This window comes from Nothoprocta perdicaria, unplaced genomic scaffold (assembly GCF_003342845.1).
Source record: "Nothoprocta perdicaria isolate Ctin4 unplaced genomic scaffold, notPer1 scaffold_138, whole genome shotgun sequence".
NCBI lineage: Eukaryota > Metazoa > Chordata > Aves > Tinamiformes > Tinamidae > Nothoprocta > Nothoprocta perdicaria.
The window spans coordinates 1,307,545-1,362,661 of NW_020454516.1; the positions used below are offsets into that span (position 1 = coordinate 1,307,545).

The 55,117-nt window shown below is 44.2% G+C and overlaps 2 protein-coding genes across 2 annotated transcripts; one reads left to right on the forward strand and one right to left on the reverse strand.

Annotated features, from left to right (window-relative positions):
• The first annotated feature begins 349 nt into the window (after positions 1-349).
• VPS54 (VPS54, GARP complex subunit) lies at positions 350-33,007 on the forward strand. Its single transcript, XM_026034005.1, has 23 exons — positions 350-421; positions 5,753-5,914; positions 6,496-6,737; positions 8,194-8,272; positions 9,546-9,580; positions 10,713-10,844; positions 13,467-13,852; positions 16,829-16,955; positions 17,331-17,438; positions 18,115-18,170; positions 19,176-19,272; positions 19,746-20,083; positions 21,504-21,633; positions 22,372-22,553; positions 23,281-23,393; positions 24,639-24,702; positions 25,464-25,569; positions 29,240-29,327; positions 29,816-29,937; positions 30,049-30,129; positions 31,448-31,555; positions 32,245-32,339; positions 32,893-33,007. Exons 2-23 carry the CDS (start codon positions 5,779-5,781, stop codon positions 32,996-32,998), a joined length of 2,931 nt encoding a protein of 976 aa, XP_025889790.1. The 5' UTR covers positions 350-421; positions 5,753-5,778; the 3' UTR covers positions 32,999-33,007.
• Positions 33,008-34,870: 1,863 nt separating this feature from the next.
• On the reverse strand, positions 34,871-54,865 carry UGP2 (UDP-glucose pyrophosphorylase 2). The gene is made up of 10 exons (XM_026033978.1): positions 54,765-54,865; positions 50,092-50,219; positions 49,440-49,547; positions 38,696-38,881; positions 37,674-37,807; positions 36,908-37,205; positions 36,237-36,434; positions 35,833-36,075; positions 35,343-35,447; positions 34,871-35,023 (listed from the first exon to the last, which is right to left on the reverse strand). The coding sequence occupies exons 1-10, from the start codon at positions 54,781-54,783 to the stop codon at positions 34,916-34,918; spliced, it is 1,527 nt and encodes a 508-aa protein (XP_025889763.1). The 5' UTR covers positions 54,784-54,865; the 3' UTR covers positions 34,871-34,915.
• Positions 54,866-55,117: the final 252 nt, after the last annotated feature.

The following is a 55,117-nucleotide window of genomic DNA, read 5'->3' on the forward strand; positions in this document are numbered from 1 at the left end:
CCGGCGAGGCGCCGCGCTTCCCCGCGGCCTCGGGCCCGCGCGTGGCCGCGCATCGGCCGCCCCGGCCCKCCGTGGGTCCCCTCGCGTGAGCAGAGCCCGCCGCGGGGTGCTGCCCAGCTCTTCCCACGTCCGCGTACACATATATCAAATACTCTACTTATATAAGCATATATATATATCTATATCTCATTCCCATGGTAACAGCCGGCTGGGGAGCGGGCGGCTCCGCAGCCGCCCTGCGACGCGGAGACRTCGCCGTTGGCCGCGTTGCGGGGCGCTTGGCGCGCGCCCCGCTGCCCCTTGACGCGAGTCTCTCCCCGCAGGTGAGCGGAGGCCGTCGAAGCGGGCCGCTCYCCCGCACCATGCCACTGGAAGAGATATGAGTGCCTGCGCGGGACGCCCGTGGAGTGCTGTCGCTCAGGTACTGCGGGCTGCTGCGTGGCGCCCGGCTCGCCTGCGTGGTTGGGGCTTGCACGGGCAGTTTGGATCTGTCGGGATTCTCGCTGCTTCTGGCAGGGGCCTCCAGGCCGCTGTGGGGACACCATGGGGTCCATTCCTTTCCTCTTTCCCAAGGTACATGAGGAATTGTGGTGGTTCCTCACTCCGCAGGCAGCTGAGGTAGTAGAACTGGGTGCGGAGAAACGGTATTTCTAACCTTTCCTTATTGTAATTAAAAATCCACTGCATCCTCTTGAGAAAAACATTGTTTGTCAAATACKGGCCTCCTGAGCTCTCAGCAAAAAAGTACCATTCTGTCTCTTTGACTACCCAATTTTTGCTTTATTATGTATTGATTCTCCGCCTTTCTCACTTTTTTTTATCTCATTCTGTGAATACTTGTGTTTCCTGTTTCAGAATATCAGTGGTCTCGAACTGGTAAGGTACCAGTTTTCAGTGCAGTGAAATACATGTTTGATTGTAGATGTGCTTTTGAGTTTTAAAATATAGGTGGTGTATCTATTATCTATATGCTGTTTGACTGAGTCCCTCTGGAGCAGGTGTCATCAAGTGCAGCCACGGTCACAGCTACATTGGCCTCTATCCTTGTGCAAAAACAATGTCTCTGGAAACCATGACTGCAGCGTGTTAATTGTTGCAGGGGCTGCAGTAATTACTGTGTTAGCCTGAGACCGTTTCCCAAATAGTGATAGAGACAAAAGTTATAGTTGCCTTGAAATCCTCTGGGAGTCGATAGTGCTCCTTTTAGGCAGGAAAACAGCGCCTAAAATGAGCACAGACAGGAGATCTGTGTCTAGCTAAGGAAAACCCCCCTGCGCAGCATGTAGGTGGGCTTAGCAGTGAGGTCTGGAGGCCTCATGCTGGGAAGAAGCCAGTTTCTCCCATCCCATTTGTAGAAACGGGATCTTTTCTGGGAATCCCTTTGTCCTCAGTCCTGTTTTCCTCTGTAGCAGGAGTCTGGCATGTGCTGAGGAACTTYCCGTCCCTCTGGCACCAAGGACCTCATGGGAGGGGAAGAGGGCACGCGTGCCCAAGGCCAAGCAGAAGGGCTCGAGAAGTGTCGCGAGCTGCTGGAAAGGGCAGGGGAGACGAACMGCAGATTAGACCGGGTTTTGTTTGGGTGGGAAGAAGTCGGGAAATGGAACTGTGTGGGTTTCGTTTCTTTGGTCTTTGTTCTGTTTATTCCGGCTCTTGCCTTATCTCTGTAGCATCAAGAGAGAAAGAATGGATTATACACTGGTGTAAGTGCAGTTTTCTGGAGACTCATGCGGTTCAAAGAAATATTTAGCAGTTTTCTTCCCTATATTTATTTAATATATTTTATTTCTCTTAAACCAAGAAAGAATCCCTTGTGTGTTCTACTCATACACAAAAACAGCAGATCCCTTTTCTGACTAGATGTTCCAAAATACTCATCTTTGCATAGACATGAAGTGAGACTGTTTCAGCTAGGAAGCTGAAAACAAGCAAACCCCATAAGTGACATAAAACAGATCGTTTAAGTACTTGTTGCAAAGCACCAGATGTGCTCTAGGGCAGGAAGTTCACATCAGTTTTACACAGTTACTGTAAGCAGCARTGCAAGAACTTGCCTGTATTTTGGGGACTTCTAAATGTAACCTATGCAGACTRTGCTGTGAGAGATTTATTTTCCATTGCTTTCCAAGTGGATACTGCACACTGTAATGCTGATGCCTGTACAGAGGGATTTCCCTCTTGYCTCATATGATAGTGTAAGCAACTAACCATGAGGTCTTTTCTTTTCTGACATGTATTTTTACTGCTCTGTTAATTGTTTCTGRATGCTCCTGGCATTGAAGAACTTGATTCGTGACCTAAATAGCTGTAGGAAAGTCTGTTCCTCCAGCACTGAAATTGCCTTCTAATTTCAAATTAGTTTTTATCATTGGGAAGTAAGGTTTCCAGATGAGAGGAAGGGGGKTTGGGACATCAGTTGTATTGCTGATATTCCATTTAATTGTTTTATTTGCTACCTGCAGAACTGTGAAATGCTCCTTTTAACATAGTTTGTGTATAGGGAAGCAAATCTCTCTAATTTTTACCGTTCTAAGAGATCTGTGCATATGTGCATTCAAATAACTATAGAYTGAATAGCAATGGGGGCTTCTGAGGTTTTACCTCGGAGGATTCTATTTTTTATCAAGAAGTGCTGCTCATCTGAAGCTTGTGTTCCTACTGTTGTGTTAATKCAACGGTTAAGTTGACTTTGGGGAGGAGAAAAGGAACTGGTACCGAATATCATCTTGTGAAAACCAGGTGCTGTTTTTCCCTGACCTTGTAGTCACCCTCAGTGTTTTGCAACAGGGACACAGGTGTCCTGCTCTTCACACCAGATTACTTTCTTCTTGCTCGTTGCCCCATTTGAGGARAGCAATTTAAGCCTGAATTATGAACACCACAGTGTATGGCAGGAATATGGCATTTATTGTATTATTCGAATGCTTATACTCTCCTGCTTTTCCATAATCCCCATGGGTGTTTGGCTGAAAAAGAAGCCCAGTCTGGCCAAACTCAGCATCATCCAAGGAATTATGGAGCATGATGAGTTTTAACAACTCWTGTGACAAGAGCAGGGCTGATGGCAACCTTGGATAATTCCTRTGTGGCTTCCTTGGCCGGCTGCCCRTGTCTGGTTGGTCACCACCAATGCTGAATTTGCCAAGGAGGTGTGGGAATATCGGATTGCTATTCAGAGATTGGTGGAAGGAACAGAAATAAATCGTAGAATCCTGAAGGTAGGAAGGGACTTTAGAGATCAGCTAGTCCAAGTGCCCTGTACAGACAGGGACACCTAGAGCACGTGGCACAGGTTGTGTCCAAGTGGGCTTGGAAGATCTCCAGTTCAGTAACAAAGACTCTTTCTGTCTAAAAAACGGYGAGAATAACTCCCAGATTAGAGCAGTTTCTGAGGACATGCAAAAGTTGGTACTTAAAATAAAAAAACAAACAAGCCGAGCAATTATAAGTGCAGCTATTGCAAGCACAGCTCTGAGCAATACTGCTTGTTGTGCTCTTTAAGTGCTGAATCCTGYCTGTGGAACTTCAGACTCACACCGTAGTCATCACAGAAAGACCTTCTATAAATTGCTGTAATTAAGATATTACTGACTACACAGATCTCACGCCTGGCTGACTAAATGAAAATCTGGGCGTGCAGCTACTACATCTGTCATCACAAATATGTTATTCTGTGCTCTGCGTTGTGTGGGTACGTCATAGAGTTGCCAAGTGTGCTACTGAACAGGGCTTTTTTTTTTTTTTTAAGTAGAGAAAGCTGTAAGACTTTTATAATCTTAAATAGTAATCTTCATGTTTTCAGACTGTAAGGACACTCTTAGATTGCCCAAACTATTTTTGGTGGTAGTGACATGGTTCAATTTTTAAACTTTATTTTTTAATATTCGACCTTAGTAATATTACATTGATAGTGTAATTGAATGCCACTTGATAGGGATTTTTTTTTGCCCTTCCCTAAGGAAATTAATACAGTGTGCATGAAATTAATTTAACATATTGAAGAGGTGTTACAAATACTGACATAATTGTCAGCCTTTCCATCATTACTCTTGTGTCTAAATTCTCTACTTTTTCTTACTATTTTAGWATATGTTGCTAGACAAAAAAATGAATAAATTATGGTTGTTATTGGAGAGAACAGAGCCAGACTAACCCAGTTTCTAATTTTACACCATTTAAATATTGATATCATTAAGTTAGGCAGCTGCATATTCTTACTGCTGTGCATTTGCTCTCCTAAGTAAGGAGCCCAGGGAATTCACCCTTTTCTAATTCATTTTGCAGAGCTTAGGCAGTTAAATGCCAGTGAAATGCTGGYAAATGTAGTTAAAATTGCATGGATTTAAATATTCTGTAGTAGTGATCCCCTCTCTTCTTAATTTACCTTTTTTTTTTTTTGTTCTATGTTAACTTTGAATTTTGTTTTTTTAGCATGTTTAAATCGGCAAATGAGTTGCCCATGTGAAGGGCTTCGGTGCAGGGGAGGATTTTGGCTTTGTGGAGACTTGTCACCTTTTCCAGTGTAATTTGGATTTAATTCAGAGTAATTCTGTCCACTTTTCCTTTTTCTRCCTCTGAGATCTACTTATTTGGTTAATTTAGGGCTGCAGTTTGAGGAGTGTCTGTTTTTTGCAATATAGATAGATTTATTCCTATACAAATAAGGCTGTGCATTGGGGTTAATTTTCCATCAGGCCCTCACTTACGACTACCAGAATAGCTGTCAACTATGAATAATTTAGTACAGCATCATATTGCTTGCAACTTAAGAAGGTCTYTGCCTGTTAATCTTTATATCTTGCTGAAATCCACTCAATAGAGTGAAGGTTACGGCTTACATTGATATTTTTATTGTTCCTTTTCATGCTATTTTAAGATTTTTGTCAGTGTACAAAGGCAGTGCAAATATTTTATGATGATAAACAATAAAAAGAACTGTTTGGTTTTGAAATCAACTGGAAGATTTTGGAGCATTAAACTTGTCTTTAACATTGTGTCCTTTAAATATCTCAAGTGTTGCACTTCCATAATACTTTACTGAGATTTWTGCAGTTTGAGGCAGTTGACATCTTAGAGAATATCTTGAGGATATACTTTCTTATGGGAAAAGGAAAGTGCCTTAACGAAGGATTTCTTTGCAAGAGTAGAGGATTTTAGTGCTTTTCCCAGATTTCCATACATTTTTCTGGTATTTCTGTATTTAGAACTGTCACATTTCGGAAGCCTTTTCAGGAGAAAAGCAGCAAATACAGAAGCTAAAAATGCAGATAAATTTACTGTGTGCCGTTAGGAGACTTGATAATCTTATATTACCAATGGGCATATTCCTTAAATGATGCTAAAATGATCGTATTGCCATAAATAATTTCCACAAAATCACTCCAGGATGTTAGTAAAGATGATAGCTTGGAAATATTGGGGGAAGAACAGAAGAATATGAGCATGTAACAGAACTTGTAGTGAGACAAGTTTCATCTGAGGCTTTTTTGGCAGAGAAGTTTTATATCTTTTGTATATTTATTTTTTAAAGTGTGTGTGTGTRTATATATATATGTATTTTGTATGTATATAAAAATACATATGTACTTATAATGTGAGTGTGTGTATATATATATATTTGTAATGTATGACCAGCTACAATCCCCAAACTGAAAGATAGTGCAGCACTTCATATAGCTGCCAGAGTGGTGGTGTTTTGGTGTGGTCTGTAACCAGAACTTCATTAAAGCCTCACTATTTATTGTTTCTYATTTAGCTTCTGTCAAGTGGTGATTTTATGCAATGGCATCAAGCCACGGTTCTTCCCCAGTGCCTCAGTCAAAAAGTAGTGATGCTTTCTTCAAAAAAGAAATGGACCCGTCGAAGCGCTTTCGACCTGTGCAGTCGCTGCCTGACGTGTGTCCCAAGGAGCCTACAGGTAACGTTGGCTTGCACGAAGGGTGAAAATGCAGTTAAACCTGATGCTTTTTAATTGCTTTTTTAGTTGGTCAGTCGAGTTTTCTTGTGTTCTGGGTGCAATGTGTTAAGGTGTAATCTTATTTCACAGCGCAGTAGGAAGCAAGAGATTAAGACACAAGGATCTGCCACTATCATAAGACTAATTTTTGGCCCCAGGTATAGCTACTGTGGATGCTAAAGTTTAGTGTGTGCAGGGAGAGGTGGGTTGGAGTATTGAGAATTGCAAAATGTAATGCTCTTGAATTCCAGACTCTGAAAAGTGTCTTTATTTTTTCTCTTTAGTGGAAGTTGGTGGCATTCTTATAAAGAAATCTGTAAATAGTGCAGCTTTACCTTTGTGTTCAAAGCCTGTGTTAGTTAATCTGAAAAAAGAGATGCAAAGTCAGGTGCTGCAGAAGGAGAATGTCGTGCATTTTTGTTAGATAATTCGGGTCCATTGCCTAATTGTGAAAACACGGTTTGCTGAAGAACTGCATTTTAGCAAAAACCACGATTTTTAGTTTGTCATCTTAACAAACTGCCTTGTCTTTTGTACTGCAGGCGATCCCAGTAATTTATGCGATAGCCCGTCTCTAGTTGCGGATCAGCATAGATGGACTATATATCATTCCAAAGTCAATCTCCCAGCAGCTCTGAACGATCCTAGGTTAGCAAAAAGGGAATCTGATTTCTTTACAAAAACATGGGGAGTGGACTTTGTGGACACTGAAGTCACGCCTTCATTCTACCTCCCACAGATCACCAAGGAACATTTTGCATCATACCAACAGGAAATCACCCCGGTAAGACCCTCAGACTACATGCACATAGTACCAGGGGCCAGAAAGATGCTTGAGATCCACCTTCTAATTAGAGATTGTCCTTACTAATAGTCTGTTGTACAATTAGCTGGTAATTACTGTGTGCTCCAGCATTCMTTTCTTGCACTAGTCATTTTTTGTTTTATAATATCAGTATTATCAATGCGGAAAATTGCCTAGACAATTTTGTATTTTTTTCCATTTGTCTTTCTGAATACTGTTCTCTGCATCAGGACTTAGAGTTCATGTTCATTTGTTCTGACTATTACTCCTCTTTTTTCCTGTAAGACTTGCTCAGTGGTTGAGATATACAGTGAGATATACAACATTTTAAGTCTTCTAGATTAACTGTAAAACATGAGTATACACTGCCAAGTTTGGAGGGGTTTATTATTACTGTTTTTTTAAGAATCTCTYGTATTTGCAACATGTAAAGATGAAATTGTTAAACAGTAAGCAGGCCTGTTGTTTGATATTTTTTTGTAACAGGAAAGATAAAGCTACATCTAAGGATACCAGGAGCAGTGGGAGATCTCTATAAACTCATAAAATGTTCCTGTGAGTAAGTATGTAGTAACATACCTTTTTCTGTCCAAAGGAATATGCACTAAGTCTCCCACTGTTTTCTGCATCCTTGGTTTGTAACTTTCTTACTCTTCAGCTGTTACAGAATTGACTGCAAGAAATGTTACTGGTGCAAGTCATAGCTGAAATTTGTGAAAGGGAATTGTCTGTAATGCCGTTAAGTTTGCATCCCCAACATTTAAAACAGTTAAGAGCTTGTTCGTTGACATTAGCAATATAACCTAGTGATTTTGAAATGACCTGAGGGTTTGGAAAGAGGGAACTGACCTGTTAGGAAATTTTAATAGAGATCCAGCTGAAACGAGTAGATTTTTGTTGAAATATTGTTCCTGACTGTTAAGGTCTGGGCTGTTGGTTACACCTGTAGATAACATTTAAAGCTCAGCRTGATGAGGGAAGGTACTTGGTTTCACCAAGGTCCTCATTAGGATGTTGTGAAGGTAAATTTGAATTTGATTCAATTKAATTCATCAAGAAAAAAAGCATCAYGTTTTATAGTGATTTCTATATAAGACAGCAAGTAAATGATTGCAATTACATTCAGCATATATTAGCTCATTTTGTGGAGAGGTTATTATGTGTTTTCAGTAACCTCTATGTTCCTTTTTCTCTTGAGATGTAAAGATAATAAAAAAACAACATATCGACCACAAATTTCAAGCTGTGTTACCTTTCACCTGGACAAACATCATCGGAGCTTTTAAGACGAAAAAATATTATTGTGAAATTGTCATAATTATTTGGCATAACGCAGTATGTTTCACTGAAAGTGTTCGAAATGTTCCGATTCAAAGAAAGAAATTTTATTTTTTTCAGTCTGGGAATAATTCTTTAATGTATTTCTCTTTTACAGAGAGAGAAGATTCATGAGAAATGCAAGAATATTTATCCGCCTAAAGATACCTTCGACAGGACTCTGTTATACACGCATGGTACAGTTAGAGTCTTATTTTGCTCCCTAAAAAGTCATTTCCTCCTCTTTGGCACTAAAACACACTGATCGTGTCACTGCCCCAGGGTACTGTTAGYCAAGACGAGCTGAAGAGCTTTTTGGGGTATCTTCGGCTATCAYGGTGCTGCATGCTGTGAATTTATGGAAGTAGCTCAGCTAATGTGAAACTGAACAGAGGAAGGTGAGAAGATGAAATGAAAAATAAAAGGCAGAAGGGGAAAACAGAACCTGTAATGAGCTTATATTTGATTTCTTGATTTCCTTGTAAACATTAACATGAATGAGTCCATTGTCAGATGCCATTTCTTTGGGCTCGTCCGTATCCCAGTTCATTGGTAATGCAGCGAGACGCTCCCACCAGTTTACTCCTTTTGATTGAGTTTTTATTTTGATGGTCTGTCTTCTCCAGCAACCTGCACGTGCCTTTTCTTCAGGCTCTGCTGGGGTACAAGGCTGCACCTCTTCTCCTAGTTCCACTCTTTCCAGCCTGCAACTGTCAGCTCAGCTTAGTGAGGAAGTGGCTGCATCTGTGCTGCTTGTTCAGCATGTTTGAGACTGCCTTGGCAGCCTCGCTCGTTCTGCTGTCAGCCTTTGTGCATCCACCCTCCAAGTGCTGCGCAGAAGCGATAGCGTAGGTGGCTTCACTCTGGAGTGCAAAAATCGAGGAGATGGGAGGGGGCCTTTTCCTGGCCCCAGGCAGCGTCTCCAGAGCACTGAGTAGCGTGAAGTGTTAAATAGACTGTCCCATGTGGTTAATATTTTCATTCGCAAAGCAGCAAGTTACCAATGTTGAATGTCTTGGACTTAAACTACAGTCTAAACTAAGTCTACTGTCTAGACTTAAACTACAAAGGACGGCAGAACAGTTCAGAGAGTCAGAATAATCAGGAGCTTCAGAATGAAAGGGGCTTCAGGAGGACTCTGGTCCAACCTCCTACTCAAAGCAGGTTCAGCTCTGAGGTCAAATGAGGTTGCTTGGGCTCTTAAACAGTTCAGTCTCAAAAACCCCCAGGGATGGAGGTGTACAACCTCTCTGGGCACSCTGCCCCAATGCTTGCAGTCCTAGCAGTGATTTTTTTTTCCCTTTTATCAAGTCAGAATCCCACATGTTTCGATTTTCTCTTGCCTATGCACCACTGTGCAAGCCTGGCACAGTCTTCTTGGTAACCTCCTCCTGGGGTCTGGGAGTATTCAAGGTAACTGGTTTCTGTTGTTTACCCATGAATGACAACTTGTGTTTTGTTTAATTTTAGATAAATCCAGGACAGATCTGGAACAAGTACCTAAGGTATGATTGCTGGGCATGCTAAGCTGTTACAAGGATTTCTCACATATAATTATGTAGTTCTGCGTGTATGAACATACTCTTTTGGATGGGGAAGTTGCTTTCTTGAGAATTGGTTTAAATAATGAACTTGGAAGATAGGTAATGCTCATAGKATTTACAAAGATTAAGAACAATCTAAGTTTTTTTGTTGTTTTTCGTCCTGTGTTCTTGTTTTTCTTTTACATATACATATTTTACATATCTTTTACATATACAAATGCCTGCTCTTTTCATCTTCAATAGCTACAAAGCAAAGGTGCCAAATAAGCCAGGCTCTCCAGATGCAGTGGAGAGAGTCTCATGCAAGTGTTGAATATGGGATGATATACAACTCAGCGTTCGGTTTGCTTCCTTAAGTCCTAAGGCCCTGGTGTAATAAGCCCCTATTGTCAGAGTAGGTAGATTACTTTAAGGTGTGGGATGTGTTGTTTGCAGCTGACTGACAAAAGACACAAAGGTTCCAGTGCAGTTTGATCATCTGTTTAGGCATTTAGGAGCCCAAGTGTTAATATGGGTCAGCATATGTGTGCCAGGCATGAAGGCTTATTTTAATAACTTAATAATAACTTATTTTAATAACTGTAACAATTAAAGTTCAGTAAACAAGAAGCGAGGCTTGCGTGGAAGCTTTTAACGTTGCTCCACTTGGGGGGTGTGTGTGTGTGTGTGTGTGTATAGAGGAAGGGATGGTTTTGTCCACCTGCAAGTTTCAGGCTTGCACTAGTGTTGTCACAAAAATATCATCAGAAAGGAATATTACAGTGATTCAGTGCTGTTAAAGCACATGTGTTCTGGCCATTGAAAGGACCCACCTGCAGGCTAATGCTGCCTGTGTTTTAGTGCTCAGACTCTTTATGACCTAGATTATAGGGAACTCGTGACTTGTACTTTTAGGAAGCTACATCTGTGTCRCATCATATGGACTTTTAATGTATGAAAACAATCAGCTATAAGGCATGCAATGRGTTCATTTTCCTGGGAAATGGGAATTGTAAAAGCCAATGAATAAGTTCCTGGTAGGTTTGAGGCAGGATGTCTTTTGAACTGGGAAAGAAAACAGGAGAGATGCCTTTCTTCTCCTTTGTTGTTTCAGATTTTTATGAAACCAGATTTTGCCTTGGAAGACTCCATAACGTTTAATGCCGTTTTACCATGGTCTCATTTCAATACTGCTGGAGGAAAAGGAAATCGTGATGCAGCTTCCTCCAAGTTACTTCAAGAAAAGGTGTGAATTCAGTGCAACTTGTCGTTATCCTTTTCAGCTGTTACTCAATACAAGGAAACTATTAGACAAGTCAGCTGCTGCTCTTTTCAACCGTTTGTTGAGACATCACTGTCGCAGTCCTGGATACTTCTTGTTTCACATCAGGCTGTGGATTCTTAGTCAATAATGGCAGAAATGTCTTAGCAAAAAAAAGTGTTTTTCTTGGCCGGAAAAGCCTATCTATTTGATCTGGAAAATAAAAATTTGCACATGGCAGAATAGTTGGCTCTCTGCTAACACTCAGTGAAGCAGGTACGTACTGAGAACTGTTAGATTGTGGCCCTGTTAAAAGGGGAAGGCAGGTAGGAAAGCTCAAGACTATGCACTGATTTAAAACCACTCCTTCCTCACAACTCAGGAGAGGCACTGTGCTCTCCGTGCCAAAACAAATAATAGCTTGTAACATTTTATTTGACAGGAGCTTTTTCTTATTTGTTGTTGTCATGCCACCTGCACCAACCTCTTTCTGGAGTGCATGGGAGAACATGAAGGCAGGGTGATTTCATCCCTACTGGAAGCAGAAGTCTCTAAGATAACCTGTTCACTTGGGGCCATTTTCTTGTGTTTTTTTTTAAGAGTTGCACTCAAAGTGGAAAAAAAAACACGCAGCAAATAATTTTAATGACATAAATTTCCAAACACTTTGGAAACTATGATTTTTGTGGTCTGTTTTCCAACTCATTTTCCTTCCCACTGCTAAAGCTTCTAGGGGCTAGTTTAAAAAAGAAGTATGAGCTCTTTGGGAAGGTGTTACAGGAGCTGCAGGAGTTTTGTCTTTCTCGTCTTTCTTCAGACCCGGAGGGAAGAACAGGCTCTATGGAGGGTAGCTTGCCTCTGCATTGTGTTGTCCATGGTCTAAAGATAACTCTGGGAATACCTCGGCCTCTAGTGTTTCTTGTAGTGGTCACTGTTTGAAACCAGTGTCTGAAGCACGCTTSAATTTTGAGAAGACCCAGAGCCCCTCTGATGCAGTGGAATGAAAACAGGACTTTGAAAAGCTTTGAGCTGCCCTTTCTTAGAGAGCTATAGCTGTATAGTATAAAGCAGTTCAGTTGTCTCTAAAACCACGTGTCTCACATCCAAAATACTGCACTGCTTTGTTACTGAAAAGGACCCTTTATTTATTTATTTATTCCTTGCAAAAAGCTTGGAATTGCTCAAGATTCATTCGCACTTCAGGTGAGGTGCAAATAGAAACCCTGCAGCTTTTATTATCCATGGCTCTAGGCAGTATTTCTCATCAGGATTTGGAAAACCCTGCCAAAAGAACATCCTTAGACTAAATAGCGCTTTTGGACTGCTGTTAATCTGAGTGGAACAACTTTCCCCTGATGTTTTTCTTCTTTTTGTCTCTCTCCATTTCTTGCCATACATTGGGACTATAAGCTCTTTTGAGGCAGGTACTGTCATTTTGTTCTGTTTTATCTACAGCACTTAGCACAGTGAAGGGGCCTAGAGCATCTCATTGCTACAATCAAATGTTCGGCATAATTAATAGCAACCCTTTCTCTGATCCTTGTGTCACATCTGTCCTGGTGGGCTTTTCCCATGGGCTAGGTGTGTTACTGGTGGGTGGAGGACATTTTTCATTAAACCTGTTACAGGAAAGATGAGTTTGCTTTTTGCATTGAAACAGTAAATCCCTGAGGTTTGATATATTCAGTGTGAAAATAAGTAAGAAGGGAATATTCTCCAGCTGATTTTGTGTTCCAGAGATCTAAACCAGCTGTAGGTCATTTTTACATGCAGTATCAGGTTTGAGCACTTCTCACGAATTAGAAACCAGGTCATCTGAGTATTAGCATTCAGATGAGCATCCTTATGCCTCACTCCTTTGGCTCTGCTTATTCAGCATAAGGCACAACACAGAGCGCTTGCAACTCAGATAATCAGGTGAGCCCAGCAGGCTGATAACAGTTGAACCCAGGGAGTCTCAAGATCATGTTCAAAAGCTGGACTCTGCCACTGGAAATTCCAAGGGCTGCCCCACATGAACTACACCATGTGGAGACTCCTCTTGGCAAAGAGCAGCAGCAGTCGGGTTAGATGGCCTTTATGAAAAGATGCTACAGTCCTTTAACTCAGCAGGGCCACACCAAAACTAAGCCTTCAGCACAGCTGTGCTGCATCTTCATCATCCTCTGAATGACCTAAAGTAGATGGCATGTTTGTCTGTGTGTGTATACAGGTCTGTCTTGCAAACTAGTTTCYAGAGCTGGGGTAGTGGCTGTGGGGGTGCCAGGATGCAACCTCTGTGATACGAAAACTCAGTAGTTTTGTTTTTAATTACTCACTTTTCTACCTTTATAGTCGTCAAGCTAGAGCACCACTAAGTCAGTCTTCCCAAAGTGGTTTTGAGCCTGCTCAAAAAGAAGTGGACAAAGCACAGTGGGTAGTTATTTGCTTGCCAACATGACAAAGGAATCCTGGTATTTTTAGCTACTAGAAAAATTTTCTCATGATACCCAAAGWCATTTCTGTTATGCCCTCAAAGAGCATTTGTACTGGGGTAAACTTGCCAAGTCCTAACCATGCAGTTATTTTATTTATTTATATTTTTTCCCTCTCCCCTCATCTCTCTAGCTGAGCCATTATCTGGACATTGTGGAAGTTAATATTGCACATCAAATTTCTCTGCGCTCAGAAGCATTTTTCCATGCAATGACCTCTCAGCATGAGTTGCAGGACTACCTCAGGAAAACCTCCCAGGCTGTAAAATTACTTCGAGAGAAGATCTCCAAAATTGATAAAGTGATGTGTGAAGGATCGCTTCGAGTTTTAAGACTAACGCTCACCAGAAATAACTGTATAAAAGCCTACAATAAACTCAAGCTAATGGCTACTGTGCACCAAACACAGCCCACGGTACAGTTGCTGCTCTCCACTTCGGAGTTTGTTGCAGCATTGGACTTGATAGCAACAACACAGGAGGTGCTGCAGCAGGAGCTTCAAGGCATTCACAGTTTTCGGTAGGTGACCATCTGGGCGATGGACAAAATGCAGGTGCTGTTGGGATGTGCCAAGCAGAGCGTCGAGCTGCACCTCCCAGCGTCCATACTCGGATCTCTCTRTTCTGCTGAGCTGCTCTTGTAACATGCCCTTCTAGCTGGCTCACAGAAAGAGTGAGAGCTAATAAACCCCCRGGAGGAAAGTTGCTAGGCTGTCTTTTAGCTCAAATAGTCAACCTTCAGGCAGCAGTTTCCTTCCTCTGCTCTTCCCAGGGTTTGACTAGGGCACGTGGCCCTCAAGTGAGTGCTTATTATTAATGCTTATTATATGTGCTTATATTAATGACGTTAAGGGTATTCTTTAAGCTTGTGGCAGCATCAATCAGCATGAGTTTTAGTTGACAGTTTAATAGCCTAAGACACTTACAGCTACATGAGCAGAGGATGCTGCTATCTTCTCGTGGCCGCATACGTGATGTCCCCCCAACGTTTCTTACTTCGAAGTACACTCATTGTAGAATGTATGTGCGTGTCAGCAGTCAGGTAGAGTGTAAGAAGTGATTTCTAATCTAATAATTTGTTAGCTTGCTAGAGCAAAAAAATAAATAGATGAAAGCCACATGAGTGGGAATTATCCTCTTTTTCTTAGAGTTTAAAGGCTCAGAAAAGTGATTTAAACCTGACGATTGCCATTACCCCAACAGAGATGAAAGGGCAAAAGTGTATCCAAGAAAGCCGGCGTGATCCCTYCCCACGTCCCAGGGAGCTGGGTGCATTGTCTGCCCAGAGAAAACATGTGTGATAGGGCAGTCTTGAAGAAAACTCCTCAGTGGATTTTTTTATATGTTTTTTAAAGTTAAAATTTTACACAAATACTTCTGCTTTTCCTGTATTCAGAGATATTAAAYGGATGTTTTTGTCTTGTTCTCAGCAAGAATGCTGCAGCTGTCAAGTGAGACCTATTTCAAAGAGATTAATTTCTAAATAAAAATCACGTATATACAGCTCTAAAAAATTGCTTTAGCATGCTGCATATTACAGCATGGGAAATATGTTCCTAAGCAGAAATCTTTAGCTTTAAATTGAGGCATTTTGCAGAATCATTTACTGTAAGGCAGTAAGAAAACTACTCAGGTGATCCGTATATTAGAAATATATTCTTCTGTCATGTTATATTCAGGAAAAATGTAACTGGATTTTAGCTACAGCAAAAAAAAGTATATTCCTTAATGGTGCTATTTAATATAGTCTAACATTCTGTGTGGTTATGTGCATCAGTCATAACTTTGTGATTATTGCTTGTTGCTTTTATAGGATGGAGATAAAACCTTATGGCTCGTAAGCTTTGCAAGTTCATCTTTTTAATTAGAAAAAGTACTTAATGCATATTAACCGAATTACCAATCTGTAGTGACAGTTTTGACRTTCTTTTAGTGTTGTTGGGGTGATAAAGATTCAGTAAATTTTTACGCAGGTTTTGTTGGCAAGCCACRGTTTATACAGGCAAAACCCAGAGGTGCCTAGGAAACCAGATGCAGTGTAATTATTTGTAAATAAATATTTTTTACCCTATATTTACAATTTTCCCAGGTAAAATTATAATAGTGAGACATGGAAATGACCTGAAGTGTGTCCAGAGCCTCTTCAAACCCAGGGTGTTCAGCTGGAGGATGAATTAAGCCCTGATTTATTCTGGGATATTTCTGAATTGTGGCTGCTTTGGTGTTAAGGGTAAAATGACTTGAATAAGCAGTGGCCCTGAATGCTAGCAGCTTTTTGGGGGGTGTTTCTGTGTTTCTGGGGGTTTGAGTGAGTAGTTTAGACTGTTCAAGTACAGTTAAGCAAGGCCTATCCAAGTCATTTAGCTTGGTGCCAAGGGAGCTTCTTGGTGCTTAGCTAAGTAAGAGCCTTTGGGGCTTAGGTATTAGGCCTGCAAAAAATATATATATGTATATATGCATGTGTGTGTGGTTGTGTATATATGTGTGTATATATATATAAAATCATATATATATGATGTTTTACTAGAGGCCAGTTTGGCTTGAATTGGATAATGACTTAAAATGTGTCCACTCATGTCTCCCAACCAGTTTTTGACCAACAAATTGACAAAGTGCCTTTTGTCCCCTCATACTCCCTCCTCGTTATGTATATGTGTGCACATATGTGTATATGTGTACATGCTTTCATTTACACACACACACACACATACATATATATGTATTCTCTGTCCTGCCTCAGGATGACTTAGTGCTGTCGCAAGAAGTTAGGAAACCAGAACTGTTTGGCCATTTTGAAACTTCCACTTTTAATTTAACTCAGCTAAAAATTCTCTTCAGCTGCCCAACGTTTGAACTGTGGGCAGCATTTTTAATGAGAAAATTCCCTGGTGGTTTAATGTGCAAGTCTGCCCAATATGGTGTAAAGTCCGCTGTATGTGGAAAAATATTTTTAATTTTCAGGGGTATTAAAAATGGCAAATCAGAGAACTCTATTTTGAAGTATGTTCTGTGGTTTAAAGCTATTGCTGTGTCTCGGTCATGCGAATTCCATGTCCAAATGAARTGTTCAGATGTTGGAAATGGAAGAACTTGCAGACTGAAGAGTTGAGGAGCTGGACAAGCAAAAGAAAATCTCCATTTTGGTTGGTTTTGCAGAGAAGTACTCGGAAGGTACTTGGAACTCTCCAAAACAACAACAAAATAAAACCCTAAAACAAAAACAGAAGAAATTTCCTGCGACCTATGCACCAAATTTTAGGTGCCATTAACATTCACATCCGTGTTTTGCTTCAAGGCAACAGCACTTCAAAAAACACATGTGGCTTCGGCTGTTCCAAGAACGGAAAAAATTGAGTCCCCCCCTTAAATCAGCATTGAAATTATGGAAATTGTGCCTGCAAATTACCTGCTAGGTGGTTATTTTCTTCAGCTGTGAACTAATGATTCATTTACAGGTTGATTATTTAGCCCCTCTCTCGTTGGCTGTTTTTCTTAGGCATCTTGGCTCCCAGCTTTGTGAACTGGAGAAGCTAATAGACAAAATGATGATTGCAGAGTTTTCAACTTACGCCCGCAATGATTTAAATAGACCCCTAGAAGATGATTGCCAAATTCTAGAAGAGGTATGGCTGTTACTGAAAGCAACTGCTGATGAATGTGTTTGTCTTTAACATACTTAATTAGCATCAGCTAATTCACTTAGTTTCCTGCTAGCAACATTATCATTTTGTATTGCTTCTATTCTAATCAAATTCCCGCCTCTCTTCCTCCCTCCCTTTTCTTTTCAACATATATATTATTTTAACTAAATATATATTATATTTTAGTGTTTAAATGTAAATTTTTAATATTTTTAGATATTGCACTCATCTAAATCCTATCCATTGTGTATTTGATATATCACCTCTTTTTTTACTCCTGTGCAGTTCTTAAAAATTACCTTTCTTGTCCTTCTCTCTGATATCTTTAGTGAGATTTTTGTTGCTGTTTTTTGATAGGAGAGACTTGTATCACTAGTATTTGGACTTTTAAAACAAAGAAAGCTGAATTTTTATGAGATATATGGAGATGAAATGATTATTACTGCAAAGAACATAATTAAACAGGTAAGCCAAATATTTCTAATTTACCTGATAAGATTGTCTTGATGTTCTACAAGGGTCTGTTTTGCTCTTTTTTCTTGTTGGTTTTGTTTGCCTGCCCAGTAATAGATTGAGTTGAATCAGCTTCTGTTTCTGTTGAACRGGGAAAATGCACAGGATCCGAGGAGTATGTGTGGAATGTGCTTGCATTGTCGCCCATTGTCTGGGCCTTTAGGTACTTTTCCTTAGCAAAGGAAACAGTCTCAAATGTGTTTCCTGTTCAGMTTCACTATGGGGATGTTTTGACCAGGATTTTAGTAGTTCTGTACGGGTGGGAGTTAAAAGAGCAGAGGTCTGTAAGTCCCTGTGTCGCTCAGGAACAAGGTGAGTGTCTTTAAGAGGCTCCYCTGCTGACAGTATCATTTAAAACACAGGTACAAAATCTCCACAGTCTGACCTGGGAAGCATCAGTCACTGTCTGCRTTTTATGCACCCGCTTAAAGCAAGAACATATGGGGCCTCTGTATTTTGCAACTAKATGTTTGGGAGGGGGTGTTTTGGTTTTTAAATAAGTTGCTATATGATGCAAATATGTCTTTGCTTTTCTCACCTCGAAGATTGTTATGTATGTTATGAAATGATGCAGTTCGAAAGGAGCTAAGACCTCTTTTGTTTTGTTTTTCCCCATTTATATTTGCAGTGTGTGGTTAATACGGTATCGCAGATAGAAGAAATAGATACAGAAGTGGTTGTTAAGTAAGTATTCAGCTAGATCCTTTTTATGATGGGTGGGGATCCCATAGGAAATGGGTGTTCTTAKCATGGATAAATTTACAGTACTAATCTGTGCTTCAGTTTCCCAGAAATTAAGAATTGTTCTTCTCTTTCTCCCTAAGCCTCTGATCCTGCCTGCTTCCTCTCCCCCCCCCTTTTTTTTGTCCAGATTTTTAATGTTTATTAAGGTGCCTTTATTTTATTTTTTGATTAAATTTACATTTGAAGGTGCCCAGAGAAGCTGTGGGGTCTCAGTCCTTGCAGATACTCAACCCTTGACTGGCTGCAGCCTGATGTAGTTTGAGCAGGGCCTGGATGAGGAACTTCTAGAGACCCTGGGAAAGACTGGGAAACAGGGTCATTTTTAAAAACAGTGCATTTGTTTCCCATTCTCTCTCTAACATAAATTATTCTGCAAAATAAATAAATATATATATATATATAGGGTGTGTGTGTGTATATAATATATATATATATTTTCTATATATATATATTTTAGGGGCCCAAGAGTCTGTTACAGGGTTTTACTTTCCTTCTGTTGGTGACTTTTCTGCCCTTTGCTCTCAACCATTGACTTGCACTTTGTTGGCAGAACTGTTCTCATTGCAGTGCAACAATGTGGGCTTAATAAAGAGACTCTAGTAATAGCTGCAACTCTTTTTGTTTCCTGCCTTTTTGTGGTGTAGTGTGTGACAATTTGATTCCCCTCTTTCCAGCCCCTGCCCCATTTTTGCTGCATACTAATCCCACGGGAAATAATAGCATGCTTTGGAGAAGCTCACTGTTAAATGAGAGGCTTTCATTTTCACATTTTTAAGCACCTCCTTTCCTATTCTACTTGCTTTGTGTTAATTGTGACTGTTTTTCAGGCAGTGTCTCTTGTCCTGACATAAATTTACACTATTTTTCTTATATTTACTATTTTCAGTTCCACATAAAGCATATTTTTACATTAAATGACCTTTATTTATTGATGTATTATTTTAGGCTTGCAGACCAGATGAGGATGATGAATTTTCCTCAGTGGTTTGAKTTACTGAAGAATATTTTTTCTAAGTTTACTATCTTCCTCAAGAGAATTAAGGTAGGACATTAATTTATCAAGAGTCTCATGTAATTAGTTCAGGCATTTTGCAGAAATGGGGTGAAGTTTTAAGGTGTTGAATTTGATTATAAGGCTCAAACTTTTGATGGAAAAAGGGATATGTCAATGTCGGCATCCAGGGCAAAACTGATTAGTGCTAACAAAGAAAGCCCTGGGAGGGAGCTAATACCCCTTGTTGCTTGATTACATCCATCTCAGGCTGCTAGGGATTAGGACAGCACTTTTGTATGTGGCAGATTACTCCAAATGAGGTTTCTTGCACCTTTCTCCGAAACATCTGATACTGGATTGCTGTCAGAGGCGAATGGGTCCGTCTCAGAATGCTAATTACATGATAAGAGATAAAGCTGGGATTTACCTTAATTCTGTGGGTAAAAGAAAATATCTGTCTTCAGCTCAAGTTTGTGCTACAGTCTTTTTTTTTTGATAATAAACACTCTGTTTGGTTCTAGGCAACATTAAATGTTATCCGTAGCGTGGTCCTCTTGGTTCTAGACAAGAACCAGAAAACCAGGGACGTGGAGGACCCTTTGCAAAAGGACTCTGCTAAAGAGAGTGCCGTGGACACCGAAGTGGCTTACCTGACACACGAGGGCATGTTCATAAGCGACGCGTTTGGCGAGGGGGCCCTGCCYGCCCTAGCAGCTGACACTACCTCTCAAAGGAACGTTTCCCCGAGCAGCGAGCCTTGCAGCAGCGACTCGGTCTCGGAACCAGAGGGCACGACCGACTCCTCCTCCAGCAAAGAGCAGACGTCCTCTTCTGTCACTCCGGGAGGCGTGGAGATTATGTAAGTGAATGTGGGCTCTGCTTCCCATCTCAAACTTACAGCGGGGCTCAGGCAGGTGCTGGGTGTGAGGGATTGTTTTTGGTGCTGCTGTCCAAACCTTTGGAGGCGAGTGTGATTTTTCTAGGTAAGTGAAATAAAATGGTCTTTCGGCACCATCCCTGGAGCTTTCCATACGGAGAGGCTCCTTCTGCATTTGTTGTGCTGGGGAGCCGACCTCTTTGCAAAGCAGGGCAGATGCAAGTCTAGCTTCCATAAAAGACATTAATCATCTCTGCCCTTGGCTGGTTGCAGCATCTCATTTTTCTGCCTCTGTTCATGATAGCTAATCTTTATTAAGCTGTCTCAGTGAAATATACCTTGATGAAGTCTGGAGAAAAAAAGTGCTGCTCACTGCTCAGTGACTCGCGTCATGAAATAAATACATCCCAGTGCTCTGGTATCAGGCAAGGCAGCCCTGTAGTGCTTCAGTCACTGCAGCCTTTTCCACGTATTTATGGATGGAAGTTCATCCCTGCTTGGGTGAACTTGGGTACTTGAGTGTCTATATCTGTGAGTTYAAGCAGCTACCACCATTTCCCCTCTCCAAATCGCAGTGCTGGCTGAATGACATAGATTTGCAGTCAACGTAATGCACATAAAATGGAGTCAGGGCTCTTTGTGTCCAAACACTGGTGCCAAGAACTGCAGTGTGAAGAGAAACTGAAGGAATTGGAATGAGGAGGAAGGGCTTGGATCCCAGCTGATGGGGAGCATTTTGCTGAGGAGGTAGCTGATTACGTACCACAAAGATAGAGCTCTCTAGTAACAAAAGAGTCTGAGATTAGCTGCTTAACTTGTTCTAAAATGAATTTACTTCATCCCTTTTCTGCTCCTCCAAGGAATCCTGCTTTGTGTTTAGAGGAGAAAACTGGGCAATTACGGCATCATTGGCCCAGTTGCTGCTTCCCAGCATCCCGGGCTTCCTCCTCCCTCTCATGCTGTCAGCCTGGCTAGACCAGAAAACAGTCATTGTATCTTAGCTGTGTGAACAGCAGAGTTTTGCCCTCAAAGCAGCAGACAAGCTGTGAAGTTATTTCCAAAAAGCACAGGCTTAAGAGCCCAAAGATCAAAGAGTTATAGCTTGGAGAGTAAGGTCGTGGGCAGTGCAGAATGTCCTTTAGAAAATGCACTTTGCACTGGAAAAAAAATGCTGTGTTCATCTGCCATATGCTAGTGATGTTTAGGTATTAGAGGAGCTGGGTAAATTTTAGCAATATTCATTTTATTAATTATTGCTATATCATGTTTTCTGTCTTGGGTAATTACACTTAGAATAAGGATTTTAAAATATTAAGATGMTGGAGTTATGTACGTGCTTATCAGAGAATTGATATCTATATATAAAAACTGATGTTCAGCCRTGTGGTTCTGTCCTTCATAGGATCAGTGATGACGTGAAACTGACGGACCTGGAGCTGGGCAAGCTGGCAAACAATATCCAGGATTTGCTGTATAACGCCTCGGATATCTGCCACGATCGTTCGGTCAAGTTCCTCATGGCGAGAGCAAAGGTAGGGAGCTCAGCCTGGGCTGCGGTYGGACTCTCATCCGTAGTGAAAAGCTCTTACCTGTCACTGGCTTAATAAGCAAGACTTGAGAGCATTCTCGATTGGGCTCGAGTAGCTGTTCCTTCTCTCACTGCACTTGGTGGTAGTTAAATACATCACTCTAAGGCTATATGAGCTTCTGTGAGCTGCTTGGATCCCTATCCCACAACATGCCATGTTTGAAGCTCTGTGCAGGGAATACATAGGATCTCGGATAAGATAAYAGAGCCACTCTGATATACCTGAGGAGTTAAGTAACGTTACTGCTTCAAACACTAGTGGACCAGTATTAGGACTCCCCAGTACTATCACTTTGATACAAAGCCAGTGGGGAGAATACGGGGGCATTGGGGCAGGCCCAGAACACACAAACCTACAGGAAAACACAACCTCTTACCCTTGTGGTGGTGKTGCAGTCAGGCTTACGTTAAGGTCCTGCTTCCTTCCAGACAGCCTTTACTCTGTTTTATCCTGCTTGGCATTAAGATTTGCCTCTCCCCTATATCTCACAGAAAGGAAGGTGCACGGAGGACTAGCACCCTGAGAGGTGCCTCTTAGTATTAGAGTTAGTATTAAAAGCTGAACCCTGAATTCTGCATCTTTAATTTCTCTGTGGCCTTCAGATCTGCTGTCTAGTCGATACTTTACCTCCCTGGRTTTTTGTGGTGTTAATCTCCTCACAGTGTTTTCATTTGCACGTAGGATGGCTTCCTAGAGAAGCTGAATTCCACCGAGTTCGTTGCTCTCTCCCGACTGATGGAAGGCTTTATTTTAGATACCGAGCAAATCTGTGGCAGGAAAAGTATGTCCTTGCGAGGAGCACTTCAGAGCCAAGCCAACAGATTTGTGAATAGGTTCCATGAGGAGAGGAAGACAAAACTAAGGTATCTGCATAAAAGCTCTTCGTATGTATCTGTAAAAGAATGTGCTGTGTAAGCAGAAGTCTTTGGTTGCCCAGCACACTTCTAACCTGCTTCTAATGATGAGTACAAGAAGGTCATGATGGAAATGGTTTTAAAATCTCATTGTTTTTGATTGTTTTACATTCCTCTTAACGTAATCTCTTTCAACTGAATTCTACAACTGTCTAAATTGGGACAGTAATAACTGCAGGAAGGACTGAAAACTGCCTGAGTTTTTGCTGACCCTGAAGGGTAGGGCTGGCCCCATCTCAGGGCCTAGGAGTTTCGGAACAGCTAATCCCCAGCCAGATGTGTGTGGTTGGTCGTGGGCTTTAATGCTTGGAGAGCAGCCTTCCTATTAACATCTACTCCACTTATCTTCATCCCTCAGYAGCTCTTAAGATGCCGGTGTTTCCACATCATTTCAGTGGCAGTGATGATATAAGAGTCTTTATTCTCTACAAATAGAGAGGCTTTTGTAGAGAATAGATTGAATATAGAAACCGTAATGTGCCCAGGCAACAGGATTTGGGGTTTGTTACTACAGTTACTGGGCACCTCTATATAATAAGGATTAACGATGTAGCATTTTTCAGCCCTTGGCTCTTTTCAAGTTACTGTAGTTTTGATTCCACGGCAGCGCACGCAGGACAGGCAACAAAATAAGGTATTTCATTCATCTCACACCTCCTTTCTCTTGCGTTTGTAGCCTCCTCTTGGACAACGAGCGCTGGAAGCAAGCTGAGGTTCCTGCCGAGTTTCAGGATCTTGTCGATTCCGTATCGGATGGCAGAATTTCTCTCCCTGAAAAAAAGGCAGCAGGTGGGTATCCCTGCAWTGCTGCTGTTAGCTGAATTTACTTKGATATTAYACCCACGTAATACTGTGTATTACTATGATTGATTGTTGCAAGCAATAGAGGAGCTCAGCCCTGATCATGTAGAACGGTGCTTTTTGGCACTACTTGATTCACCAGTTGTTCAAATGAAAGCTGGCTGCCATGTGGCTGCTCGCTGAACTGAAAACTCAGGTATATTCAATTATTTACCTTGCCACAGGATCCTCACGTGGCCTCAGATGAGGAACAGGGAGCCAAAAAGGAACTCACTTCCCTGGGTGCAAAATGAGATTGCGTTACTATGCCCTCCTTACCTGGCTCTTCCAGTATGGTGGTGATGAACCTACGTGAACAGCTAGAAAAGGGAGAGAACATATTTAGAAGGGGGAAAAATGGCAACTGAGGAGAAAGTTGGGGGGAAAATGGTAATATCACTGTCAAGAAAGCCCCCTCTTGTCACTTCTCTCCCAAGAGAAAGGACATAACCGATAAAAAGGACATGTAAAGGCATTAATCCCTAGGTGCCGTGGAACACAACATGGAAATGGACTCATTAGCCATTGCTTTGACCAGAAGCTTTTGCAGCTTCTTTCAAGACAGGAAAGAGTAAGAACTTGCACTCTTAAGCCTGAGGAAGAAGCAAGTTTGAACCTAAAATATTAATATGCACAGCAGATCTTTTGAGAATGTACAGCCAAAAGCTTTTGTGCCTGTCTGCTTTTCTTGTGTTTGCAACACTTTGTACTAGCAGCATCTCAATCTAGTACTGAGAGACCCAACTAGCTAATGCAGCCTTGATGCAGGCAGAGACAGCTGCTGTTGCAGCCTGAAGGCTCCCCAGGTAGCTGTTGAACACAGCTATTTTTGGGGAAGAACAGGTGAGGATCCTGCATTGTAAGAGCCGAGAGCTTCCCAGCAAAACGAGCTTCCATATTCTGCATGCTTGTCTGAGCTCGTTAGCCCTCTGCTCATCATGGCTGTGAGACTTCTTGTATCATTTGGGGATTTCTGGTGTAAAATCCCAGCAGGGCACAATGACAGGATAAGTGATGRTCTTGCCCCGAATTATGATGGGTGGCCACCTGCATTCTACGTGGAACTATTATAAAGTGGTGCTCCAGAGATTGATTTGTTTGGGTTCTTTCCAAGCCTTAGCAAGGAGAACACTTTGTTTTTGGAAACCGAYATGTTCTGTGCTCATCCCTCTTCCTTTCTTATTAAATGTTTAGCTGCTGAAGAAAGAAAACCCACTGAATTCCTCGTTGTTGAAGGACAAAAATATGCAACAGTTGGGTAAGCTGCGGTCTTCTCTTTGAGCAGTGGGTTAGTTGGCAAGTGCTTTTGAGCAGAACTGCGGGTGAATACTAGCAGCTTTAGCGCTCTTAGTCCAAGAAATAAAAGCCTGCCTTCCACTGATTAATTACTCTTTTGTTTCCGAACAATTACAAAACATTGTCAGTTGTTCTGAACTTTAAACTGCCGTTTCTTCTCTRAACAACTAAGCTGAAATCGAAGATGGTGTTTGTTTTGCAATTACTTCATGAAAACACGTGTTTGTGAAGATAGACATTTATTTTCACAGCACATTGCATGTCCTGCCTGTTATTTCTTTGTATCTGCATTGCTTTTGGTTTGAGTGTAATTTCGTAAAACTGATTATATCAAAGCATTTTTAAAACATGAATACCAGTACTACTTTAATTCATAATTCTTTTATAAAGAGGCTTTTTCCCCTCTAACATCTGAATGGAAGCTTCTAGTTCCACGGTAGTTCCCCCCTGGAATGAGAGGGTTTTGATATGAACTTTAGGCACTTTTCTATCATACCTGTTCAGTAGTTTCCCCAAACACCCTTTGGAGTGGATAGGGCTTATAGCAGTATTTTTACATCATCTTTACAGTTTACTTTTGTTTCACATCAATGAGTGGATTTATTTAATGCTGTGATCTGTAGCATTAGGGAGCTTTTTAGTCATATAAGTGGACGTTATTTAATTTTTTCCGCATCTTCTGTGCACGGGGATAAACTTTTGGCTCTCTCWCTCCTCTTGCAGGACAGTGTTGCTGTTAATAAGAATAATCCTTGAGTACTGCCAGTGTGTGGACAACATTCCCTCCATCACCACTGACATGCTTACCCGCCTGTCTGATTTACTGAAGGTAGGAACGTGTCCTGCCTGCCCTGGTCACAGGGATTCAGGCCCAGAGACTGTGAATTATTCTCCCAAAGGCTTCATATATATTTATGATATAAATGATATAAATCACACTGAAATGATTGTGCTTGTTCCTCTGTTACAAGGCTTTTTAAACAAATTTGAAGATCAGATATGTTGGGTGAATTAACTTCAGAAAGGATGTCCTTCCTTTTCCTTTCTCCACCTGGAATACTGGAAGTTTCATCTGGTAGTGTTTTCATAGCAGTTATTCCTTCAGGCTGGAGGTATAAGCAGTGCTGTTGGAGAAAATGCAGTTTGACTCCAGATCCCATTGATACATACATTGATACATGAAAAATAGTCCCTTGCTTTKCAGAAAGTAGGAATAATGTCAGCATAAGGGTCAAAATAAGGGTGTGACAAAGCCACCRTTAAGGTGCTTTAAGGTAAAGATGATAAAAAGACCAGGACCTGTTCGTTTATTCCTTGCTAGGGAAGAGGAAGGCTGGTAGAAGACAGGTACAACAAGGCAAGACCAGTAAATAGTAATAAAAGGAGCACATGAACACAGCTAAAAACTGTTGCACATGTCCAAAGCCTAGTGGTTAATGTATTCCAAGGTTTTTGTCTTTGCTTTTTGCCTGTAAAGGTTACCTCAGGTGTTAGTGATGAACATAAGCATGATCCCTACAAGGGCAACAGATTCTTCTCTGCAAAAGTACCTTGTAGCATAGGTTGTCCTGGGAGATGGCCTTAGAATTTACCTGCTGTAACGTGCTGAGGAGAAAAGGTTTGAGGCACAGTTTCAGGATGCAGCAGGGCTTTCCTCGCAGCAGGCACAAGGAGGGGATATTGCTCTCTTCATGGTTCAGACAAGCTGCTTTCCTGCTGCTTTGTCCCCAACAGGCCATCAGGTAGCTTAGTAATGTTAGTATTGCAGGGGAGGAGCGTGAGCATCTGTCATTCTTTATAGACCTTGTAGACTGTTAGGGAGCTCTAACCTAAGCTAAATACCTCAGTGGAGCTTAGACAGCGTGTGATACTTGTCAGTTTGACAGTTCTACTTCTAATGTCCACCAGGAGGCAGAAGAAAAAGTCCTGGCCTCCTATATGTAGGAGGAGAGGTCTATCTATGCAAACTGTGGTGCAGGAGTGTGGCAAAAAAACTAATTCTGGGCAAGGGGAAACCTCTGTGTTGAAGAGAGGAGCTGTAGAGCAACAGTTGCTGCAGGTGGAAGGGAAAGGATCRGCCTTTGAGCTCTGTGTGGGTTTGGCCTCCCAATTTGCCACTGTTTCCCAAAGGGCAGCTTTGCTTAGACACAAGCCCAGAGCCCCTTGGAGCCCTGAGTTTTCTGCCCCCCATTGAAAGCCACAGAGTTTATGTCGCTTGACAAGGGCTTAATTTGTCGTGAAAAGAAAGTAGGTGGTCTGGGAGAACTGAATGAACGAAACTAGCCTGACTCTGGAATCTCTGTCAGTACATAGGCTTCCTGTTCTCCTCCAGGATGACCTCAGTGTGAGGTTAGTGTTTTTAAAAGCACTGAGTTGCATTGCTTTGKTTTTCTTTTGCACTTTCAGTGCTCCATCAGATGCAGAAGGGCAGAACTTAAAAGATTTCTCACGGTCTGTGAAAGAAAGGGGGAACTGAAGGTAAAAATAAAASCCACATACCACAAGGCACTGTTCTCTGCCATGTGCTCTCTATGTATGTCGCTGCCTCAAAGGCAATAAAAACAATGGAATTCCTTGTGCTTTGTTTCCAGATTATAGGATACTTGAGATCTCGCCAGAAGATAGACGGTCATGAAGTGTAGACTGATCAAATGTTTATCCAGCAGTAGCTGTGAATTAGTTTTCCATCCCACTTCCCTTAAAGGCACAAAGAAATGTAAACTTGATAGGTACCTTGACCAGGGCCACAGCAATAGAGCAAAACTTCTGTGCAAGGCCGAGAGAACAAAAGGGTATTGACTGCTGAATTGTTTGAGGAAATACCTAATTGCAGTTCTCAGTAGTTTTGTGTTCTGTTTAATACAGGTAAATTGAGGGAAGAAAAAAAAAGGGCTCAAGAAAAAAGGGAAGAAGAAGGTGGTCAAAGGTGCTGAGGAAGCGTAATTCCTCATAACCCAGAGCGAGCAAGGAAGCTCCTYCTGTTCGCACTGCAGGAACTGGGGGTGACAGCGACTGTTTCCCCATCTCCTGACTCACCCAGGCCAATATCCAGAATTATCTTGTGCCTCGAGCTAGGTGGTAGACCAGAATACCAAAATAAGATGAATTCTGTCGAAAAGGACTATTTTACTGCTGCGGAGACCCCACGCACCCTTAATGATAATGCTTTTCTGCTGGAGCCAACATAGGATGATCCAGCCATGAGTCATCCAGTGATATAGCTTTGACATAGCTGAAAATCTCCTGTACATCATTTCTTAGAGGTCAGCATTTTTAGTGTTATAAATGCGAATGTAGCTGCCTAAGCAGTAGCAAATTTAGCGCTTTCAGGAACACTGTGAGGTCAGCTTTATTCAGCCTGGTGCACACTTCATGTTCACGGTTTTCCTGGGTTACAGTGCTGAAAACCAAGGCTAATTATTCCTTCCCTGCCTTGGAGGAATCCCTCCTTGCTCTGGAATAGAACTTACCAGAACCAGTTTCCTTCATTAAGTCCTAAATGCCTGAATGTTTTCCTTCTTTYCCCTTTCCCAAGGATGCTCTAAAAGCTGTGTTCATCGGGGCGCTTTATCACTGAGATGCGCACTCAGGGGTGCATAGGCAGGCAGCACAAGGGGCRAAACCCCTTGTTCCATCTTTGTTCTTGCCTTCTTGTACACAGAGGGTGTTCGTGATGAAAATAAGTGTGTAATGCTGTGATCAGCGTCCTCATAAGAAAGCATAAGCCAGCTTGGACATTGCCACTTGGATTTGTTGCTGCAAACTSTGGTTCTTTAGTAGGTCAGTACTGCGGGTATCAGATCGGAGTGATACCCTCTTGCTAGAGCAATTGCTCATTGCTCTGCCCCATATCCCTGCACCAAACAGCTCACGCTCGGGCCGTTGGGAGGGCCTGAAGGCAGGACAGGAAACTGCTCCTTTGGTGTTTTCCATTCTGGGATGACCGCTTTGCTCAGCAAAGCTTTACCCTCCGCTCCGTGCGAGGCCCCGGTGTGAGGAATCCCAGGCAGGAGCCAGAGCAGGGCTGAACGTAGCACGTCTGCCTTGCTGCCCTCCTTCCCCTGGGAGGCCTCGCCGAAAGGCCCCGTAAAGCAGCAGCAACTSGCCTCCAAGGTGAAATCACGAGTAGCCAGCTGTGTGTTTAATAACAGGATTTCAGAAGACCTTGTCTCGAGTGCTTAGTCTAAGCTGAGTCAGAAAAACCCGAGCCTGCTGAAGCTGCTCCTTCTGCCCCGGGGCCGCACGTTTAGGTGATGCAGTGATCACAGGATCCGTGGAGCAAAGGGGAGAGCGATTATTAGCAAAGAGCCCTGCTGGAGGAGCATGTGAAACTTGGCTGTTGGCCTTCATTTCTTGTGTCATAACCTGTTGAGTCCTGCAGACTTCTTTTGATGCTGTTTCCAAGCTGCTTTCCATCCCAGAGTGCTGCTTTGGGATATGTTTGTGGCTCGTAAAGTGGCAACGTGCACTTGCAGTAACTTTTTTTCTTTCTCTTGCAGTATTTCAACTCCAGAAGTTGCCAGCTGGTGCTTGGAGCTGGTGCCTTGCAAGTTGTTGGCTTGAAAACAATCACTACAAAAAATCTAGGTACGGWTTTTTGTATTTAAAATGTAAAACCTTGTTCTGGCTGCTTAGTAGAAGCTAAGTGTTTAGGATAAGTTACATCCATGTCGCAGTGCTGTGTGTAGAAAACAGAGGGTGATGCAGCTCTATTGGGAAGAGAGCAAAAGATGAATAAAAACGTAAGGTTTTTCCATTTAAGGGGTGCACTGGGATGCCTCAAATTGCTCTCCAACAGATCACTTATATTTAAAGCTTTTCTGTGCTAAATAGGGGAAAGAAAAGAGCCAACCTATGAGCGAACAGGTTTTCCTGGGAATGCTTTGACTATGGAGCTGTAGTAACTTCAGTGGTGGCATTGGTGTGCTCAGGAGCTGCCTCTTCYTTAAATGTTAAGCACATTAAATTGTATTAGCTTGCTGTTACTTATGCTGAAGGAAGTGCAGTCCATACCAAATGGCTGTTCCTGGAATAATTAAGTTATTTTTCTCTCTCTCCTCCTCCTGGGTTTCCAGCTCTCTCTTCACGTTGCCTCCAGCTAATCGTACACTACATTCCTATTATCAGGGCTCATTTTGAAGCTCGACTGCAGCCCAAACARTTCAGCATGCTCAGGCATTTTGACCACATTACGAAGGTAATTCCTTTGGCACTTCCTAATTAAACTACAAGTTCTGCTTTTCGGTTGTGCTCTGAAGAGTATGAKTGCCATTAGAGAGTAAATAAAACCTGTTCTCTTTCATTACAGGATTATCACGACCACATAGCTGAAATTTCAGCAAAGCTCGTAGCCATAATGGATAGCTTATTTGACAAACTATTATCCAAGGTAAGAATTTATGGAAATAATTCTGTGCTCTGTGCTTTGCCGGGGGATGTGTCGCTGCGTACGCCCCGGGTGCTCCACGTGGAGTCGGAGGGTGGCCCGTGGAGGCGGTGCACAAGGCCCCGGGAGGCCCTTGGTCACTTGGTCAGCGCCGTCCCCGAGGGGCAGGATGCTCCGCACCGGGGCTTGGAGGGGGCTGCCGGGACCCCGCACCCCTGCGCTCAGAGCAGATGAGCTTTTAAAGCCGACCGCTTCCCCTGGCGGTGTCCGCCTCTCTTTAAGGCGTTCCGTGACAGGCAGGGAGATTAATAATTCTTCAGTGAGAGCTTTGATGGGCTGGGGCAAACCCGTTCCKTTTAGGAGCCCACTTTGTTCCCTCTGTGTCTGTTATTTTCTGAGTCACTTCTAAAATGCATTAGGACTTTTTAAAGACCTTTACAGTGGTCTCCACCTGTAGAAGGGTGCTCTGTAGTGTGGCTTGGCTTTGCGGTCACTGTGGCTGTTGTGTCTTGAAAACGAGAGGCCAGCGCTGTGACCTGCACACCTTTAAACACCTGATTARAGGAGGAGGGTTTTGGAAAGGGAAGGGTCCGTGGGAGCCCCGCAGCCCCTTCCCGACAAGGGGATGCTGAAGGGGACRGAGCAGCTTTAGCCAGGCCTCCCCCAGCACCTCTGCGAAGCCGCGGCCCCTGTGCAGGGCCGTGCTCAGACCTTCCCTCTCCGTGCCGGCTGCAGGGAACTGCGCTCCTTTTCCAGCTCTCCTGCTGCGGGGTGCTCGCAGGGGCTTGTTGCTYGGGTCTCAGTCCCTGTGAGAGGAGGGACGTTCCCCTCTCTCTTTACCCGCGGATTTGTGCAGTGTTTTTTCCTTGGCCCCTGCAGTGTTTTCGTGGTGCTTCCTTTTGGGCAGCACTTGGGATTCATGCATCTTGCAGGAGTATTTTCTTCTGGTGAAATACTGGGAGAAATAGGGAGAGGATTTTCTGTCGCACTGACCCTAGTGTGAATCCGGCCCCGACGGAAGAGCGGGCGGCTCATGGGGCGCGTGGCCCTTTGTCCCTCCTGGAATTCTGCCTCCCTGGAGCGGCGCCGCTGCGTTGTGAGCTGACCCGCTACCAGGATAATTACCGTAGGTTAATGGCAGCCAAGCAAAAGTTAATGAGCAAAGAGAACCAATTAAAACCGGACTCGGTGACGAGCGGCAGCGTGTGGCCCCGCCGGCTTTTGACTCGTGACGTGTGACAAGAGCCACCAGCAGCGCCGGCGTCGCTGCCTCAGGAGCTCGGCTCTTCCCGAGAGGAAGACTCCTTTGTTTTGTTTGCAGTATGAAGTGAAAGCGCCCGTTCCTTCGGCCTGCTTCAGGAACATCTGCAAGCAGATGGCCAAGATGCACGAAGCCATCTACGAGCTGCTGCCCGAGGAGCAGACGCAGGTGAGCTGGGCGCCGCGCGGGAGCCGCGGCTGCCCGTTCACCCGGGTGCAAAGGCAGGAGTGGCTGCTGGGGTCCCGCGCGAGGGGCAGCCCTGGCAGGGAATTCCTCTGGGAAGCTGAACAGTGTCGAGGTCCTTAAGTACAATACSAAGGCAGGTCTTAATTGATTGTGGGTGTTTCTGTTGTCTTTGCTTGCCCTGCAGTCAGTGCTGCTGCAGAGCTGCGAAGCTAAGGACAGGACAACTGATAGAGACGTGGAGTGCACTGGGGTGTAGTTTCTCTTACACTAAACTAAGAGGTCTGTTTGGACTGTTGTTTTTTTCACTTCCTCTGGGGGAAAAAAAGAAACCTTCAATAGTCATAGTACAGTAAAAAGGTCAAAAAGAGTCATTTATTTTCTAGCTGTAACACATTCTGCTAGGTGCTTCAGCCAGCAGGGAAGAGAAATTGACACACTAAAGACTGTATCCTCTAAATTCAGCATGTAACACATATATATGTGTGTATGTATATGTGTGTATGTATATATACACACACAGAGTATGTGACTGGAAAGCAAAAAACCAACRTGATTTACAAGAGTAAAACTGAAGCTAAGGGACTTAGAACTTTGTTTCCAATGTATTTCTTTGTGGGCAATGACACAAATAGGGGGATGGTTCCTTATTCTCCTTCTGTGGTTTCTTCTAGATGCTGTTTTTAAGAATTAATGCAAGCTACAAACTTCATCTGAAGAGGCAGCTAGCCCACCTCAATGTGGTCAATGATGGAGGACCYCAGAACGGGTACGTGCGGGGAGCCTTTCTCACTGCTTAATATGAATGAAATATGAACGCAGCAGCTGGATCCTCTGCGAGAAGGTTGTGGCTGCAGAGGCAGCTGCGTTGCTGGTGCCCTGGGTTGTGCTTCATGTTTTCCAGCTGCACTGGCAGCMGCCTGGGAGTAGATGGGGATTCAGCGTAGTCCCTTGCTCTACCACGGGTCCGTTGCTAGCAGTTTTCATTGGCCTGGTTCTTAAACCTGTTTCTTTTTCCCCTCTTATCCTATGCTGAAATGCTTGTTTGTTTAATAAGGGTAAAAATCCAGTTCTGTGAACGCAGGTTAAATTTTTCCTAGGAAAATACAACTGCTGTTCCTACCTCCTGCTCCTTGGTGCCTGGGAACAGCAGGAGGAGGGTTCTCTTGTCCTGGGCTGTTTGAGGGCTGTTAGCTGTGTGTTAGCTGTTCAGCGTGCGGCGCCGCTGCTGCGCCGCGGGCTTGCCTTTGTCAAGCATCCAGCACACTCCCTGCTACGATAATGAATATTCGGACACTAACTGTGCTCTTGTTTCAATGCAGGTTGGTTATGGCAGATGTTGATTTTTACACTGGAAACCTCCAAGCTCTGAAAGGCCTTAACAGCTTGGACCTAAACATGGCCGAAATCTGGGAGCAGAAGAGGTGATGGTCCCGCGGGAGCCAGCGCGCGGCTCTGGCAGCAGCCCCGAGGAGCTCGAGGGGGAGCTGGACACGAAGGAAGGGGCCAAGAAGGGCCCGGGGGGCACCCGGAGCCGCCAGCTGCAGGGGCTCCCTGCGCGGCCCTCCCCGAACGAGTGGGCAGCTCTGTGCAATGTCCTTCATTCTCTCTGGAAACAGACTCAGGTTTCTTTGGACCAAATCCAAACACACACATAGCTGTAACACAGCTGTAGTTGTCTAGAGTGCTCTGTATATCTTTATATTAAAAAGATGCTTTGCATTTCTTCTAGTGCAATGAAATYCACATGGTGTCCCACCTTATTTAATGATGGTACAATATAAAAAAATCTTGCAGTTGAATGCTGTAGAAAATGTTTTTCTCTATGAAACTATGCTGTTCTAAAATTTATTTTTTTACAGAACTTTATATAAATAAATGTCTTTTGATTGCTTGCATATAGGATTCAGCTTTGTTAGGGAGCAGTCCTGTTGCAGGGTCTCTCTCCCAGCTGAAGCCACCTCTCTAATCCCTGTCTGTTCCCTGAAGCTCTTACCTGCACAATAGAGTTTTTGAAATCAAAATCATTAGCGATTGGRCTTTCAAAGTAGTGAAATGAGTGGGGGGGCAGAGCTTCCTCCAGTCTCCACAACACGCACCCCCTTCTGCTGCTTTTAACAAGATTTGCARTACGTGGCCAATTCTGCCCCAATCTTAAAGATGCCAAAGGCTGCCTATAAGATAAAAGGAGGAGGAGGAAAAGGCATAGAGGTAATTGTCATGTTTTTAAGCTGCTCTATGCCCTACACAGCTACACTAAGGAAGATGTAACTGAAATAAATTAAGAGTTTTTACTACTACCTTTCTAAGACTGGAAGCACCCGTGTCCTCGTGTGTCCCCCTCTTCCAGGGGCGGCTGCAAGGGAGGGCGCTGCAGCCACCAGGTAACGGAGCAGGTGCCGTCAACGTCCCTCCAAAGAACTCTGTCCGCTCACCGTTGTTTTTAAAGACCAACTTCTTTAATGATACATACCAGTGTTATACTAAGCTTATAAAATAAAGCTGTCTGCATGTAAATACAAGAGAAACATTAAGAAATCAAAAGTGATCAGGACAGGGCTTGTGATTCCTGTACAAATTTAGAAATACCACAAGTGATGATAAATTAACATCCATGACTGTAACAGTATGAACAGGGGTGTACTCAAAGTGCCATAATCCATTCATTGAAAGAGAGGGCGGCGGGTTTGGCTGTGACCAGCGAAGCCAGCCTGGCGGGACGGCAGGAGGCAGACAGCACCCGGGGCCGGAGGCGCCTTCTCAGGGATGAGATTCTCTGGGCGACTTGGGGACACCAGCAGCTGCCCCCCCTCCATCAACCGCCCCAGCGGAGGTACCCACCGCTCCACCCCGCAGCGCGAGGCGGGGGTAGCGCGAGGGCACTGCAGCCACGGCCGAGCTCAGAGCATGTGAAATACAGCATTCCCAGCAGGAGCAATAGGGAACTGGGCGCCGCATCCCAGGAGCAGCGCCCCGTGTCCCAGCTCCGCCTGTGCAGCTACCAGCACCCCGAACGCTGCGCCCGGGCCGGGCGACCCTCCCACCGTCCCAGCAGAGAGCTGGCCATCCTGCCCCCCCACAGTATTGCACTCCCRGGCTCTACTACCTCAGCTGCAGGAGCTCTCTAAGGACTGAAGCTTTACTTACTGACACACATCCTTTGCGCTACGGGTCTGCTTAAAAAGGTAAGCGAGAGAAATTAATGTTAAATTAATACTGCAGGGTCCGTGAAGATGACAAAGCAGACGCCCTCTCTGTACTTATTTCTAATGCTTAGAAGGGTCTTCCAGAAGGAGGCTGGTTGAGCACGGGAGGAGGCAGAGCTGACCGGGCYCTTTCACTGACTCAGTGGTCCAAGATCCGCAGGTTTCCAGATACAATTTTGTTCTCTAGTAGCGCTCCAGCGGGGATGTCGATTCTGTCACCGTGATTTGCAATGATGATGACAGTTCCCTAGATTTTGGGAGAAGAACAYGAGCATTTAGAAACTTTGCTTGCTCTGAATTGGCGACTCGAATGGCACAAGATGATTTGCAGTTAGGAGGCCAGTTCAGCATCAGCTGTAACGCAGCCGGATCCTGCGTGCACTTGGCCCGAGCTCTRGCTCTGCAGCCAGGTAACAGTTGGCATCAAAAAAGGGTTATTACTGCCCTCTTTGCCAGGGCTGCTTCCAGCTGACTGGGGCCCGAGTCCTCACTGGGGTCTCTGGGTCTCTCTAAGCGCAGCAGMCATTAACTCTGTACATGCAAAGGGAATGTGTTTATAAGCTCACCTTCAATGACACATTCTTGCCAAAGGTAACGTCACCGGAAACTGTGAGGTGATCCAGCTCAAGCAGGTCGGGTATGCTCTCAAACCGGCGCAGGTAATCTTGAACCTTTGCGGGAGCGAAAAGAGCAGGGACACTTTTAAACCCATTTAAGACAAGACAAGTGTTGCTGCTTCTAGAGAATAACTTTTCTAGGGAATCTTATCTGCCAAAAATAAATGTGGGATACAGTCATTTCTGTCAGAGATAGCTACAGCTGGAAGCAGCAGTGAGCACAGTGTGGTCTGAAAGYTGGGTGAGCTCTGGGACCCCCAAGTCTCCTGCTGCTCCCTTGCCTGACAGGGTGAAGGAGCACAGGGCAAAAGCATGAGGTTATGCCCAGAGATGAAGCAGGCTGTTCAGAAAGAGCAAACAGGGACCTCGAGGGAGAGGACACCTCCCTCCCAAGCTGGGAAAGCGGAGAGCAAGAAGTGTAACTAACTCCAGCGTTTACCTTTGTGAAAGAGCTGCCCAGTTTGACGAGAGGCACSGTGGGGAACTCCCGCTTCTCACTCATGGTCAAGGAGCCGGCGTTAAGGCTGTACAAATTGGACATCACAAGCAAGAGGTCTGAGGTGGTCTTCACGGGCAGGAACCGGCTGCGAGGCACGTTGATGCCCAGGGAGTTCTCAAAGCTCTTGATAGCRGCCCCGACGGCCGTCTCCAGCTGGATAATGTTCAGGCCTCCATCCAGGGTCTGGAAGAGAGAGATTGTGTGAGCTCGACCAGCCGATGGACACGCGCGGAAGAGGCTCCCGGCTAAGGCGAGGGCTGCGTTTACCCTCYGCGGGAGCAGCAGTCACTGCTCAGGTACCAAGAAACGAGCGGTTCTTTGGAAAAACCCTCCTCCCTGGTTACCTTTGGGTTCACAATGATCTCCATGTCAATGGCGTTTTTCTCTTGCAGCCTTTTAATTGCAGACAGAGCAATCCACAAGTTGTTCGTGTTGAATATTTTGAATTTGGACACGGACTTGAACTCATCGACGTGCGCTTTGGGAACCTGAGCTATTTCCACGAGTCTCAGCTTGTTCTCGTACTGCGTGAGCGTCCCACCCTGCAGGGGTAAGGGAACAAGGCTGAGGTGCCGCTCTCCCAGGCGCTGCTCTGGTGCCACTGAGCATTAACCCTCAGTGGAAACGTGCTGCCCGTGTTCAGCTAGGCAGCTGGCACTCGGCAGCGCTGGAACTGCCCCATCCCTCCCCTCTGGGCACCCCCAACTTCTCCCTTGTGAAAGGGAGAGCTGGAGAGGAGGGCAGGGTGGTACCCGTGACCACCCAACACGCAAGGACAGCCCCGGCTCTCGTTGCCCAGAGCCTGGATCCAATTTGTTCCATGAATTAGAACCTCATAAACTTGCTGATTTTGTGCCTCCCAAATTAGATCACAGCTGATGTGTTAAATGGTGCCTGAAATAGCTATAAGAAGACTGAGAGTATGTCTGAACTCATGCACCCAGAAGAGACAAGATGCTGAGAGTGYCGCAGGACGCGCGGCGCCGCACAGAGCGGGGCGGCTGGCTGCATTTACCTTCACGTCCGCCCTCGTTTTGTTTGTGACCTCCATGACAAACTCGCAGCGCTTCCCGTTGGGCGGGTTCATGAGGTGGTTCAGGATGTAAAGGTCCACGGTGGCACCCAGGTTATCTATATTGGATACAAAAATATATTCCTTGCCCTCTGCAATGAGGTTGTCCAGCAGCCCGGAGTTGTAGAAGCTGGCGTAGATGTCTCCGTGGCCCGGGGGGTACCAGCACTCCGTGTTCTCTCCCGAATAGGACACATCCTTGGCTATGGGCAGCAGAGTTTCCTTGTTAATTCTCGGGTACCTGGAAAGCAAGGGTTCTGTTAGGGCATCAAGCACAAGGAAAGGCAGCTGCAGAGCTGCAGTGTCTGCACACGCAGGTTTTTAAGCTGGAAAGCTCAGGTTTTGGTGCGCTGAATGGAAGACCCGGCAGGTGCAGGATTCTCTTGCTCGGGAGTCGAGGCCCGCGCTCCCGCTCGGAGCCTCCTGCATCACTCTGTGCTTCCCACTGAAGCCAAGGAATCCTGGGATCCCTTCCCACTGGGGGCACCGGATCCAGCCCCCAGCACCCCACGACTCCAAACATTCTTGAAACTGTCACCTCCCCTCGGCCTCCTCTCCAGCCATGCAATTCCACCCCAAAGAGAGCTTCAGCAGCAGCACAAAGGCACCGTTTCCACCCAGCCCGCTGAAACTGCCACCCCCACCAGCAGCAGGATGAAGAGCAAGCTTCTCTTTTTATCCCCGCTAAAGCACWGAAGTGTTCTGATACCTGCTTTGATTAAAAGTATATATTTTCACACGGCTGAGACTGTATTTCTGCAGGATCTTCTTGGTGTCTTCGTCGGTGTTGAAGGAATTCATGAGGACGAGGGGAACATCAGTGTTGTAGCTTTTGTTTAAATGCTGAAATGGGAGAGAAATGGTAAATTCAGCACGTGCATTACCTTTAACCCTGCTACCTACGACTCTGGAGGAAAGGAATGCATTTATTATTTCCAATCTAGTTTGTCCGATTGTTACAGGAAAGAGGTTCTTATGCCAATGGATAATAAATCAAGTAAAGGAAAACAAGTCCTTGTAAATAATAAAATATTTTAAGATAAGCGTTACTTTAATTACTGCATAAATAACCTTTGTTTTTAAAACCACATCAAGATTCAGAAACGTGAAAGCAAGATACCACAAGARTATCTGAAGTTTTAGGTCATCACTGATTAAAAAAAGCTGCTTTTYCCCCCCAAATTTGGYGCTGGGTGAACCAGATCCCCCTTGTCCTTYGGGCAGGGTGGCAACCTTTAACTTGTCGTGGAGTCCGAGACCACTGGGTGCCCCTCYGGAGAGCTGCCCTAGCCCGGTGCTAACGCCCCTCGTGCAGGAGGGTCTGTCCTGCGGCGGGGACGGCCGCTCCCAACACACCGGGGCAAAAACGCCCCACGCTCCACCAACAGCAGAACAGATGCAGCCAATTTCCTACTCTAATGACCAGCTTAATTACCTGCTGCAAGAGGAACATTCTGCACTAAAACACAAGCTGAAATGGTCTCTCAGCACCACCAGCTGTGATTCTCTTTCACTTCTCCTTGTTCAGAGGGAAAGCCCAGCAATGACTTCCAAGACGAGGGTTTTACTTGGAGCTGGAACTCTCAGCTGCAGCAAAGAGCTTTTTTTCCTAAGCTATGTTAAAAAAAGCTTTTAAAAAGCTGAGCCCGGCCGCGCAGCTGGAGGAGCTGGAAGCAAYCCCAGGAGCTGGGCACAGAGCAGCGCTGCGAGCTCGTGGGCACGGGCACTGACCTCGATCTGCTGAACGGTCAGGTCCAGGAAGGTGTTCTCGTTGCGCACCCCGATGAGGCTCTTGGGGCCTTTGCAGCCCATGCTCGTGCCCAAGCCGCCGTTCAGCTTCACGACGACCAGCTTGTTCAGCACAGAAGCGATGTTGTCGGGCAGGCCCCTCGCCTTGATCTTCTCATAGGGCTGGATCTGCAGGAGAGCAGGCACAGGAGGCACTCAGGCATTTGCAAGGAAAACGCTTTCTCCGGAAAGCTTCCCAAGTTTTACAGTTGGCAGCAATACCCACAGTCTTCCATATGATTCAGCACACTAAAGAACACGAGCGAAAGGAGCGTGCCACAGTCGGGCTCCTTTACATCACATCTTCTCTTGGAGAACGTTATCAACACGGTTCCAGTCAGTTTTTCCCCCCAGACAGAGGCAGGACTGAGCTACCCAACCGTGCAGCCCTGCAGGAGCGGGGGGCTCCTCGGGGCCCCTTTATCCCCCCAAAGAGGTGGCTCCTTGGCTGAGGCTGCAGTGTAAGAACATGGGTTCTGCAAGCACGACAACGTCTCCTCCTCAAACTGCTTCAACTCTCAGCCTTTCCTTGGCATTTTGCACTGAATATCGTTGAATGAGACACTTCAGCAAAAAGGCTGGTTCTTCCACCCAATCTAAATGGTTTTTTACTCCAATTACCAGGCCAATATAACATCCCATCTCTCCACCACCAAGCTGCCCAGAGGACAAGTGTTTCTAGCTCCTCTCCTGCTCTTTTCCGTCGTGTTCATCCTGCTCACACCAAGCCTTGCTGACAGCTACATCCTGCAGGTTTAAGGATGAGAAGGGGCTGTGTTTCGGGCTAGGGGTGGAAAACCACAGCAGCCTGTAAGGAAATTCAGTGTCCCTTGCACTGAGCACTGCTCCTCCTAACCCATGGCACCTGAATCAAGGAAACAAAGTACAATAGTAAATACCATGCCAAAACTGTTAGGGTAAAATTAATATATTTACCCTCCAGCCTACCTTTCCAGAGATTTGCTTTTGACGGACAGTCTTTGTGCTCCTGTTTTTAGTGTATTCTAGCAGCAAGCAAGTGGTTTTCGCTGTGATAAAGCACGTGGAAGATCCACAACATGCTTCCAACARGAGCTGCATCCCAAGGAGCTCTCAAAGCCGCGTTTGCTCTGGGCAAGCCAGGCCGGGYGCAGCTGGAAAGCCACGTTAGGCGGGAACCAGCCTCTGCTTCCCACTTGGCTGCGCAGGGGCAGCGGGGAGAGTTCGCACAATTCCAGCGGGCCCTAAGCCACAGAGGGCAGATTAAAGCGGATCCCTCGCGCAGGGAATCCTGCTCTGCGCGCAATCCGGAGAGCCGTCGGTAAACATGGACGGGATAGGTGGGATAAGCCGCTACCGCTCTCTGCTTATTCCAACGTGGAAACTCGCCCTGCTCGGAGGGGCATCGCGATGCTACAGCGCCAGCTCACCCCGCTTAGCAAAGCTTCCCACTGCACAAGATACTGCTCCAAAAAGCAATTAGCTTCATCTGAAACACCTCTTACCTCACCAAAGAAACCCCATTAATATGAAACATATTAAACAGATGTAAAAGCACCAGATACCCTGCTGGAGCACTCTAGCCTGTTAAACATACACGTTCTGATGTAATTTTTGATTCAGTGGGATTTGGGTTATTTTGAGCCACACACATCAAAGCAAAGTTACGAAAGTAAAACGACAATCTCGGACAAATAAGCCTACTTATCAGTTTTGCTTTACTGCAGTTTTTAAGGGCTGCACTCTGCACAAACGATACTGGCACCAGGCAATCTGCTGCTTGTTTCAGGCAGCTGTGACTTTCCAGTTTCCAAGCACAGGAAAGAAACCAGGGTCACGTACCCCTCCTGTGTTTTACCCAGGCTAAGAGAGAAACCCCAGACTTGCTCGGGACCCTTCAGTAGCCAACCAACACATTCAAGATGTGTTTCAATCTACGTGCTCTTAACCATTAATATTCTGCATTTTTACCTACAAAAGAAGCTCAGAACAAACCCTATGTCTCCACGTATATTCAAAAGCAGAAGAGGCTCCCTGCATCAGATATCTCGAGTCAGCACGTGCAGCTGAAGAGTGTTAGGAGCAAGGCACAAACCTACCCTGAGAGCTAAGGTTAACCTTATGTGCARAACAAATCAGATTGAGTTTATAAGCACAGGGAAAATACATATATATGTATATTTCACAGTAACACAGAATATATATATATATGATTTTTATATATACATGAAAATCACAGTAACAGAGTAAATAGATTGTATTTCACACTTGCAGCAGGGCAGCTAGAAGGGAAACTGAGCATTACTATGGCTTAAGTCACCTGCCCAGGTTCTCCCTACAGGAAGGAATTAACTGATCGAAGCAGGCAGGGAATGTTGGAATGCTGGTTTCTGTCTAACCAACAGAGAAGGCTTGTGTAAGACACAATATGCTATTTATTAATTAGCACGAAGATTTGTCAGTAAAATCTGTATCGATCACTGAAGGAAGGGAGGGAAAATTTGTTTCAGCTTAGACTTTAGTCTGAATATTAACCTTTGGAAAGCCAGAGCGTTGATCCCTACAAATGTAGCTACACCACCAGTGTGATCCACAGATCCAAGAAATGCAGCTTTCAGACAATGTCCAGGGTGTCAGCAGCATTGGACAGTTTCTCAGTTTTGACTTCACAGCATAAGATTACGAAAGCAAACAGCAATTTTTAGACAGCAACACGTCTCAAGTAACCCATACAAAAAAAAAAAAATATACAAAATGAGTACCCTGGATTTCTGCTGCCTTGAATTGCAAACCAAAAGCAGGCTCCTTCCTTGCTAACTAGTTAGCAACAGTGGTTTAAGCAACAGCACTGCTTGTTATAAATAATTTACACAAGTTCCTATCATGGATCAAGTCTGTTACTGAAAGGTATCTTGGCTGGACCATTTTGTAAGGATGCAACACTTCCTTATAGGCAAAAGATATTCTTTATTCATCAAGATCAAGCACATTCTCAGCACTTATCACCCCCAAAAACATGAACAGGGTAGAAATACTAGAGAGCAGAAGGGCACCACTCGTCCAGCTCTGCCTGGCTTCTCTCCCGGCCTCTTCAGGCTGCTGCTCCATCCCTGTCCCTCCTCTCCATTGAGCAGTGAGGATCCCCGGCAGGTTCCAGCCCTTCTCCCCCCAGCCCTGTGCTCCTGTGGCCTCCAGGTTACCTGCTCTGTTGAACTGCATCGCCTGAGATCAAACTTTACTTTTCTCCCACATCCAGCAGAGTTTTTGCTGTGTCTAAAGAGTAGCTGTCCAACAAAAACTAGCATGAAAAGTAACTAAGTTTGTGAAAACCTGGACAAGAACAGCGCCATAGTTACTCCCTACAGGAGTCTGCTCTACCCATCACGAAAAGGACCATTTCACATTGCCCACACAAGCACTTTATGAGAGAGGAACACTACAGCCCTTCATCGGGAGGCTTATGGCTGGCAATGGAGTTATTCAGCTGAAATGAAGACAGAGAAAGCCTTCAAGCTGCCGAGTTGTTTTATTTACAACTTAGCTGAAAAGCTCATTTCTTCCAGGAAGTGAGATACGGTAATATTTGAAACAGAAAGCAAATAARACACATCCACAGCTTATCATATACACAGCATGTGCTGTGCACACCCCCCTCTCACACACACTTTCTACTGCAGAAAGCTCTCCTGAAAACACGGAAGTCCTACGGAAAGAGAGCTAGAAAAGGCAGCTACTTAGAACACGAGGAAACAGGAAAACAAAGTTATGCAAACAGTACCTTTCCTATCTGGACAAAAAGAAAAGCAAAACACAAACTAACAGATTATGAGGTTTATTCAAAGGGAAGCTTGCGGGGCAATCTTCATCATAAACAAAACCCCAAACTTTATCATTCTGGTGCGGAAGTTGTTTCGTGGAGCACATCAGGATCCTCTGAAGACAGTGCCCTGCCTCAAGGGGCTGGTGAGCTGGAGCCCCGCTGAAGGCTCTGGCGTTGTGGAGCTTGTCCTCAGGGCACCCAAGCAAGCGGTGGCACGCGCTCCCTAAAGCGCAAGGGCCTCAGCTGGGCAAACAGTGCGGCAGGACGGTAGCCACACCAGCTCGAGCAGGTAGTGGCCAGCATATTGCTCTGTGACCAAGGGGCCTGCCCTTGTGCTAGCGGTGTCCTGCTGCCTCCAGCCGGCCCTGCTCGTGCAGCACGTCTGCTGTGAAGAGCTGCGGTCTGTGCCGGTGCGTGGCAAACGAGGGCACTTCACGTGTCCCTGAAGGTCGCTGCCCTGGGCCAGCTCGGAGTGGGACACTCGCGGCAGGGGCATTTTGCAGCCACATGGACTTAGTGCTGTGAATTAGCACTGARGCAGCGCTCCGAGGGATTAAATGGGCAAAGGGGAGGGAACCTGAAGGTCGCAGAGGCCGGTGGCTCCTGAATCGAAACCACAGCTCCAAGCTGAGCGACAGCAGCAAGGCTGGGCGTCAGCCTGGTCATCTACTCACTGCGGATCCACAGGAAAGCTGGACCCTCCACAAAACGGGCCCCTGTTCTTTTGAGATTTATTGCTAGGGGAAGGTGGAGAATATTACAAACAAGCAGGTCAAGTTGTGACYGGAGACAACACTACATTCACCATTGAGCTAAACGCTCATAAAAGCAATTTAGTCTTTTAGACACCACTTCACCGTAACAATGGGCCATTCTACATGCTAAAGAGAATAATTAAGACATGACATAAACTAAGGTGATACAATTGCCAGGTAACATATGAGAAAACAGAAAGTTCCCTCCATCTCATTCACTTCTCCCTCGAAAAGGATCCTACATGAAAGAAAAACCTCTAGCAAGGATCTCAGACKGTGATGTGTAACCTGTGCTGGTGCCTGGGCTTACTCCTCCCCAGGTGCAGGACCCTGCACTGGTCCTTGCTGAACCTCAAGAGGTTCCTCTCTGCCCAACTCTCCAAGCTGTCCAGGTCCCTCTGAAAGGCAGCACCATCTTTGACATAAACAGGTTTGCTGAGAATTAATATGCAAAATTCAAACAGAAAAGGAGTTTTGTTACATAGAGCAGTCCACCTCATTCTAAATGCATATCCGTTCAGGAATACCATCTGCTCATAGTTAGCTTATTCAGACCACAGTCCATTTATTCTGCTACATTTTTCAAATGGAAACATGCAGAACAAATGCAAGAGGCAGGACATGGCATATAGCATTTCTGTGCTGCAGGATGCATCTGAATAAACCACAGGGGTAAAAAAATCCTGAAGGTTACAAGTGCAAGTYTGCCAGAAAGGCAGGGCCAGCTGATACAGCATGAGGGGTCATGAATGTAGGAACTGATGGGCAGATATCCAATTCCAAGGGAGCACAGAGATGTGTTAACACACACGGACACATTCTTTCAACTCTTATCTAAAGAGACTGTCACCCCAACTACTAACACCTTTATGCGACACCTATACYACCCCTACCATCCCCTACACACGGGCACTTGTCTCCCCAAGGCCAATATTGAGCTTAGTTACTCACATGTAAGAGTAGCTACCTGCTATTAATTTATATTTGCCCCCAAAGCTACAAACTACTTTGATTCCAAAGTTATTAAAACTGTTCAGGAATAGAAGCATGCAAAAAGGCGATTTTCCCCTCCCTTTTCCTTTCTTTTCCAGATAGAGTTTCTGCTCAGGCTGGATAGACATCCTTAAAAACAGCTGTTTTTCTCATTAACAACAATAGACGAGAAATGCCAATTTTAATGTGCCGAAGGCATAACCTCATCAGAAAGCTTAAGGGCCAATCCACTACAAACAGGAGCTAGGGCAAATTACACCTAGTGCTAGGTAAAGCTCATGCTTAGATCCTCACTCCCCGACTCCACCATCTCCTGTACACACTATAAGGTCCATATCACAGCAGGGGATTTAAAATGCTCAGGTTTGAACTCCAGCTGAGTGGGACACAAGTCACACCCCCAATGTTCAGGGCTGCTGGAAAAGCCAAAAGAATGATTTCATCTCTCAAATCTCACTGCGCTCTTGCTGCATTACTCAGAGTTCTTCAAAAAGACAAAAACCTGCTTTTTAGTTAAGGACCACACTGTTCCAAAATAATTCGCTTGTGCTAAGTGCCAACTACCCTTTAGTGCCTTTGCTGTCATGTCTGAAGCTGGCTCACGCAGAAGGCTCGAGTAAAATCTTGCTCCTGCTGAAGTTGAGAAGTCGTCGATCAAGGACTTAGTTCACTTGCTGTTGCATCAGCTGCAGCACAAAATTTATAACTCAGATCCACAAAACATTTCAGCTGCTTTCAGCACAGACAATGGAAATGACAACCTGGCAAGCAAGGCCTTGATCTTGAAGGCTCAGAGAGCAAGACATGTCAAAGAGGTCAAGTGCAAGCAGGATCCTGCAGCATSAGTACTACTGCACATCAACACGGTCATCTAGCAATTCTGGGCACGTGTAGGCACGAACACGAAGAACTCGTCACCTACCAGCATACAAACATACATGTAAGAAGTGCTTCACAGTAGTAAAAGTCCATTTTTGCTCTAAGGATTTGGAATACTGGGCTTGAATATACTTGCTGATAGGGAATTACTCCATGAATAAAAACAGGCAGGACAAAAATTGATGCTCGATTACAGCGTTACTCATCTGAGACASGTCTTAAGCAAAACTGCACTGGATTGTTGTATAAAATGACCTCGAGTTTCACTTCATTCTGTAGACAACATCCCAGAAGGGATTTTCGGAACAGTTTCATGGGGCAACATTGGGAATTTGACTAACAAATTTCAGGAGCATACTCCTAGTGCAAGAAGGTTGGGAAAAGTTTCCCAGAGACGGACAAAATGAGTAACAAGGCTGTCATTGTGAGCAGACTGAGAATGAGTACACCCATATTAATCAATAAACATTAACAGAGCACCAGGGTATTATTTACTCAGCACTAATGGATAGTTCTAGGGATAGTAGCAAGTTAACCTTAAAAACTGTTTTCCAAGTTAATGATTACAAAGATATTTTGGTTTTGAGTAAGAGTTTGCCMTTTTTTTTCCTTTTTCTTCCTGATACAGTTCACTGAGATGACATGTTGAGCTGCAGACAAACATSCAAACGTACAGACAACCAAAAGACACCCCCCTCACAGGCAAGCACCTTCCACACTCAAATTGCTTGGGACRGTCTCTTCATGTCTTAGATGAAGTCTTGCATTGCTGTTCTGAGATTAGCTTGATTACTGCAGTTCCCCTGCAGGCCTCCCAGCAGGGCTTTTCTATTTGCTTCCAGCTCAAACACACTGCTGCAATCTGCATCAGCAGGATTAAATTACACTTGCCATGTCCACATTCTTTACTGTGGCTCCTTGTTAAATGGCACTCTGACTAAACACTTTCTTCTCTGAAGACTATAACAGGAAAGAGTTCTAACCATGCCTGCTATCACTGTAAGGTTTGGGCACTTGGAAGGAAAGCATCTGCAAGGGAAAACAGGTTAGAAGCTTGTGAATATAACACGAAACGGCTTCGATCGTTTGTCATCCTTGTCTCGAACCTACAATTTGCTTCCCCATTGATATTAAYTGCTGCAATGAAAACAGGAAGCGCAGGGATGAAAACTCCCATTGCAGAGCAAGGGATATTACAATACAGCCATTCATACATTTTAATTTACTGACAGTTCCGACAGGAGCTTTTACTTCTCAGGGCTATTTTCATTCTTCTATAGGATCCCAGATGCTTCAGGGAGGAGAAAAAGAAACAAAACTGAAASAAGTCAAATCCATAAGACAGCACTGAAAGACAAAGTGCATTGGGTAATAAACTGAGTCACCCCGGAAGCCTGGTCAGAAATGCTGCTCCTGCACAGCATCGTCATTGGGCAAAGGCCCGAAACACCTTTCCTGCTGAACCTGAAGCTCTCAAGTACCTTATGTAAAACAGAAGATTATAAGATAAACCCTGTAAGAGCAATAGCCATTCACACACTTTAACCTATTAAACTCTGTCATGTTTCTAGGCTGTTCTTTTTTCTAAAATACTCGCATATAAATCTATACACATACTCACATATAAATCTATATACATACACACATGTACAGGTGTATATATATACATGTACTTGGAGCTCCACCAGATATCATCTGAATTWATACATGCCAGAATTCTCAGTGGTTTGGACAGCTCACAGCACAAACCAAATCCCMAAAACCACAGCATACAAAAACCTCACATTGGGAAGGGTAGATCCTTTCTAGACCGTATTTGCAATGCAAGATTTTTCAAAAGCAGCTGAAAAACCCTCTTCCCCTCCTCCCTCTCCTGCCCCTACAAAGCGGTCTTCTGAATTACAAATCACTTGTCAGATTACCAACTAACTTTCCAAGAACATACAAAAGTTCTTCTGTGCTGTCCTAACCAGACTAGGAAGAGTTTTTAAGGTGACTTTTATAAGTAGGAAAAATTAACTCAACTGGACACAGTGGAAGGGAGCTCAAGTTAAAAACAAGCAAACAAAAAACACCCAAACCTGCATGTATTCAACMGATGGACATCAGTCCTCCCCAGAGAGCTCAGTTTTATAGTTTCCGGTATGAAGCCCTTTTAAAATTATCATTTTATAAGCACCCAGCATTCTCACCTACTAGTAAGACAGGTAGYTCTGGTCCGGAAGAAATCAACATTTACCTAGTAATTCCTAATAATTTCCTCTGCAAATAATAACTTGATAGATTSCAGAACACTTGACAGTGTTTAGTGCAAAGCTCCTTTCACTTTCCCCAGTACATACCTACATGATTTATGTATTTAAAGCAGGGGGAAGAAAGTAGGCATAAATACAAGTGAGGCTTCAGGAGCGCAGGAAAACAGAACCCTTCTAGTCAGAAAAAAATACATATAAATATTTTATATCAAGGAGATTAAGTTTGCTTTTAGGTTTTGAAATTACTCAACTCACCTCCTGTCAGCCCAAGAAGTCTAAGTAGCACTTTATCCAGGAAATTTTACTGGAAGGAGAGTAAGCCAATGCAGGCCAGAGAGAAGAGCTATTCCCTTTCTAATCTTGTCCTCTTTTCAGTCCTCTGATTTAAATCATTAAATCATTCCCCACATGTTTGGTTTGGGGTTTTTTTTTCCTTCTTTAAAAGAGAATGGCCTTGCCTAGGAGGTTAAGGAATTTCCCAATCTATTTGAATGCTTTATTATGCCTCCTGATTGACAGTTGCTCCCAATGTCTAATCAGATAGTTTTCATTCTGTTACCTTCCCTAAGCTTTCCCACTGAAAAGTGCAGAAAATTAAAGAAAAAGGACAAGAGGATTCCTTGTCAAAGGGGCCTACTGACCTGCATCATGATACTGGGATGTAATGCCAGGGTTTTATCTTCATCTTGAAACAGAGAAACATTTCTTTGATTCCTGCAGCTGATTTCCTCTTATAATTAAGAGACTCACCACTCTATGGAGTCTCACACTCCTCTAGAGTAAACGCAGTGCCCTTTCCTCCAGCCTGCCTTGTCAGTCATGCCACCCAGAACTGCCACTTCTCACTTTGCCCTCTTCATTTAAGGTGGATTTTTCTCCCCAAAGCAGCACTTCATGCAGTGCTACAGTACAGAGGAGAGACACATCACATGCTTTTGAAGTTAAATGAAAACACTCAGCCTGAGGAGGAAAAAACAAAACAAAACAAAACAAAACAACCCACCAAACCTAGACTTGCTCTAACAGCATCATTCCTCAATGCTTCAGAGAGTACTATTGCATCTGTTCTGGAAGTAACTGAAAAGCCTGCCTTTCAGTTGCAAACAGAGCCTTGACTGAATCATCACAAACAGAGAGGCTAAAAGAAACCACAAATGTGYGTGCAAGGACACAGAACTCCCACAATACGCCACGATCACTACATTGGGAAAAGCAAAAATTCAAAGCACAGCTACAACTGTAGTTATGCAAGAGCCAAAAGGCAGCCTAGGGMCACTGATGAATCAATAAAATGAGGTTAGGTGTAATTGAAAGTGTTTATTTCAGTACTAAACAGTACTAGGAAAAAAACACAGATTTAGTGCTTTCTCAGCAGTATCTCAAATAGCAGGTTAAAAGTTCTAACATACAGAGCATTWGAAAACCATACTGCTTTAAAAAACTAAGTCACCTACTTGTTTCAGATTCCCTGCTTTTCTTGAACCACTATAGAGTATAGAATTGCTAAGTGAGCTATAGAACCCAGCCCACTTGCCATATGTCCCTCTCAAATTGCTTTGCAGAATGGATTGTTAGAAACGATCTCATGTGAGAAGTGCAATCTCCTTCCACAGGAGGGGAGGGGAAGGGGAGCCACGGGCGTTCCGCACACCAGGAGGCTCCTACATCTTTCTCCTCTAACCCAAGTTATTGTTTATTCCAGAGAAGGTACCAAACGGTGAGATGGCTGCTGTCCCAGTCGTTCCTGTGCTCAAAGGACATCTAACAGTTCATACCACCACAGAACTCAATGCATATGTTAAGTAGGACCTGATGTTCAGGAACACATACAACATATGTCTATAAATAAGTCTTTCAAAGAGCTCGAAATAAAGTGTTGTCCTACATTATTGTAAAGAACCACAATATCCATTTTTATATCCACTCTCTGGTAACTACACCATTTGATACAAGTAACAGTTCTCAATTTCATGTTCTCCAAAGAGTGCCACCTCACTGCAACTTACAGAATCCTCTGGAGGTCTCTGAATCTTCTCCCAGTCCACAGATGGTCCCTTTTCTTGTAAGAATCTATGAAATAGTTTCTTAAATCCTTCCAGGTCTTTTTTTGTGTGCTATAAAAAGAAAATGCATTAGTTAATACCAGTGTTTAATGCCTATCTTTTTAATGAGGATTTTTTTYCTACAAATTTGGTGTACAATCCAGTCACAAGAGAAGTTTTGTCAGCACTGAAGTACAGGCATGCTAACATTTAACCAAAACCTACAACCATTTCCCCTAAAACTCAAGGTGCCAAAAGAAATGTGGACACCCAAAACACCATTCTTTAGYCAAAATCGTAACACTAAATTAGAATGCAGCCCAATCTTCAGAACAACTTCACCCTCCCCTTCTATAATCCATTAAGGACTCTGCAGAACCGTAAATAGCCAAAGATGATTAAATGCTTAGTAATAACTCTGTCACCCAGCTGCATGGAACTGGAGGTCTCCACCTTCCAACTGACATTGGACCCAGACTACTCTTCTGCACAGGCATAGAGCACACTGCAAAAACATGGATTACAGTATTCTGTGATTTATCTCCCTCCATAAAATTCACTTTAATTTCCTACGTTTAATTTCTCATGCTTTGAGTGCCTTCCTCTAGCTCCTTACCGCTAGCTCATTTGAAGGTGCGGTCGCAAGTATCTTGTCAAGCTCTACTTTCATCGAATACTCCAGCTCTTGCCGAATGACTTCCTGAAACTGTGAYGTGCCGGCTTGAGACATCGCTTTTCTCAAATCTTAAGCAAAAAGAAAAAAAAAAAACATAGGTTGAAGGGAAAAAGAGAAAAATGGATTATTTGGACAACAGGTAGCTCTCAGATTTCTTAAAAAGATAAACTCACATAATCTACTCCCATTCTGTTAAYGTTCTGGCACTCTGGAATCCGAAGCTTTTTTTGGACAGTAACTTAGAACACAGACATGAAACTGGGGCCTTAAACAGCGCCTCTCTCTCTGTCTCAAAAAAAGAGAAATTCCTCAAAACAAAAGTGTCTGGAAATCTTCAAGAGCTGACTTCTTTGCTAGATAGCTAAGGCATTCCGGCCCCACCATATCCTCATACTTTAACAAGCAGAAGCGTGATAAGGCTTTTCTCTAAAACCACCCTTCCTTCCATCTAGCGCACTGTGAGCAAGGGGCTCCTTCTGTTTGCACAACCAAATGAAAACATATTTTAATTATTATACAGTGAACTTCCACACAATCTTCAGTTTGGTCCAGTAAATATTGCCTTATTTTCTCTATCTCGTGACTATTTTCACATTAGAGTGTGCACTTCAGTTACTTAGCAACCTAGAAAATTAGTTTGTCTATCACTTCAGCATTTGTTCTGCTTTAGACAGTGATAAACCCAATCCACGTGAAAGAGTAAGTGCACAAATAACATTCTGAGTATGATCGCTAAGGACCTTAGTTAATTTAATTTCTGTCAAATCCCTTGAGTAATCACTTCTCTGTAACACAGAGTGATGCACTGCCAAATATAGCTGGAGTTTTAGAAACACCCTGAATGCTAGTGCAGAAAAGGGGCTGCAGGAAGCTTTACAGTAAACTGCCAGGAAACAGTGTTAGAAGAGGAAGCTGTATTAGAAGTTTCTGTATGAAGAATGTATATAAAAAAAAGAGATTCTACTGAGAATGTCTAAGAGAATGTCTAAGAAAGCCAGAGGCAGTTCATTTTAATACAGTTTTGATTTTTTATTTTTTAAAGCAAGTACTCCACAGCCTCAGTTTCAGAGGAGTATGTAAACCTTGCTTTGAAGCCCAAAGAGGCCATTTTTCTGCCTTGTTTTGCAGGAAGGAGAAAGGAGAAGAAAATGTGTGCTGTGCAGTATGCATACTGAGGTGCAGCTCGGGGAAAATGCAAGCTCAAGATGAACCCAACTATTAGCAATAGGCTCCTTTTTAATCAAATGATTCATTTACTAGTAAAAGCAGGTAATATTCGATCTGGAGATAGACACCTAGCAGGTTTTCAGCTATGTGAAAACTTGCACGGCTCTCTGCAATCAAGTGCTCCCTCCTACACATACTGGCCTAACACTTTTCTCAGACTGGCTACAGGTATTTCCATTGCTTTTCCATTCCAGGCCTTTTGAGTTGATTCATCTTGAAACACTGTTTAAACATCCAAGGAAACCAGGGCTACAAGATGCTTTCGGATGTTTGCAACCCTCCCCTCAGCATGTTGCAATAGCGGCCTGCAGTTACAGCAACAACAGTCCGATTCTTGTCGCTCTGGAGGTGACGTGAACATCCTCATATGATGCAACACCTCTCCCAAGACACTCCAAGTACCAGGTATTCCAGAGATGCTCACTCCTGCAGTTAATCCCAGCCCAGGACAGAGCCAGCTACCACCTTTCCTAGGCTGCCCTGTAAGCAGGAAAACTCTGATAGTTATAACGGGCCTGTATCTACCAGGCAAAAGCATTCAGAGATTTAAGTAACATCATAAACAGGAGAATGCATAATAAAACTATAATAATATCCCACKGTTTATAATACTATAAATTCTCTAGGACCCAAGAACAGTGCTTGAATCTCAGTGTCCTTACAGGGAAGCAAAGAGGCTGCTGCCTTCTCCAAATACCAAGTGCGGGGCAAGCAGATTAGTCAACTCGGATGGTCCCTTTTCTAATCCATATGCAGAGAGTCAGAGCTCCGACGCCAGGGTTAAGGTCTGCTCCTTGCTTCTCCGTAACAGGGGTGGAGAGTTAGAAAGACCAGTGCAACTGTATATCCAAAAGAACTTATTTCCTACAGGCAATTAAAGTTTTCTAAAACTATAATGGACAATACTGTGTACTGTAAAGCAAGATAGGAGGCAAAGGTTTTGAATAACTTTAAGAACAGATTTCCAAGGGTACACGCTGCCATAAACATCCTGATTGTGTTAGGAAAGAACTGTCTCTTCAAGGCTATTTGCAACCTATGCCTCAGATCTCAGGTTCACCTCCCTTTTATGGCATCAGTATTCTCCAGCACGCATCTGAAGGCAGTAAAGAAGTGATAGAAAATAGTGTGAAAGACTCTTAAGAGACCAGTCCAAGCAGGAAACTAGTGCAGAACGGGAGAGCCTATTTCAAAAGCATGTGAAGTTTCAAAAAAACCCGCTGGGCTTTGCAAAGGACCAACCAGGACACCTTAATTTAATGCTATATCAGTAGTGCTACTGTAGCCAAGGCTTTCTCAGGCGGCAGAGCCAGGAGAGATCTTTAATCAAGTTGCCAGCAGCGTTTGGAAGGTGGAGGGTTTCGCTGAAACTAAACTGCCCCATGGCTATTTCTAGTTTGCTTTTGTGCTTTTATCCAAAGCAGCCATGACCTCTTATTTAGGGGGCTGCACGTATTTCACTTCTGCTGTTCCTCCTTCTTTTACTTGAAGAAAGGCAATAAAGTTAGTCTTACTGCCCAAAGCGTTCATTACTTCAGTCAGAAGAGAACTTTGCTGCCTTGGCACTTGGATTACAAGGTCCCAGCCCAGGAGGGAGTCACAAGAAATACTCTCATGGAAAAAACTGARAATCTCTTGTGCTGAGGGTTATGAATTTTATTTTAATTACTTCTGCAAACAAAGCAAGCATACGAAAACACAGAGCGGACTTTTTTTTTTTTTAGATCTCCTTGGAGTCCAACTACGTGCTTAAAAATAAGGGAGGGCCAGTAAGTTAAAACACACAACTCTACTTTAATCGTCTACCCCTGCTCCGTGCTGAGGGGACAGAGCAAACGCCTTCACTTCCTCCGGCTCCACTGAAAGTTCAAGGCAATTAGTTACCCTGACAAGGGCAAAAATCCACGCCGTTAACGGATGTCACTTGATGTTGCGGAGCCCCCCCTTTAGAGGCATTTTCCTGTTGTTCACGGCTACGAACAACTTCTCGGCGTAGYTGGGAAGGAAGCGCGCCCGAGTTTGCAGCGCAGCGAGCGGCTCCGGGCAGCAGCGCCCGGCAAAGTTGGGATGTTATGATCAGGCACAGCTGGATTCCTCAGCCTAGCGGCTGATCCTCGGGCTAAAAATATCACTTGACATTGGCAACATATTTTAGTGTTACTGGCCTATTAAAAGAATACTTACATGGCTATTGCTTTTTTGTTTTCAGAAAAGGTTTTGTGATTGGCAGGTCCTTATTATATTTTAAAAGGCGATTAGGACCATTACACAGGTTTCTCCAGCTTCCAGTTTTATTAAAACATACCCCTTGCCTGCAAGATGGCTACCTTCAGCAATAGGCTGTTCAAAAGAACACTTTAAAAGATACCTTGGCAATCCAGTCACTCAATAAACAGCTTAAAAGCAGTAACTTTTAGAGCAGCACACGGAGAGCAGGGCTGCAGCACTTCCCCCTCCACAGGGCTCTGTATTTTGCCCCGGTGCCTCGGGACATTTGCAAACAGTGGGAGCATTTACACAGGCAGTGTCGTGCAGCCCTGGACACCCCGCCAGGTAGGGAGAGCAGCTTTGCAAAGCTTCCCAAAGTACACAGAGCAGGAGAGCTCTTTAGGCACGCTGGGCTCTCTATAGGCAGGGTTACGTCTGTTGATAGGCCTGCACTCATCTATGGAGATATTACTACAACAAAACCCTACAGGCATGGAATTCATTACAGAAACGCACGCGCACACACACCCCATTAGGAATAACCAAAAGGAGGGAAAGAAATTGCCACAGCAATGCACCAAAGTCGTTTTTCTTCCTGAAATGACCTCCTGTGGGCTGGCTCCCCGTTTCGCAACGGAGGAATCTGAAACTCAGACCACGTACGTGTACACACACACACACACACACACACACACACCAAAAATGAAATTACCAGAGTCTACCCGGACCAGAACATGCCCAAATACACCCAAACCTCTGAAAAAAATTTTAAAAAATAATAAAAAAATAGAAAATATTTAAAAAAAAAAGAGCTCAGCCACTCAAGCTCTTTCCCTACACTACAAGGCTGCTCAGCACAGGCTCCCTCCGTATATCCCAACTCTGCTCCGTGGATCCAAGCCCTGTAGCCACAATCACCTCAGCCTGGTTTCAACGCTGTTGGACAGACAGTGAAAATATATACATATATATATATWTTTTTAATAATAACAACCTTGCAAACCTTAATGTACCTCCTGCTCAGCCAGGGACACCTCTCAGTGCCCCAGCACTCTGCTGTCCTCCTGGCAGAGGGAAGAGCAAAACCAAAATAAAATCATAAAGAAAGGAGAAAAAAAATAAAGACATGCACACMAACACGGCTGGAGAGCGAGGCAACCGCAGAGCCCTCGGCTTACCTTGTGCAAAGGACGACATTTTCGCTCGTTAACAAAATAAATAGTCTGCTTKTATAAATACAGAAAAGGAATACAAAGAGAAAAGCGGTAAAGGTTGGGGGAAGGAGGGCAGCGGCTCTGGGGCTGCTGTCCCCCACTTGCGGCTTCTGGCCGGGCGCTCGCTCCCTGCTCGCTCGCTCTCTGCCGCCGGGCAGCCCCGGGCCGAGGGAGGGGAGGCAGAGCGGGAGGTCGCGGCGCCTCAGCGGGCAGCCCGGGGCAACTTAAATTTCATCAATGGAAGAGGCGGGCCCGGCACGCGGCGCATTCCGCCTCCCCGGGCAGGCGCCGCCACGGGACGGGCCTGGCCGGGCCGG